This window comes from Salarias fasciatus (genome assembly GCF_902148845.1).
Source record: "Salarias fasciatus chromosome 7 unlocalized genomic scaffold, fSalaFa1.1 super_scaffold_4, whole genome shotgun sequence".
Classification (NCBI taxonomy): Eukaryota; Metazoa; Chordata; class Actinopteri; order Blenniiformes; family Blenniidae; genus Salarias; species Salarias fasciatus.
In genome coordinates, this window is record NW_021941229.1 from 1,741,116 (window position 1) to 1,810,016 (window position 68,901).

At 48.1% G+C, this 68,901-nt stretch overlaps 5 protein-coding genes, 1 long non-coding RNA gene and 1 pseudogene across 9 annotated transcripts in view; 1 reads left to right on the top strand and 6 right to left on the bottom strand.

The window, feature by feature from the left end:
* The window catches only part of uap1l1 (UDP-N-acetylglucosamine pyrophosphorylase 1 like 1), a 7,262-nt gene extending 7,114 nt beyond the window's left edge, over positions 1-148 (bottom strand). Inside the window, exon 1 of the mRNA XM_030084862.1 lies at positions 1-148. This exon is cut by the window's left edge and continues 617 nt beyond it. The gene's annotated coding sequence lies outside the window, so the exon portion shown is untranslated.
* A 1,253-nt stretch (positions 149-1,401) lies between these two features.
* On the bottom strand, positions 1,402-13,750 carry slc25a25b (solute carrier family 25 member 25b). Of its 3 annotated transcripts, XM_030084838.1 has the most exons (11): positions 12,884-13,750; positions 6,522-6,648; positions 6,315-6,402; positions 5,938-5,973; positions 5,011-5,122; positions 4,452-4,610; positions 4,212-4,364; positions 4,031-4,138; positions 3,773-3,940; positions 3,531-3,681; positions 1,402-3,393 (listed from the first exon to the last, which is right to left on the bottom strand). In XM_030084838.1, exons 1-11 carry the CDS (start codon positions 13,208-13,210, stop codon positions 3,209-3,211), a joined length of 1,614 nt encoding a protein of 537 aa, XP_029940698.1. In that variant the 5' UTR covers positions 13,211-13,750; the 3' UTR covers positions 1,402-3,208. The 3 variants fall into 3 exon arrangements, with proteins under 3 accessions (XP_029940698.1, XP_029940699.1, XP_029940700.1); XM_030084839.1 differs by lacking the exon at positions 5,938-5,973 and having other exon boundaries at positions 12,884-13,749; XM_030084840.1 differs by lacking the exons at positions 5,011-5,122; positions 5,938-5,973; positions 6,315-6,402; positions 6,522-6,648; positions 12,884-13,750 and having other exon boundaries at positions 4,441-4,564.
* LOC115382886 (uncharacterized) lies at positions 13,316-18,498 on the top strand. The gene is made up of 3 exons (XR_003930601.1): positions 13,316-13,938; positions 14,243-14,306; positions 18,398-18,498. It is a non-coding gene; the product is annotated as an uncharacterized LOC115382886 (long non-coding RNA).
* On the bottom strand, positions 14,625-20,246 carry LOC115382884 (SWI/SNF-related matrix-associated actin-dependent regulator of chromatin subfamily B member 1). The gene is made up of 9 exons (XM_030084841.1): positions 20,085-20,246; positions 18,492-18,603; positions 18,155-18,263; positions 17,554-17,691; positions 17,323-17,450; positions 16,994-17,160; positions 16,629-16,819; positions 16,377-16,508; positions 14,625-16,192 (listed from the first exon to the last, which is right to left on the bottom strand). Exons 1-9 carry the CDS (start codon positions 20,175-20,177, stop codon positions 16,153-16,155), a joined length of 1,110 nt encoding a protein of 369 aa, XP_029940701.1. The 5' UTR covers positions 20,178-20,246; the 3' UTR covers positions 14,625-16,152.
* Positions 20,247-23,310: 3,064 nt separating this feature from the next.
* Positions 23,311-25,125, bottom strand: LOC115383375 (semaphorin-4E pseudogene; annotated as a pseudogene).
* Positions 25,126-26,498: 1,373 nt separating this feature from the next.
* derl2 (derlin 2) lies at positions 26,499-32,171 on the bottom strand. The gene is made up of 7 exons (XM_030084770.1): positions 32,032-32,171; positions 28,720-28,785; positions 28,035-28,108; positions 27,836-27,929; positions 27,496-27,691; positions 27,181-27,271; positions 26,499-26,993 (listed from the first exon to the last, which is right to left on the bottom strand). Exons 1-7 carry the CDS (start codon positions 32,122-32,124, stop codon positions 26,888-26,890), a joined length of 720 nt encoding a protein of 239 aa, XP_029940630.1. The 5' UTR covers positions 32,125-32,171; the 3' UTR covers positions 26,499-26,887.
* A 1,054-nt stretch (positions 32,172-33,225) lies between these two features.
* Positions 33,226-39,974, bottom strand: fbxw2 (F-box and WD repeat domain containing 2). 2 transcript variants are annotated; one of them, XM_030085396.1, is made up of 8 exons: positions 39,649-39,974; positions 38,206-38,494; positions 37,132-37,354; positions 36,578-36,772; positions 36,296-36,429; positions 34,801-34,887; positions 34,554-34,723; positions 33,226-34,474 (listed from the first exon to the last, which is right to left on the bottom strand). In XM_030085396.1, the coding sequence occupies exons 2-8, from the start codon at positions 38,470-38,472 to the stop codon at positions 34,186-34,188; spliced, it is 1,365 nt and encodes a 454-aa protein (XP_029941256.1). In that variant the 5' UTR covers positions 38,473-38,494; positions 39,649-39,974; the 3' UTR covers positions 33,226-34,185. The 2 variants fall into 2 exon arrangements, with proteins under 2 accessions (XP_029941256.1, XP_029941255.1); XM_030085395.1 differs by having other exon boundaries at positions 38,206-38,489; positions 39,653-39,972.
* Between the last annotated feature and the right edge of the window lie 28,927 nt (positions 39,975-68,901).

A 68,901-nucleotide genomic window follows, 5' to 3' on the forward strand; every position in this document is an offset into this window, starting at 1 on the left:
CAGCTCCACAGGACCGAAGACAGCCCGATCCCAGCTCCACAGGACCGGAGACAGCCCGATCCCAGCTCCACGGGACCGGAGACAGCCCGATCCCCGCTCCACAGGACCGGAGACAGCCCGATCCCCGCTCCACAGGACCGGAGACAGCCCGATCCCCGCTCCACAGGACCGGAGACAGCCCGATCCCCGCTCCACAGGACCGGAGACACGCAGAAAGTGACTTATTATTTACCCGCCCGTTAAAAAGCTCTCAGAAAGCAGGCAGGTGTGAGACTCAGGAGCAGCAGACTGTTCCAAAACAAGTTTTCAGCCAAAACACAACCCAATGCCATTCTCTTTTCCACGCGCCTCTCCGCTGCCCCGGTGCTGGTGTTGTAAAGTACTTCATTTACTCATTCAGTTATTCCTGGACCGGGTTATCATGCGTCAAAAATTGTAAAATAAACAGTATTTTACTTTTTATTTTACAATTTTTTCTGTATTTTCAAAAGACCAAGTAATTCACAAAAATAAACTGACTTTACATTTCAAATCAAATCTAATATAACAAATCCCTGTAACGAAAAAAAAAAACACAATATATCTGTTCTTTTACAAAAAACCCCAATTAAAAATAGATATTTATTGTTCGAATACTTTAATAACTTAGTGTATCGTAATTTCACAAATACTCTTCTGCTATTTAAGGGAGTAAACTGTAAAACTCAACTTTACAACTCAAAAAAGGGAAAATCATTTAAAATTACATACAAATTAACAGTAAAAAAATTTGTGATTTCACAAATTTTTCAGTTATTTACAGAAATAAACTAAAATTAAACTTTACAACTCTGAAAAAAGAGGGAAAAATTATGCTATCATAAAAGTTACATAGCAACTAATGGTGAAAATACACTTCTCACTCATTCCTGAAGTAATTTTTCTTTTTTTAAATCTTGTTAAAATTACAACTACAAACTGTATTTTAATTACGGAAAGAAACAGCATTTTTATGAGAAAGTCATTTTTTCATTTTCTGTTATTTCACGGTATTATTTTGGCACCCAGCTGCCGGAAAATGACCATTTTAAGATTTTTGTTTTAACAGTGTCGAGCCAATTACTGTCTCCATCACCACGGAACTGCGTCCAGAGTCCCAGTGCAGTGGACCACGTGGTCAGGACAGGATTCTGAAATGCTTTGACGCCTAAAAGGCTCCACATGAGCACTGAGCTCAGTATTTCTCCTATCAAACTCCGAGAGTAAGTTTTAAGCAGCTGAAGTTTGAAGGGAGAAAAACAGGAGGAGCTTTCAGTGAAAGTTTCCTGCAGAAGCAGAACCTCTCAGCCGCCAAACATTCCGGCTGAACCCTCCTGCAAACGTTCATGACACGTGAATAAAGTGGAATCAGTCTGTTCCAAAAGTCCTTTATTGAACATAAACTCCAGTTCCATTCGTCCAGGCCGAGCGTCTGCCTACAGCAACCGTCACGGAAGAAAATATAACGCTCTGCAGACACACTCAGGACACCGTGTAAACCAAACCGCCGTGCATCCAGATACACCAGCACCTTCACTTCCTGTGCGACTGACTGGAAACGGTTAAACGGACGAGTGCGTCACTGAAAACACAAAGCACTCAACTTCATTTTGCAATTTCAAGTGTTTTATTTTTAAGTTTTACCCTAAATTACAGTTGAATCTCATCACATCACATCTTTCCATTTTTTAGGAGGAAGTGCCTGGTACTTCCAGGGCTAATGCTCGCCGTGCATCAGGCTGGAAACCGAGAGTCTGATCAGAGGTTCTGAATGATCCCAACAGAAATGACAGCAGGAGGACGAGAGCAGAAGAACAGCTGGAGGTTGGTTTTTGGAGTGGATCTGCGGAGCTAACAGAGCCAACGGCTCGTCGGCAGAACAAGGCTTAAAACAAGGAGTTTAGTGTTTTTGTACAATATTGATGCACAACAGGAAGCGACGCTGTTCATCCAGGAGCCGAGCGGACAGCTGGGAGGTAGAGCCTGAACGAAACGTCATCTGACTGAGTTTACCCACCTTCTAAGACTGTTCAGGTTCTCAGAGACTCACATGACTGAAGACAATCAGCACGACCGAAGCAAACAAGACCTGGCAATACTTATACTGTGGTAGAGATAAATAAATACAGCCATAAATAAATAAAAATGATTAAAGCAGAGTACCTTAAAGTGCATTCAGTCTATCAAACCCGCCTCAGAGTTCAGGCGCAGTTTCTACATCAGGCTCGGCACGCAAGGCACTCATGGGAATGTGCGCTGGTTCGACCAGGGGTCAGCGGGGGGTCGGCGTCGGTCTATGGGGGTCAGCATTGATCTGCCAGGGTCAGCACCGGCTCCGACACATTCACATTAAATCTGATGCTTCATTAGGGTTCTGATAGTTTCTGTCTTTACCTGAACTCAACGTGACGGTTTCTCTCTTCTGCTGGCGTCTCTAACGTTCCACAGCCGGGAACTCACAACTTCTCCATAATGTAAAAAAAACTAAAACATTTTCAACAAAGGAGTGCTGCAAAGTCTGAATAAAACACTGTCATTACACGTTCCTGATTTAATGAGCCAACTGCACGAAAGCCACTAAATAAATCTGTTATTCAAAAAAAAAAAAGGGGATGCAGTTCAGTTTTCACAGGATGTTTTCAAAGCTACTTCAATAACGTGTTAACTTATTAAACTCTTGGCTCAAATATAAATTCTCTGTTTTTCCAGCTTCATTCCGTGTGTGGTTGCAGTTTACCGTCCGGGTTTCTAAAGAGGAATGTACGAACACAAAGCATCACGTTCACCCAAACCTCCAATCACTCGACCTCCGTCACCACGACGACGGAGGTCCGGTCCGATGCCAACGCGGGGGCAGGGAGGGGGGGACTGGGGGGGACTGGGGGGGACTGGGTGATCCGGAGCGGGCGGGTCTTCAGGTAAGGAGGCGCTCTGCTGTAGCGAAGCCCTTTGAGGCGGAGCGTCTGGCCGCTGACCCAGTGTCATGTAAACGCAGGACTCCGTCCGTCCAGAGGAGCAGCAGGCGGGCCGTCCTCCACCGTCCTCTAATGTCCTCCACCGTCCTCTACCGTCTGTCCAAGCCGAGGACTGAAGAAACTTCCTTTTTGTCAGTTATCAAAGGAAAAGAACAAAAAACCAAGCACACCCAGAGGTTCTCCGGCCCGGTGGTTCCGCGGTTCTGCCTCCGGCCTCACTTGGACTGGACCCCCAGAGCGATCTTGAGGTACTCGTAGACCACGTAGCTGATGCTGACAGACGGGATGACCTTCATGAAGTTGGGGGCCAGACCCCGGTAGAGTCCGGCGGGCCCCTCGGTCCGGACGATGTGTCTGAACAGGCCCGTCATGCTCATCTGAGGGCCGCCTTCCAGAGTGGCTGAGGGGGACGACAGACAGCGTGGACGGACGGACGCACAGACGGACAACATCTCCACTTAGTTTGTCTCATGATAATATTCACACAAATGGACGTTCCCATCATAATTAACAACAGCCTGGTCCAGAGAGGCTCACCTTGTGCCTGCATCCTGGTCCTGATCAGAGCCAGGGGGTAACTGGCCAGCTGGCCACACGTGCTGGACGTCGTCCCACAGGCTAACAGGACGAAGACTCCGGGGTCGGCGCTGTCCGTGGCAAAGCGCTGCAGCCACGAGTTCTTCAGAGTCTGACAGGGGACGGGAGGGGGGGGGGGACAGGTGAGGACGGTGAAACAACGATCAGACAGGATCTGAGCGGATCCTGGGACAGATCCTCACCTCGTACACGGCCAGGTCGATGCCGGCGTACGGAATGATTCCCAGCATGTTGGGCACGTAGCCCTTGTAGAACGTAGCCACTCCCTCCTTGCGGAGGATCCGCTTGGCACAGTCCACGATGCCCGAGTACTGACCAGTCCTCCTCAGGGCCAGCCGGGTCTTCAGGACCTGCGAGGACGGGGAGGGAGGGACGTGACTTCGGCACACCTCAGCCCGACGCTGGCGTCTTCCTGACTGGAAAGCTGCAGTGTGTCTCACCTCCATGGGGTAGATGCTGCTCTGAGCGATGGCGCCGGCCAGCGAGCCGGCCACGAACCTCTCGGCGATGCCCAGCGTCTCCTGGTTGCTCCCGATGAACCGTTTGATCTGTCGGAGGACAGGCGTCACTGCTCCGCCCGCCGGCGCGCGGCACACGCCGGGAGACGGCGTCGGGGCTCACCTGCTCGTACGCCATGAACTTGATGGCGGACTCGGGGGCGATCTTGATGACGTTGATGCCGTTCCCTCGCCACAGAGACCTCACGCCGCCCTCCCGGATCATCTGGCCGAAGCCTCCGGCGATGCGCATGCTGTTGCTCTTGGAGGCGTGAACCTGGGAGCGGGACGGACAGGAAGTCCCTCTGAGAAAACCTCCCTCCTCCCGGCTGACACAGGGAACAAAAACTTACCCGGGTTTTACCTGCATGAGCACTTTGAGCCTGTCCAGCGGCGCGGTGCAGGTCCGGGACACGGCGCCGGCCCCGCCGCCCGCCACCAGGTGTCGCCACAGCATGCCGGTGTTCCTCTCCTCCGCCGTGAACTCATCAGGGACCATCAGACTCTCTCCCACGTCGAAGATCTGAGGAGGACCAGAGTGACCCGGGTTCACAGGCCGACCGGGGACTTTCCCTCCCTCTGCTGGTGGACACGCCCCCCGACCCGCCCACAGGCAGATTAGCTCCGCCCTCTAAAACTACAACTGGGTGCCATTTTTTCTCTTCACGAATGATACCGGAATCGAGTGGGCGTGGCCAGGTGCAGCTCATTAGCAGCCTGTTCTGGAGCGCAGTGGAGGGACGAGACTGGCCGACAGTCGGGACAAAACAACATTGTTCTGACAGTCCTAAAATGAACCCCGTCACGTCTGAACGTCTGACATCCACTGGCATGTTAAAGTACCTGTCGTCCAACCTGTCGGCACAACAAACAGAGCTGGGCTGGGAGTGTGTGTGTGTGTGTGTGTGTGTGTGTGTGTGTACCGTGGAGTGCTTCCAGTACAGGATGATCTCGGGGATGTTGCCTGCCGGGTGCAGCAGGTGGTAGTCCCGCCACTCGTTCCAGTCGATGGTCATGGTGCCGTTCTTGTCCATGCTGGTGGCAGAGGAGGAGCAGAGTCACACGGCTGAACCCGCCTGCAGCCTCCAGGGGGCGGCGCCGAACCCTCAACCCTGAACTCACATGTCCCTAACCCCACTGCTGCAGACACACCGGGTGATGAGGACATGTGGAGGGAGGCCTGTCGGGAGCGGCGCCACGGCCACGCCCACATGACGGCGTTTCCCTCTGATTCAAAGTCCTCTATACGGAAATCACATTTATTCTCCTTTTTTTTTTACTATAAATCTCTATAACGGTTTGCATGGTGGAGGGATTATGTAATTCAGCTTTAAAATCAGAATCAAGCACGTAATTCTGAATGAAGCTACATTCAGAATAATCGTTTCCATGCTGTCATGTAAACGTGGCCATTAGGAGCCCGAAGGCAGACGCACCACTGAGTGTGTTTTCTGAAAAGAATCGCCCATACGGCCACTAGAGGGCGCTGGCTCATGCAGGACTGGAAGCGGTTCAGAACTTAAAGACAGCCAACCTGCAGGAAATCAAACCAAACAAACCAAGCACTCAAACACCAGCAGGATTCAGACAACGCTGCCGATTAAAACTGATAAAACAGGCGAGAAGTGTTTCCCGAAACACTGCCAAAAGGGAAAAACTACAGTACACAAGAAATCCGACATTCAGCGCCTCCACGTCCTTCCTGTGGCGGCAGGATGCTTTAGACTGATCAACGCCACAATCCGTCTCCCGTCTGCAGAAACATGGTTTGGCTTCACGCCGTGAAGCAGACACACAGCGGGAGATCAGTGCAGAGCCGGCCGAGCAAGCAGACCAGAAAAACTACTTACTACAAGATAGGAGCCCAGATATGACCCCTCCTTATTCTGAGCCCAGCCACAGAGGAAGACAGACAGACAGACAGACAGAGGGTTAGACACACAGGAAACACACACACTGAAACCGGCTCACAGTGATTCAGGTTAAAACACGTCGGCCTCAGAATCACTGGATTCATCTGAAGATCTCAATACAGTCATAGATAATTCCATGCAGCGTCTGTTCAGGTTTCATAGATCAACGTTAAAGTTTCTACAGCGACACGACGTCTGCAGCGTCGTGCTCCGCTTCCTGCTGGATGTCCGCTGGCTGAGTGACACTCTTCACACCCTCCTGGGCCGAGCCGGAGCAGCAGCAGCTCAGAGAGGCTCGGCGCGTCCCGCCTCACCTCTTCAGGATCTTCTCGGCCTGCTCTTCGGAGATGTTGACCCCGAGGTCTCGCAGCGACTGCATGATCTCCTGCGAGTCGATCCAGCCTGCGCCGCGGGAGAGAGAGACCGGATTATTGCTTCAGTACGGGAGCTCGTCTCTCACACACACACACACACACACACACACTGCAGCGTTCGCTGGCCGGCTCCAGCTCGGGCCTCACCGTCGTTCTTCTTGTCCAGACTCTTGAAGACCAGCCGCAGCTTCTTCTCGTGGTCTCTCAGGTAGTGGACGAACTCCTCGAAGTCCAGCTGTCCGTCCTGGTCTTTGTCTCCGGCCTTCACGATTTTCTGTCAGGAAACAGCAGAGTTTCAGCCAAACCGGTCACACACACACACCCACAGGAATGCTCAGTAGATTTACTGAACCGAAGCCTCCCTGGTGTGTGTCACACACACACTCTACCAGCAGAAACAGAACAGTGTGTCAGAACAGTGAAGCTGCTCGGGGGAGAAGCAGGACGGATGTTTGACAGCGGCGCTCTCTGCAGGCCATGAAGCTGCAGTGACGGAGCGCCGCACGGCCCGGCGAGCAGCGGCCGGAGACCATCTGCTCTCTGACTCGGCCTGCAGCCCGGACCACTTTACAGCCGTCTCACATCACTGGCCGTCACTAATCGCCGACAATCGGCGGCACTCCGGGCCAAACGCCGCCCGCCGGGCCCGCTGGAGGCGGTCCACATGGACTCAGGGTTCCGGGCCTCAATAACCGAGAGGAGCAGCTTCCTCCCACCGCTGACAGCAGGACAGAGACAGCAGCTCTTCTCATGTCCGTCCAGAGTCAGGGCTTTGGGAAACCTCCGCTCTGACCCTGATTCACACGGAGCTCAGAGACCCCCCTCGCCACCGGCCGCCCTACCTGCTGCAGCTCAGGAGTCGGAGCCACCATGATTAAGACCGTGTCTTTCTTGGGGGTACACTCGTCGGTGTGACCCTGGCTTGGTTCCTCCCCCGTGGCCTGGCCTGGCCCCTCCCCTGTGGCCTGGCCTGGCCCCTCCCCCGTGGCCTGGCCTGGCCCCTCCCCCGTGGCCTGGCCTGGCCCCTCCCCCGTGGCCTGGCTCTCGGCCGGCTCGCCCTGCGCTGTGCCAAACACTCTGTGGCAGAGAAAAGTCAGCATGTCCTGCAGCATCCTCCAGCCGGCCCTGCCCGCCGCGGCGTGGCGTGGCCGGACCCGGCTCGGGGGAGGGGTTCACCGGAAGCGGGGTGGAAAGGTCGGCTGAGGACAGCAGAGCGGAGTTCGCCTCCTCCTCCACAGGATCAGTGGCTGGAAGGTTTTCAGCTTCACACACAGCCTCATGAAACCCGAAACACTCCAGCTTCCTCCGGCACGCTTCCCTCTTCTTCTGCGGCCGTCACTCTCCTCCCGCTGGAGCTGGTCGCCCGGCGGCGGCGGCGGGGGCAGACACGCAGGATTCGCCGCCTTGCCGGCTTCAGCATCAGCAGCCAGTGAAACGCAGCACAGAAACCTGCATCCTCACTGCAGCCCGGCCCGGCCAATCACTGCAGCCCGTACAGGCGGGTCCCTCACAAGCAGCCCGTCGGCCAATCGGAGCCGGGATAGCAGGACGGAGATCACAGCGTCAGCGGCAGGAGGCGGAGGGCCGGCTGGAGAGCAGGGTTTCCCCTCAGCTGCAGCTCTCCTCCCACTGGGCAGAAAATCTGCTGAGCGACGCCTCCGCCTCCCGCCGTCGCTCCAGTCAGCATCAGCCACCTCAAACAACCCCAACTTAAACCTGGAGCTTTTTAATTCCCTGCACACGTCCAGCTCCCTCTGTGGGACAAAGCTCCGTCACGCCCTCCAGTCCCGGCTGCAGCCTCACGAGCCAAACAGACTCCAAACGACCAATCACTGACCCACAACGTGTCTCCGAACCAGCAGAGACTCACAGACGCTCCGCGGAGACACCAAACGCAGAGACGTGTTCAGGAGCGGTCCCACTCCAACGCCAAGTCCAATAAACTCTGATTCTGTCCTGAACCTGAAACCTAATAGTGAAACCATCCAGTTCACAGAACTAATCAGAGTGGAAGTAGCAGGGGGTGTGAAGCCTCCTCCCCCGATCCCTCTGCAGCGAGGGGAACAACGGATCCCCCCCCCTACCGGAGGATCCCTCCCCTGTACCAGAAAGTCTCCTCTGAGCCTGGTTCTGCAGGCCTCTTCCTCCTCTTGCTCGTGTGGAACTGTTTGGGTTTTCTCTGTGTCTACAAATGACTGAGTTGCGTTTGGAGCTGAGTGAATGAAGCTGAACTGAACAATCTGTTTCAGGTCCAGCGGCGGATCAGTGGGGAACCCTGGATAGACCCTGGTGATTCATGTAGGTCCACCTCGATACTTCCTGGACTTGGAGGATTTCTGAGCGTCAGGCTCAACAGAAGGCTGTCCAGAGTCACTCCCACGCTAAACTCCTGCAGTCGCCAAAATAACTTCTACAAAGCTCTGAGCTGAACAACAGGCCACTGAACGCGTGTCTGAAGGTCTCTTATCAGCTCCAGCAGCCTCAGCAGTGGAAGGTGTCCTCCTGCAGCCTGCTGCGTCCTCTGCTGCGTCCCCTCAGCTCCAGCGGGACTCAGACAGCCGTCATCATTTGGACCGGAGGTTAAATCCATCGGTGAGCTTAACGCGGCCGGTCCAGCCTGCTCTTTAACTTCACCTGGTCTGACTGACTCAGCTGACTCCGCCCTCACCCTGACAGCGCTCAGCTGCAGTCTGCCCTTAGTGCCTCTGAGCAGCACTCAGCACTGAACTAAACTTAGACACAGAAACGAGCTGAGCACTAAAGATAGGAGCTGTGTGGAAATCTGCTCCAAGATTACAGATCTGCGTCCAGCGCCGACGGCGCCGTTTGAAGCAGATGGAAAGGAGCATTAGTACGCTCCAACACTGACGGTATTGAACAGCTGATCTGCTGACGTTATTGATCCGGGGTTTCTCTCTGTCAGCAGAAGAAACGTGGCCACAGCGTAGTTCTTTGATAATCAAATAACTGAACATCCTGAGCTAAAATACATGGTAATAAATTAGGTAGTTATAAATGTATTTACTAAACTTACCCAGGATTAACTAAATTACTTTAAACATTAATCTTGTGAAGAATGAGAAACTGTCTAAGCTGTTAGGGAAGTCTTTCTAACGTTCTCTTTATTTATGTATCAACACAACATACACACGTTTAAAATAACAGAATTTGAAATATAAGGGTGAGGACTGACGAAATAAGGAAGCTCTGACTGACAGACTGATCTGGCTACAGGACAGGAAGTCCAGAGAGGACGACCAAAAGCAGCAAACTGAGCGTTAAACTGCTCTGCTGCTGAAATGTACAAACTAAAAACAAAGCTTCAGTTCTGTTTGGCGGCAAGAGAAAGAGAACTGCTCTTTAGTCAGAGGAAAACAAAGAAATGCACTAAAACATCAACATTATTGATATCAGTGTATTCGTGGAAAATGATCCTGGATTGTGATTGGCTACTGAACTGAGTCATCGGCGGCCTCAGTCATAAACGCTGCTTTGGCTCAAAACAGGGTGTGGAAGGTCAGAGGTGAGAGGTGAAGACGTCCAGCTGTCCTGGTGATGACAGTGAGTGGTCTGAACCGGCCCCCCGCTGTCTGAACCGGCCCCCCGCTGTCTGAACCGGCCCCCCCCTGCTGTCTGAACCGACCCCTGCTGTCTGAACCGACCCCTGCTGTCTGAACCGACCCCCTGAACCGACCCCCTGCTGTCTGAACCGACCCCTGCTGTCTGAACCGACCCCCTGAACCGACCCCCTGCTGTCTGAACCGACCCCCTGCTGTCTGAACCGACCCCCTGCTGTCTGAACCGACCCCCTGAACCGACCCCCTGAACCGACCCCCTGCTGTCTGAACCGACCCCCTGCTGTCTGAACCGACCCCCTGAACCGGCCCCTGCTGTCTGAACCGACCCCCTGCTGTCTGAACCGACCCCCTGCTGTCTGAACCGACCCCCTGCTGTCTGAACCGACCCCCTGCTGTCTGAACCGACCCCTGCTGTCTGAACCGACCCCTGCGGTCTGAACCGACCCCCTGAACCGGCCCCTGCTGTCTGAACCGACCCCCTGCTGTCTGAACCGACCCCCTGCTGTCTGAACCGACCCCCTGAACCGGCCCCTGCTGTCTGAACCGACCCCTGCGGTCTGAACCGACCCCCTGCGGTCTGAACCGACCCCCTGCGGTCTGAACCGACCCCCTGCTGTCTGAACCGACCCCCTGCTGTCTGAACCGACCCCCTGCTGTCTGAACCGACCCCCTGCTGTCTGAACCGACCCCCTGCTGTCTGAACCGACCCCCTGAACCGACCCCTGCGGTCTGAACCGACCCCCTGCTGTCTGAACCGACCCCCTGCTGTCTGAACCGACCCCCTGAACCGACCCCTGCGGTCTGAACCGACCCCCTGCTGTCTGAACCGACCCCTGCTGTCTGAACCGACCCCCTGAACCGGCCCCTGCTGTCTGAACCGACCCCCTGCTGTCTGAACCGACCCCCTGCTGTCTGAACCGACCCCCTGCTGTCTGAACCGACCCCTGCTGTCTGAACCGACCCCCTGCTGTCTGAACCGGCCCCTGCGGTCTGAACCGGCCCCTGCTGTCTGAACCGACCCCCTGCTGTCTGAACCGACCCCCTGCTGTCTGAACCGACCCCTGCTGTCTGAACCGACCCCCTGCTGTCTGAACCGACCCCCTGCTGTCTGAACCGACCCCCTGAACCGACCCCCTGCTGTCTGAACCGACCCCCTGCTGTCTGAACCGACCCCCTGCTGTCTGAACCGACCCCTGCGGTCTGAACCGACCCCCTGCTGTCTGAACCGACCCCTGCTGTCTGAACCGACCCCCTGCTGTCTGAACCGACCCCCTGCTGTCTGAACCGACCCCCTGCTGTCTGAACCGACCCCCTGCTGTCTGAACCGACCCCTGCTGTCTGAACCGACCCCCTGCTGTCTGAACCGACCCCTGCGGTCTGAACCGACCCCCTGCTGTCTGAACCGACCCCCTGCTGTCTGAACCGACCCCCCGCTGTCTGAACCGACCCCCTGCTGTCTGAACCGACCCCCTGCTGTCTGAACCGACCCCCTGAACCGACCCCCTGCTGTCTGAACCGACCCCTGCGGTCTGAACCGACCCCCTGCTGTCTGAACCGACCCCCTGCTGTCTGAACCGACCCCCTGCTGTCTGAACCGACCCCTGCTGTCTGAACCGACCCCCTGCTGTCTGAACCGACCCCCTGCTGTCTGAACCGACCCCCTGCTGTCTGAACCGACCCCTGCTGTCTGAACCGACCCCCTGCTGTCTGAACCGACCCCTGCTGTCTGAACCGACCCCCCTGCTGTCAGCAGCCTTTTAACCAGCTGCAGGTTAATCATTCAGTCCGGAGCAGCGGGCGCCGCCGGAGGCTGGGTGATCGTCCGGCTCTGTTAAACAGTGAAGGAATCCGTCCAGCGCGGTCCAGACAGACAGAGGACCAGAGCTCGCTTTGGACGGCCAGAAAGGACAAACAGCAACCACTGCCATCCCATAAGCAGCATCAGCATCCAGTGGCTAACAGTCCACATCGCCTGATCACCGCTTGTGGCCAGAAAATAGAACTCAGTTCAGACTAATAGAATTTTTCATAGAATTTTAAAAATGAAATGTACTATTTATATTCTCTTTTGGATGTGTTTACATGGGACTTTTGATTCTGAATGAAAGCTAATTCTGCATACAACACCTCAATAAACTTGGCTCTGAATAAAGTGGCCACTTCTTCTCATTCTGAAGCCAACAGTGAACCTGCTCCACCATCCCCGCCATGACGCAATGCTCCAAGATGGCGGCCTGCAGCAAGAGACCGACTGGTGTGCAGACGACTGGTTGAGCGGGAGCCTCAGAAGAAATGGACGGGAGCATGATGTCTCAGGGCTTTTTAAAACTGTAGCATCCAAGCTAATGGGGAAAGAAAAAGAACTTTCACCAGCACTGGGGTTTGTTCACTTCCTGTATACATAATACGTCACATCCGCCTTCTGACCAATCAGAATGCTTCAACCCCAACACTAATGAGAATTTAATCCTCCTGTTTACCAAGTAAACACAAAGAGAATAAATACAATTTGGAATTAACTCATTCTGAACTAAAAACACCAACATATGAGCAGGAAGGTATTGAACAGCTGATACTCAAATCTGAAACATCACATCAAGAAGTGTGATCAGAACATTCCTTCCTGTACAGACTGGAAAGCTGCAACATGTCAGAGGTCTGGATCCGTGCAGAGCAGCTGGGGTGAGGTGGATTCTGGGTGAAGCTGGAATAGTTCACTACTTAAAAAGAAAGAGAAACAGCGGAGGTGTAGAAGGTGAAAGTGAAAGACAACGATCGATCCATTAATCACTGATAGATACTCGATTATTAATCCTGCAGGATTCGTTCAAGTTAGAAAGAGACAAATAGAATGAAGTGAGATGGAAATAAAGATAGAAAAACAAAGTAAAAGATATTGTGCATGCTGAATTAAACGATCCGTGCTCTCACCCTGAGCTCGTGCTCGGTGCGGTGCACTCCCAGCTTCTTCAGACCGATGGTCAGGTCGTTCACGCAGATGCCTCCGTCTCCGTTCACGTCCAGGACCTGGAACAGCACCTTGAGCCGGTGCTCCTGCTCCGACCCCCCGCACAGCTCACAGGGGTGAGGCGGGGACCGCGCGGGACCCCGGCTGCCCTGCGCAGACAGGGGGGGCGAGGAGGGGTCGCCCCCGCCGCCGCCGCCCGGGTCGACCCCGGGATGGCTCTCCGCCGCCCGGCACTGGCAGAACACGTCTCCGAGCAGGGGGCCCAGGACCGAGCCCTGCTGGTGCATCATGGGGGTCCGGGTGGGGGCCTGAGCGGGGTCCGGGTGGAGGTCCGGGTGGAGGGATCCGCTCGGGCCGCCGCTCGCGCACCAGCGGCCGGTCTACCACGTCACGTGTCCGGCTCAAAAACAAACGGCTGCGGCGCCTCGGGCTCCGGCTCGAGCGGGTGATCTCCCGGAGATCCCGGTGCTGCCCGCCGCTCCGTTATCAACACACACACACACACACAGTCACAGTCTCACACACACAATCTCACACACACACACACACACACACACACACACACTGTGGCCACGACCGAGACGCGACGCGACGCGGCGCCGGGTGGGAAGCCCGAGCTGTCAGCGCTCACCGCCGTTAAAACGTCCTCCGGGCTCCTCTCTCGGCCTCCGCGGGGCTCCGCCCGCGCTCTCAGACACACGCCGGGTCTGTGCTCCGCCGCGGCGGGGGTCCGGGCTCCGTTCGGCCGGTACAGCGACAGAAAGTTCCCCGTTGAGGAGATAAAGGTGTTGAGCGGCAGGAGCCGTGCCGGCGGAAGTCTCGCGTCTCGCCGGTCTCGCGAGAATACACATCAAAAGGCGACGTCATCTCCCTCGTGAGTGACGTGTGGAGAAGGGCGCGTCTGCAGACCCGGGGACCGCAGCGGCAGGACCCGCAGCTGCAGGACCCGCACTGACAGCGCCACCTGCCTGAAACCGTTCAAACACACAGCTTGCCGCTTTAAATGACAAGAGATGAGGTAAAAACAGCTTTATTTTCCTGCTCAGAATATACTTCGAATTTGAAAGAGTTCTTTTATGGAGTAAAGCACTACTGCATGCCCTTCCTATAAGTAACTAATCAATTATGAAAGCTATAATGGCTCTAAATACTTCTTTTAAGCACTTTTCATAATTCCTTGTAATACGTGTGTGTGTGTGTGTGTGTGTGTGTGTGTGTGTGTGTGTGTGTGTGTGTGTGTACAGGGCTTTATGCAAGCTGCCAACAATTCACATGACAATAAAGACTTGGACTAAATTCCTTTACTTTCTGGCTTATTCCAGCTCTTCACAGCTCATCATCTCTCTCATTTCCCTTCACCAGTGCATGCTGAGGCACAGCAGTCAGGTATGAAGCTGCCTGACGCCCCGAGCGAGGGCTGGTATTTGTCCTTATTAGTGACAGTATGTTGGAAGTGTTTTTCTTAAACCCTGTCCGTGTGTGGGACGTCCCCAAAATGCAGGGACAAAGAGGCTGAATTTTACGCACGTCACTGGAATCAATGGCAGTGCTTCAAACCCAGTAGACTGCAGCAGCACGCTGGGAAACACCCCTCCAGCTGCTGCACAACCGCTTAGAAAGTGAACCAAAAGGGCAATAAATAAATAAACTAAGAATGACAACATGCAGACACTGCAGATCAAACAAAAGACAAACATGTTTCCAACACGTTTCCTTTATTGGTTTTTTTTATATATATATAAAAACAAGTCCACTATAAAGGTCAAGCAAATGTACAAAATAAGACAACGAGAAGCAACAGTACATTAGTGAGCACGGTGGTCCTCCGGTCTGCGTCCAGGGTCCTGACTCTGAAGACACCGGCGGCTGTGGTCAGCTCTTCTGAGTCGCTCTGGACCGACCGAGGACGTGTGAGGCACGGTGCGAACAGACGTAACAGCGGGAATGTCCTGTCCCCTCATGCACGGGGCTACAGCTTCAACTACTCTAGCTTCAGCATGCAGGCGAGCTCAGGAGCCCAGGTGCAACCAGCTCACACTCCACAGGAAGGGGTGGGTGTGTGTGTGTGTGTGTGTGTGTGTGTGTGTGGTCAACCTGGTCTGAGCTGCTGGAACATCACCGAGGGACAAACAGTCTCAAAGCTTTACATTTTCACTACATTCTCCTACATCAGAGTGGAAACAGAAACCAAAAGAGGTGAAGCCTTGTGCCTGCGTGGCGGTCAGCACAGCAGACTGCACTGCTTGTGGTTGTTAAACGGACCGACAGCCATCAGATATCCACTATGCTGCTGGAGAGAAGGCCTGAGCGGAGAACAGGGGTCTGCCACCTTCATTTAAGGCTGGTTTCAGAACACTGTCAAACAGAAGACAGCAGAGCTTCTAAATGAAGCACGGTCGGTGTTTTTTTTACAAACTACAAACTTCATTTGGCGAACCACTGAATCGTTTTTGTACTCAAGAGTCACAATTTTCATTTTAAAATGCAAAACCTGAAAAGAAAGCTGCTGGGAGCCACTAAACAGGGGTCTGCAGTGAAACTGGTTCATCGACAGTGTGCTGAATGTCTACGCATCAAACTTCCTGGTTTGTGGCTGCGCTGCCTGTTCCTCACCAGCTGAAGCTCAGCAGATGTTTGTACGGAGAAGAAAAGCAGCCTGGAACAACCTGGATCAGCTCATTGCTGCCGTTTAAATTTGGGTGTCGCTTCTTCATGCCAGCAGCAGAATAGATGTCTCAGCATCAGACGTTTGTGAAGCACATTTAGTTTTTCTACTCTGTGACTACGACGCAGGCCGGCTCACATTCATGACCCATTGATCCAGAAGCACGGCAGTGTCAGACATCGCCGTCAGCACCGACGGCCCGGGTTCCAGCAGCCTGGCCAGGATGGCTCTGAGGCGGAGGGACGACCCGTCCTCCCTCCGACTGTCAGCTTCCTGTCAGGCTCCAGCACAGACAGAGCCTCGAACACTGCACCTTCAGCCGTTCGTTCAGATACTTCACACTCACATCCACGTCTCCGCCCGGCGGCGCAGCAGGACTGAGAGGAAAGTGGAAGGAACAGACCTGAATTCAGAGTAACATGATGCTGCACGTCCTGTGTGTGTGCAGAGGAATGTATGGATGAGTGAGTGTGTGTATGTGTGTGTGTGTGTGTGTGTGTGGCGTCGACCACGTCTGCCCAGATGCTTGGGAAAGGGTTCAGTCACAGAGAGGCGTCGTGTCACGTTCTACCAGGAGGGGGCGGTGTTGGCCAATCGTCTCATTCGCCTGCAAACACACACATCAGACTCCAGATGAGCACACACACCCTGACCAGAGCGCGGGGAGGAGAGACGGGAGCTCAGTGTACATCTGGCTGAAGTGTTAGCTCATTTAATCAATCACAGCTCCATCAGCACTGTACCGACGATCACCTGCTTTCTTTGTACAAGCAGTGTGTGTGGTTTCTCACCGGGTGTTCCTGTCCTGGTCTCGGATCTTCTTCTCCATCTCGGCGTCTGTGAGGGTCTCCAGCAGGGGGCACCACTGGTCTGCGTCGCCGGTGTTGCGGATGGCGATCTCCACCGTGGGCAGCGGGTTCTCACTGCCAGAGCGACAGCAAACGCTCCGTCACTGCAGAGCCTGCCGGCTGCAGGCCAGATCTACGGCTCTCCATCGGCCTGGTGTGTGTGTGTGTGTGTGTGTGTGTGTGTGTGTGTGTCACCTGAAGGCGTAGGTCCTCTGGTGCCAGCTGAGCTGACCGCGGATGCTGTAGGCGATGGTGGTGACGAACTCCCCTCCCAGGCCCAGCTCGGAGCACAGCTTCAGGGCGAAGGACTCCGGGGAGTTCTCCCTCTCGGACATGTCCCACTCGAACTGGTCCACCAGCGAGATGTTCCCCACGTGGATGTTAAGCTGAGGAGCGCACACACACCGAGAGGAACCCGCTCAAAACTCCACCGTTCACACACACTTCCAGAGTCCAGGCGAGGTGAGACCTGCAGCTCTGCAGCCACGCTGAAGGAAGTCAGTCACCAGTTAACACGGGAACCACCTAATCCAGAACACCAGGGAGACGCTGGTCCTCACCTTGATGATGACTCTCTGGTCCGCCTGCTCCTCCAGGATGCTGTCGGTGGGGTAGGACTCGATCTGCTGCCGGATGGCCGAGGCGATGGCCGGCACGAACGCCAGGGGGTTCAGGTCCAGGTCGTCACACAGGATCTCTGCAAACATCTCCGGGGTCATGAGCTTCTCTGAGGAGGAGGAGGAGGAGGAGGAGGAGGAGGAGGAGGAGGAGGAGGAGGAGGACGAGGACGAGGACGAGGGGGGAGGGGGAGGGGGAGGGGGAGCAGAGTGAGCGAGGACCCAGCAGCAGCAGTCCAGACTCGCCGGAGCTCCACTCCGTTCAGGTTTACCGTTCATGTTCCAGGTGAAGGCGTCTCGCAGCTTCTGCCCGTCGATCTCCATGTCCAGACGGATTGGAACCAGCGCCTCCATCTGCGCCGCGTTCTCGTGGATCACCGCGGGGTCGTGGTCGTCGAAGCTGAGACACACAAACACACCTGTGGGTCAGCTCGTCAGTCGTGTGATCAATGCTGCTGTTGTCTGGGCTTGGAGAGGTCAAAGGTCGGCCAGGGAGAACCCACCACAGCGGGAAGGTCCTCTTCTTGTCCCGGCCCATGCGGCTGCGGTTGATGGTTGTGGAGCAAGGCACGGCGTCCAGGTGGTGGGAGCTGTTAGGGAGGGTGGGAACCCACTGGCTGCTCCGCTTGGCCTTCTGCTCCCTGTGAACACACACACACACACACACACACACACACACACACACACACACACACACACACACACACACACACACACACACACACTCATTAAATTGAATCTGATTAATCTTTTGACAGTCCTGCATTATTTAATCGTGATTAGTCTCAGTAAACAGTAGATACTGGAGCTCAGCTTGGCTTGCATTTATTGAAAAGAAAAAAAAAAGATATTTCATTCATGGTACTAAGCTTTCCCTTATTAAAGTTGTGGAGATTTATTGTACTTTTAACTGAATGAAAAACAAACAGAAAAAACCATTTTTACTTCCAGCTGAGAATCTTTGACCTTCATAAATCAGATAAATGTCCTTCATAACAATGTTTCCTGGTTCATCTCCCCAGTGTGTGCAGGTCAGAACAGGAAGCAGATGAAGGAGGTGGCGAGCTGTGTGTGTGTGTGTGTGTGTGTGTGTGAGGAGGTTACCTGACGTAGGCAGGGGGCTCGGTACTGATGGACACGGCCTTGTACTTCTCATCGTTCCCCTCAAAGATCTCTTCACACTCTGAGGCCTTCAGCAGAGTCACACTGGTGGCTGCGCCCGGACACACACACACACACACACACACACACACGTTGAAAACTGATTCACTGAGATAATCAGGAATATTCACAGGTAACACATCTGCAACACTTCTATGTTCAGTTTTCACTGCTCTCCATTCATAGGCGGTATCTGAAACTCTCCTGGACACCAGCGAGCGGTTCTCCCTCAGCGTCTCCCCCGCCTGGCGCCAAAGCCAGCCCGACAGCGTCCACTCACCATGTGACGACGCTACGATCTTCTTCCTCTCCTCCACAGAGGCCAGCCTCCTCCACAGAGACGGGTATCTCTTATACAGGGAGCCTCGGAACATCCGCAGGTAGTTTCCCACCTGAGGACGAACACAAAGGCAATGAGAAGAGCACACTTCCTGGGAAACATCAACCGTCAAGGTCAACCACAACAACAGACAACCTGAGGGAGGCGCTCCTTCCTGTTATTATTATGTTGAAGCACAGTTTATCGATCAAGCCCATCATCCAACAGCACCACACACCACAACTTCAACTCTTGCTGGGTTTTTGCCCGTTGCCTGGTTGAGTCTGTCTGAGAGGGGATAGCATGCAGGGAGGGGCGGGGCCAGGGGGCGTGGCAGTGACAGCAGCTGTTACAGACCAACAACTCATTTTGATGTAAAGAGCTCTAGCTGTGTTTTAGGAAAATGTCCATATATTCTAAGTTTCAATGTTCGACGTTTTTCAGGAAAATTAATACACAACCCCTGAAGTGGACTGTATCACTGAATGAGTTGATGATGTGCAACAAGTGCTTCATGGAGTGATTAAAACGTTCTTTAAATCAGACATGACTCATTTCCATAATGTGAAACTGCTGAAAGCAGAATCAGGACAACAGCACCACACAATATTTCACATTTCTGATTATTGCGATATGACTATTTGTGGTTCCACTCCTTATTACCACATGACCATGAAACTCCAAAGAGGAAACAAGGTAAAAACAGTGGGACTGTATGGTAAAGTCACCTGACAGTCCAGTCTCTGTTCTTAGTGTTTTCTCCAGGTAAATGAACCATTAGTCTCAGGCTCTGGTTAAAGATGTCCTCGGTTATTGTCACTGAGTGATCATGATCCAGTTTTGAGCCGGTTCTTTGTGCTGTAAACCAGTATTGATCCTTGATTCAATGGTTCCTTTATGTTCCAGACATGACACTTAACAGGACTGGAGTACTCCACAACTAGAACATTCACAATGAACTGAATCGTGCCAGAAAGGCAGTTATTTCTGCACATGGCCAGAGAGAGAAGAACATCTGCATGCATATGAACATGCTGACTCAATCAGGAGGAGATTATCAGATGATTAAACTGATTTATTTCACTGTTATTTTGAAGTTGGAATCCTAATGCTGAAAGACACCAACATCATATAATCAGGGTTTGGGTCCTACAGTTTTCCCCTCCTCGCCCCACCCTGAGTTTAATCAGTGTTATGTAGTGTTTACAGCGGTGGAGGCTCAGGGACGTGTTGCTGCACGTGATGCTCCAGCATCAACAGTTTCCCTCGTATTTCAATGAGAACTTAAGTTTCACTGAACTGCAGCAACTTACTGCAGACAGAAAAGACATGGGTTCGGTGTGTGTGACCCGGTGTTTTCTGTTATTCCCGGGGCTGCGCGGCTGAGCCGAGCCTCTTGTTATGCCGTTTTAACCTGTTCTCCGGTTCAGGTGTTTCTTTGTTCACGGAGCATCGATGTGGCTAGTTAGCATGTTAGCATGTTAGCGGGAGGAGCATGGACAACCAGGGCGGACAGCTGAGCCTCTGAGCGTTAACGAGGAATTAGTTACATACCTCCGAGCCCACCATGTAAAAGTCTCCATCCTGCTCTAGCTGAAATTTAACAGGCTTCTGGCCAAAGGTTTTACTTAAAGCTAGTTGCATCATTGTAAAGATGCTATCGTGCTAACCAAGAAGTAGCCTTCTCTTCTTCTGGTGCGTTCACCGCTTCCTGTAACGGTGGGAAATCCAAAAATCCTCTGTACAGGACAGAGCTTTTCTAACTTTTTCAAGAAGTATAAAAACGTATTTCTATAAAAATTCAACGCCTGAAAACACGAATAGTAATCATAATAGTCACACACTATCTTCGCCGTGTATATCGGCTAATTTAAAAAGTTTGTGCAATAGTCAGGCTGCTTTACGATTTTTACTAAAACCGCAAACGCAGCTTCAGACACATTCTTCTATGGTCCACAGATTGACTTCATGGATCATTACCGCCCCGACAGGCTGGAGGTGGCCCTACAGTTCTCCAACGATATCCAAGTAACGTGCATTTAATAACAAAATAATAACGCAAGAACTTAAAAGTCAGTATTCTGATTGCTAAATTTCATTAATATCAACATTTGATATGCTGTCTCTAATGAAAAAGATATGGCTTTATTAAATTTTAAACTTTATAGTAACGTCTTTGTAATTGATCAAGTAATTTGTAATTAGTCTTATCAGTCAAAACAGCACCTTTCATTTGCAGGGACAATACTCACATCTTGAATTGTCCCGTCATATATGTTGGAGTGGGATCAGGATGTCCACTGGTGTTTCACGCTCCCAGGGATCTGGACCACTGAGGGTCCCAAAGGGGAACGGACTTCTTCTTTGTTGAAATCAGACAGGAACCTTCCACTGATGAAAACAAAGCTGAAGACCCACTTCTTTACTTTTATGTGGAAGTCTTTGTTTGACTGATGTCATTTTATTCTTTCAGCATGTTGTTAAATGTACTGATGTTTTTTTGTAAAACAACTGTCTGTCAGAATTGGAAAACTACACTATCTTCTTGGTAAAATACAAATCATGGGGGTTGGTGAGTGACTGGGAGCATTGTAGTGTAGATTTGGAGTCAGTTCACATCCCTTCCATCATACTAGATCCTGGCTCGGCTACAGGGCTTCTGCTCTGCCCGGGGCAGACGGCTCCGATAGGACACGCTGATAGGTGGCCACGATGACTCCGCTTTTCCTCCTTATATCTCCAGAACAGTTGTGAACACTTCATCATTGTGACATTGCAGCGAAATCCACTACATCATCATGAATTCTTTGAGAAGTCAAACTTAAACTGAGGTAAAGAGAATCTTGGAAATCCTTCCAGAGTTTCTTTGTTAATAACTGATTTTCATGAGAGCACATTCGCAGTGTGTTAAAGTGAAGGGGTGAACTGGAGCTTTTATCAGTTTATTTCACAATGATAACAGCCACACTACAAAAATAACACCATGATTTTTACCAAAAACTTTAATTTCAGTCAAATCTTAAAAAGGACACACATCCTCATTAAAATGTCAGCAGTAGTGGGACTGTGAGAAGCAGCCAGTGTCCACTGGAACATGAAGTTCATAAAGGTCTCCAAAAAACAGTAATAAACAGCTGGAAGGGGAGTGTGTAGAAACACACTGTCTGGTTGTGCATATGATTACAGTTTGAGAGTAAATATAATCTCTCATGGTGGAAAGTGGAAGGTGCAGTGAGGAGGACCGAGAAGCCCGCAGTCAAAACTTCAAGTCACGTTATTCTCCACAACAAAGCCAGGAAGCCACTAGTGGCTAACGAGGTCCAGCATCAGCACACATCAACACAGCAATCAAACCAGTGTTCTCCAGCCCTGCTCCTGGAGAACCTCTGTCCAGCAGGCCAGGTGGGAGGAGTTACTGTGTTTTATTGGTACACTGCCACCAATGTGTCAATACGTACTTTTTTTTTTTTTTACAGATACAGCATGATATTATATTATTAGAATTTTTTTCATAGACACCCAGTCTATGGCTTGCGGACTTCCGGGGGCCCGGGGCTGCTGTCGACGTGCTGCTACTGTGCAAACGACTCCTGCTCTGTGTGAGGACGTCGTGAGTGGAATACACCAGTGATTCTTCACCGTCATTCTGTCCAGGTTTCTCTCTGAGGATTTCATGTTGGTTGCAGCAATAATTCATTGCAAAAATGACAGAATTTCAATAACTGGTGATTTTAACCTGCATGTTGTGATAATATCTGGGACTCAATGTCCAGAGAATTTTTAAAGCTTTTAAACTGGTTAGATTTTTAACCAACATGTCACACAGCCGACTCACAACAGACACACCCTGGACCTGGTTCTACTCACTATGGACCTGTTCGAACCACCCTGGACCTGGTTCTACTCACCATGGACCTGGTTCTAACCTGGAAACTGCAGGAGTGCAGAAAGGAGGTGGAGGAATTCTGAGTACATTTCCAGATCCTACGTCAACAACTCAAAACTTGTGAGTGAAACACACAAAAAACCTTTAAACAGCCCTCAGATCCTCTTCTCCACCTTCAATATTTTAACAGGCACTAATTTTAAGAAAGCTTTAAAGGTTCCGACAGACGCTCTCTGAGAGCTTTGCAGACCGCTTCAGAACTAAAACCATGAACATCAGCTCCAGTTTTCTACCCCAACAGGTTCTATCAGAGAACACAGCTGAGCTGCTGTTCATGCTGGAGAGTTTTGACCTGGTTGATGAAGGACTTCTGGTCCAGTTTTCTCCCAAGTAAAACCAACAACCTGCCCTTTTAGATCCCATTCCCACCACTTTTAAAATCTTTTAATGGTTTCTTTGAGGAACAGTTGTTAAATGTTGCTCTCTTCAGACCGGTGTCTTCCTCACTGCCGGTGGTGAAGCCCCTTCTGAAGAAGAGCCATCAAGACCCCAACGTTCTGAATAACTAAAGACCTGAATCCAGCTGATTTAACCAGAGCTGAGCACACAGAGTTCAACATGTACTCATAATACATGCATTTTGTGTTTTGTTTGCTGTGTGTAAGAGTTAATAGACTGAGCAGACGACACATTGTTTTGGACTTTTAGTGTTTTTCTTTATTTTTATGTTTGCTGATGAAGAAAACCACTAAGAGTAAAAGTACTAAGCTAAAACTACTAAGCTAAGTAACTTGCAATTGTGCTTCCTCCTCTTCTTCCTCCTGCTCTTCTCTCTCTTTCTCTTTTTCTTATTTTCTTCTTCTTCTGTTTCTGTCTTTCTCCATGTGTCTCCTCTCAAACGGGACTGTCTTCACTGTTACCCTGGTTTCTGCTCTTCAAGTGGTGGAACAAGAGTAAAGTGAAGATCAGCACCAAGCCTGTAAAGACCACCAGGGTGATCAGTGCCCCCTTCAGGGTCCTTACCAGGGTCCTGCTGTCCTGAACCGGGACCAGGGTGCTGGTGTCCTGAACTGGGGCCAGGTTGCAGGTGTCCTGAACCTGGACCAGGTACTGGATGACCGTCCTTCGGTGCATTCTGCCCCCGATGTCCTGCAGCGTCTCACAGGTGTAAAGACCAGCATCTGAAGAGGAGGGTGTGATGATGAGACCCTGGCTGACTGGGGTGAGTCGAGGACCAGGATGGAGGATGTCGTCAGCAAAGCGCCAGCTGGTTGGGAGGTTGGTATCAGGGTGACACGGCAGGAACTGAGCTCTGTCCTTGATGAGGACGACAGCTTCTGGTTCCTTTGTCACATCAGGAGTTGGACATAGGCTGGTGTCTCCATCTGTCAGACTCTGGAACCAGGAAGACGTTCCAGCAGCAGAGGCACATTTCCCTTCCATCCGGTCCCAGCCACAGTACGGGTCCCTGGCGAGGATGCAGTCGTCACAGGACGTGTAGCGGCTGCAGTCTCGTACGTCCACCTGCACCACGGCGTTGCTGGTGCCGCCGTACAGCTGACCTGTTGTGGACAGTTGCAGGAAGTCAACAGGCAGCGGGTCTTCAAACAGCTGCAGCTCCTCCACGATGCGTCCCTCCTCGCCGTCCAGCTTCACGGCCTTCTGCAGCCAGCCGGACTCTGTGCCGATCAGCAGCATCTGGTGCTGCTCTCCTTTCGGGGATGTCACTTGGTCCACCACAATTTTGGAAAACTTCCTTGATGACTGGACTAACAGAGGTTTTCCACCGATGGGTGTGACGACCCCTTCCATCAGAGGATGTTTTATCACAAACGTCGTGTAATTGTCTGGGAGGTCCAAAGATGAGCTGAAGCCTGCAGCCCTCGTTTCATCGTTAATGCAGGAGCCAGGGCGAGGGGACGGCAGCGCTCCGGTGTATGGAACCCAGCCTCCAGTGCCGGTTTCAGCCAGAAACCTCCCGGCAAACACGTTGTTTACATCTGACAGTCTGTAAGCACAGACAGCAGAATGGCTGCTGGCTCCAGAGTGCTGCGGATTGGACGTAAACGTGGCGTAAAAGATGCTGTGCTTCCAGTTGGTTTGGTTCTTTAGAAGAAAAACATCCTGCACGAGGGCCGATGAGTCTCCAAACGGACAGTCCAGCCGGGCTTTGATAAACGACGACCACTTCTTTTGAATTTTTTTGCCTCCAAGGTCACTCTTGCACACACGAGCGACCCTGGAGACCAGGAGGTCGGCACGCTGTTCTTCCACGGCTTTCTCAGTGAAAAACAGGAAGACTTGGTCGTCTTCTCCATTGTCACTGTCCTTGCTGGCCTCAACGAGGCTGACAGAAATCATGTTGGGTTCGCTGAGCAAAGACTGCTTCATTTCAGTCTTGATGGCGTTCTGTCCAGGTATGGGTCCATGTTTCTGGAACACCATTTCTGTACCCAGAAAGTTTGCAGAGGTGGCAGAGAACAGGGTGTCGTCATTCATCAGGGAGGCGAATCGATCGCTGGGGTCAAACGGTATTGTTCCCTTCACACTCATCTGGTTTCCATCCAGGGAGATGGTTTCATCTGTGACTGTCATGTAGTCACATGAGGGGCTGAAGGCGTTGGTCCCACACACAAGCATTTTTCCACTTTTCAGGGTGTATGTGGCCCTGATGAAGTTTTTACATTTCTCTCTGCTCTTTCCCTTCATCTGGCAAAGGGTTTTTGCATCCGAGCTGCTTTCCCAGGACACCTGTCCAGTTTTCTTGGTGACATTCTTTGAGCTGAGCGTGACTATTTGCTCTCCGGCACCAAGGATAAGCCGGTCAATGTCCTCTCTCAGTGTGAGCGAGCTCAAATCGCCAAAGGTGGGTTCTTGAAACAGTTTGCCGTTGACATTTTGGAATGGGACACTCCTGTATGGAGTGACGCATGCAGCAATGCCTATAGTCACAGCAGTGAAGACGATCCACAGTAAACTGAAAATCCTCATCTTGTCGTTTGGAAGCTTCTCCTGTACTTCTGGTATTCGCTAGAGTTAAAGTGTTGAATGAACATAATCTCTCTGGTCTCAGCTGCAGATAGTACTTCTGGTATTTGCTACAGCTAAGTCTTGAATGAATAGAATCTGTCGCTTGAAAGCCTCTCCTGTGCTGATTTGTTCATGATTTTAACTTCCTGCAGTTTTTCACTTTAACTTTGTTCCTCTGAAGCCTCTGGATCATCACACATCTAACATTCTGGTTAAAATGTGAATCAGTTGTGTAGTTAGAGAGACAGCTGTTGGGTGTTGAACACTAGGTCTTTGTGGATTCCAGTGGCAGAGTTACAGCGCCGCCTAAAGGCCTGGCATGTGAACTACATCGTTTTGAGTCGTTTTCATGATGCAGACACATTTAAGCCCCGAATCATTCATATTCCAGGCAAATACAGGCTCAAAGTTACTTTTATTGGACCAAAAACATTTTTTTTTATTTACCAGAAATGATACAGGCATTTTCCAAGAGTTAATAAGATGATGTACAAGAAGCATCATTGTGGAAAAAATATTTCTATGCTTTTGTTTACATTTGAACAAATAGTTTGGGGGTTTAAACTGAGGGCTGACACAGTTCCCAGGTGTCCCCCTCAGAAGTCCTGATCCTGCTGGCAGACAACTGGCCACATCTGATGGAGAGATGCTGACGACTCCGGTCTGAAGGTTCATTCAATGTCGAGTAAACCTGCACTGACTGAGAGACTCGGGCTTTCAAGATGCTCCTTCATTTCCACATGTGGTGAAAATCCAATCCAGGGCTGAAACAGTAAAGGCTGCCATGATGAAGCTAAAAACTCGTTTGACCCTGAGAGAACTCAGTCAGTGAAGTTGATTAAATAATGTTTGTCTTTATCACTGTTTTATTTCCAGGCCAGCTGTGAAACACCCCAAAACAGAAGCATCTGCTTTCATTTTTCACTTACAGCAGCTCCTCCTCCTGGTGTGTGTGTGTGTGTGTGTGTGTGTGTGTGTGTGTGTGTGTGTGTGCGTGCGTGTCAGTCAGCTGCAGGGAATCCCTCTCAGCTCCAACAGATCACGCCACAGCGTCTTTTGCCACACACATTTATTCTTTAAAAAAGTAAAGTGAAAAAAAAAAAACACTCACCATCCAAATAGATTCATTTAGATAAAACTTTTCTATCAATTTTTCTTCTTTCATGTACGCCAATATATTTTTCAGAGATGAAGACACGTCTCGTGAGGGGAAGGCCGTCCGTCCTCCCAGAGTTCCACCTGAAGCTGGTCCAACAGTCTCAGAGCGAGCGTCTGGCGTCAAAGAGTTTCTGAGGACGACTGGAGCCACAGACAGACTCCTGCATCCAGCACTCAGCAAACACGTCACAAACAAAGACCGTGTCCGCCGTCCGTCCCGTCGTCTCTCTGAGGGAAGGTCCTTGAAGCGAGCTGGCTGTCAGGGGGCGCCTGGAGGTTCGGGTTAGCCTCCCAGACGCTGCCCCTCCCCCCAGGCGAAGCCCCCGGGACGCTCCTCCGGCAGCGGGTTGTAGTTAGCGTCTTCCTCAGGAGTGTCAAACAACATCTTTCTGTGGACACACACACACACACACACACAGTTTGTGTCCCAGCGGGCAAATGGACAGGGGAGGATGGAGAACCGTGATTTAAAGAAATCAATCTTTTGACTAATTAATCAGGATTAACACAGTGAACACCGACAGCCCCTCCAGCTGCAGCTGCAGCAGGAGGACCAGAGGACGGAGCTGGACTCACATGATGGAGGGGGTCTTGAGCCACCGTCCCCCCCCCGGCTGGTTGGGGAAAACGTCCTCCAGGAAGAAGTAGACGTGTCCCACGGCAATGCCTGCAGAGCAGAGGAGGAGTCACTGACACTGAGCTCAGGGTCAGCCGGGCGGGACAGGACAGGGTGGGACAGGGCGGGACAGGGCGGGACAGGGCGGGACAGGGCAGGACAGGGCGGGACAGGGCGGGACGGGGGGGACGGGGGGGACAGGGGGGGACAGAGCGGGACAGAGCGGGACAGAGCGGGACAGAGCGGGACAGAGCGGGACAGAGTGGGACACGCACCCAGGAGATCCACGATGATGGAGTTCCCCAGCAGCAGCGAGAAGCCCATCAGCACCCAGGGCAGGAAGGGCGCCTGGAAGTTGAGCAGGCCGAAGAAGTTCATGCGGACGTTGGGGTTCCGCCGACTCCACACGTAGACCAGCATGATGGTGAAGGCCTGGCCCAGGAACACCAGGCTCACAAAGGTGCCGAAGATCTGAGGAGGTGTTAAAGAACCGCAGAGACGCCGGCAGCAACACGACTGTCACACTGAGATGACGACCAGCGGCAGCTGGACCCTCCTCCAGGCTCAGGCCTCAGAGTCTCTGAGGGTTCCTGGCTCGGCTGGCAGAAAGGATACGGTCATGAGCAGCCCCCCGAACAGGAACATGAAGACAAAGTCAGCCGTGCGGCCCCTGAAGGAGCCCTCCTCCAGCATCCGGCAGTATCTGTACCTGCAGGAGGCGTCAAGGAGGCCAAACGCTGCTGCTGCGTGTGTGAGTGCGTGCGTGTGTGCGTGTGTGTGTGTGATACAAACTGTTCTCACACCAGAGGGATACAGAAAAATCATATTGAACAGGAAGTTGAAACCAACGGGACCGAAGAACAGGAAGTTGGTTATTAGCCGCCATACCTGAGGACAGAGGAGACAGACTGAGTTTGACCCACAGCGGTCCTCTTTAAGGGACGCCGCTGATCTCAGCTGGAGCTGACTGAGCCGGACCGACGCTGGAGAACACACAGGTCACGTCTGGAGCTCCGTCATGTTTGTGACCAAAACGCCGCGTATAATGTTGAAGGTTTGTGGGTCAAATTTAATTTATCATTCTGTCAAAAACGTGTTTGAAACAAAAACCTTGAAACCCGGACTGTGTTTGGTTTATCTCACTGCTGATTAGACTGGGCTGCATCACATCATGTTCTGGGAATAAACATATATTAAGAAATAAATGAAGACTAAAGAAATAATAGTTCAGTCAGTTTTAAATAAAGATTTGTGCACAAATAATCAGCCTAAAGTGTCCTTTTTTCAGTTAACAACAAAGATTTTATATATATATATATATGTGTGTATATATACATATATATATATATATATATATATATATATACATATATATACACACACACACACATATATATATATATATACACACACGAGACCTTAAAGGGAATATGTAATCTGATACACAGCCAGACAGACGGAGTTTTTCCCTCCAGGGACACTTTTTGGTTTTTACTGACCTGATAATTTCTTAGAATCAAATCAGGGTTGAAGTACAGTTGAAATGGTGTGATGATCTCTAGTTGCTGCAAAAGGAGACAGAAAAAAGAAGACTGTGTTACAGGCAGGACACACACACACACACATACACACACACACAGTTGTGTTATATTTGCTTAGCGCCCTGCGGGCGCACTGATACGTCATTCAAGGTCTCTGACACGTCAGTCTGTCGCTGAGAGGAAACGCTGCTCTGAACTTCCCCTGATAACCAAACCACAGAGCGCAGGAGACAAATCTCACGTTCACTGACCCGACGCCTGAACACACTCCACACACTCCACACACTCCACACACTCCACACACTCCACACACTCCACACACTCCACACACTCCACACACTCCACCGTACAGAACTAAAACATTCTGACTCACCTAAATACTGATTTTAAAATGTAATAACAGAGTTTCATCACTGAAGAGTTCACCTAGACTTCAGACATCCTGAAAGTTGAGGACTAAATGTTAAATTTCACGCCTCCGTTGATCCTTGAGCAAAGTAAAAGTTGTGATCACTGCAAAAAAACCAACAGCCGTGCTGCTTGAATGTCCAGCTGATCATAAATATGATGCTTCTCAACAGCTTTCAGTTCCACTTTTAGAAAATAATCCCAATCTGAACAGCGAGAGGCAGTTCTCCGTGCTTTACAGGAGGCTGAACCATTTCAGTCTGAACGTTAGCTGTACTGTTGTTACTAAACCTTCTCATGAATTAATATCGCCGCTCACTTCACCGATTTGCAGTTTGAACCCGACGGCCCTGAGATGATCAGTGTTAACATGGCGGAGGGAGAGTCTCTGTAAAACAGGCTCATGTGGAGCCTGACGGGACGACAGTCGAGACAAACCATCATCTGAAGCTAAACAGTCCAGGAGAGCAGGGGAATGATCTGAGTACGAGCCGCTCTTCTGTCGAGATCAGCCCAGATGTTTCTGCTCATTCAAAACAACTGAGAAAGAGAAGTGAAACACTTGCAGCTATGTTTGGATTTTTGTTTATTACCATTGCAAATGTCTGACTCACTTTCAAAGACTGTAAAAAAATTTAAAAAAAATCTTCACATCGTCATTTCCTGAATTCCTACAATTTGTGAAGGAAAATTCTTATTTTTATTCACCTTCTGTGAATAAATAAATGGGAAAAAGTCAGTATTTTGACTGCAGTGATCACAGATTGTGAGGTAGATGGGGAAAAATGTGTATTTATTTGAAATAAATAGAAACTATTCCAACTCAGCAAAGCGACAGTCGAGTGCGGCAGCTGCAGTGCTGGATTTCTGTCCACTGATCCAGCATGGAGCTGCTCCAAAACCAGGAGCTGAAACGTCAACAGCACCGAGCCTCTAAACCAGGGCTGCTAACGTTCAGCCTGACCGATCTATTGTCCGCTGGTATAAAGTCGCTAGCAAACCGCAACACGGCCCTTTAACCATCAGCTACACAAAATCCTCACAGAAATTCTACAAAAAAAAAAAAAAAAAAAAAAAAGTGGCACACAGGGTTTAACTCATTTTAGTTCAGTGTGTCTGAAAATCTGAGACGTGAGCATGGCGAACGCGCAGGAAGGGGCGGGGCCAGTGTGCAGGGAGGGGCGGGGCCATGAGAGCAGCGCTTCAGGGTGAGAAGCTGCAGGCAGGCGGGAAGTAGAGAAACAAGGTGACTCATAAAACTGAGATTTTAACACAAAATGATATATCGATCAAAACAGTATTGTATTGTTCACTATTGAACTTCCAGAAAGTGTTGATAAATCATAAAGTTCCTTTCACCTCCCAGTGCAAACGTCTCCTCAGACAGCAGCACTGCTGGAAACACTGTCGGCTTTAGTCTTCACCACAGCTGCTTTATTTTGGAAAACAAAGCGAGCAACGTGCGTTTTCCCACATTGATCTTTAGGGAAATACAGTGGCAGCTCAGATTTCCAATCACTCTTTATCTTAAAATTAGGGCTGTCAATCGATAGAAATATTTAATCAAGATTGTTTGCATGATTGTCCATAGTCAACTCACCATTAATTTCAAATTGATCACACTTTTTTTATCTGCTCTAAATGTACATCAAATGGAAAATGTTCAACTTCTTAAACATTCTGCAGGCTCAGAAAACAGGCTGGAAGACATTTGGACCTCAATGGAACATCATTTAGTAAACATCTAACCATGTAGTGTCCAAACAACATGAATCCTGAGGCAGCAGGTCGTGTTGGTCAGTAAACGAGGAGAATCACCTGGAGGCTTCAGGAGGAACAGAATGGCTCCTCCTCCCACCTGTTGTCACCACAGACTCGGATACGCACAAGACATACTATGGATGATTTCTCCAAACTGCTTCTCCTTCTTCTTATTTCGTTTTGGTGGATCACAAACAGCATTAAGGTGCATAGCGCCACCTACTGTACTGTGTACAGTATCACATCACAAACCTCTCAGCTTCCCAAGCTCCGGTGCGAGACGAGGGTCATCAAACGTTCGCGAGTTAATAGCGCATCAAATAAATTAGTGGCGTCAATAGGAATTTAAACTCGTTACTGTGCTAATTTTGACAGTTCTATTTAAAACATGTGAGAGTTCATCAAAAGCTTTTTCCTGAAAAGTAGATTAAACATAATCTTATGGATGCAGGATCTGCTCAGACTGTTGGAGCCGTTGAACAGGTCACCATCACTTTACCCATCAGGCCCAACAGTGGTCAAAGGGCTGACAGAGTGTGACACGCTGTGGATATTTAGGATGCCAAAGTCACTCACTATCACCACCCAGTGGACAAACACAGTAGTACACAACTGACATATTGTCCCTTTAAAGAGGCTACCAATGATCAGCATCAAATGCATTGAAGTCTCCATACAGCAGACTGCTAGTATAGAATATAAATAAAGATGAGTAAGGATTCCTGAGTTATAAGTTAGAACACAGAGGCGTTACTGAGAGTTCTGGCTGGATTTCACAACAGTGTGTTTGAGCCTCCAGGACAGTCAACAGCCCATTTCACTGTTTCAAAGCATCTTCAACAAAAACCCCCATGACAGCTCCACAAACCTTCCCTCACAGGCTAAACCGAAGCTTTAGGAGGAGACCGGGCTGTGGCCCCGGGGGATTTACCCCCGCTGTCAGCCCTGTCTGCCCACCTGGACCACCGGCTCACGGATCCCCTCATAGCAACCGGAGCTAAAGCACAGCTAGCCGCTGGAGGAGCGAGCTAACCCCGGCCGCGGGCGGCGCCGGCGGCCGGGGGGCACCTCCAACACCGCGGGCACGTTCGGGAGTCTTACCACGGCGGCTGTGGTGAGGACGCAGGCCGTGGTGTAGGCTCTGGTGACAACAGGGATCTGGAGGTACTCCTGTTGTAGGGTCTGGTACGCCATTTTGGACAGACGGGAAGCTTCCGGCACTTTCTTGACACGTCATCCCACAAAACCCCCGTGATGCGTTCAGGGGCCCGGGAGAAAACCGGAGACCAGCCTATCATCCACGCGCCTGACGCAGAGGGGGCGGGGCTTAACTTCTTCTTTATTTAAATAAAAAAGAAAACATTAAAAAATACATTCCTCACAAAGCTTTTGTTTAAAGAGAAGGTGATTACAGTGAATAAAATCAAAATATTAGAACTGTCAGAGTTGATTACTTTAATTGAGATTAATTAATGTTGGGCTGTCAAAAAAATATTTTAAAGTGTTAGGGTTGTGAATTAGGGTGAGTGCTTTTGGACAGCTGTCTTTGATGTAAACAAATCGCTCCCTGGCTGGGTCTCCCAGACTCACCCGTTGAGTTTATTGTGGTTCATCCTTTGATCTGTTTCAGGAAATAGTTGAAGTATTTTGTAATGTTATGAAAATCAAATTGAAGTCATTATTCAAAGCAGAGAATTATGTTTGTGATCAAATGCAACAACTTTCAAGATCAAATTAGTCCATTAAAAAAACCCGTAGTCCATAATGCGTCTGTGGAGTTGTTCACAGGCTCTTGATTTTATAACTTAAGTCTTGGTGTTAATTTGTTGCTTGAATTAACTGCGGTGGTTTTCCAGGGGATCAACGATCGGTCTTCAGATCTCAGAGTCAAGCAGCTTCCAATCTGGACTGAGCTTCTTTCTGGGTTTTCTCTGGGTACTCCAGATTCCCTCCAGTTCAGTACAGTAAACATCTTTCATATGTTCATCTTTCTTCTTCTGTTGGCTCCTCCTGTGGCTTATTAAGAGTCAGCGCCCTGCTGTGGTCACTGCAAGCTGCTGCAGCACGGTTCACCTTCAGAAAGCGCGGGATCAGCAATAGATACTTTATTTTTTAGCTAGTTATCTAGTTGTTAGCCCTGACATTAGGAAAACCTTCCAGTCGGGGTTGATGGTCATGTGACACTAGGAAGCTTCAGCTGAGCGACTGCTGCTGAGTGTGAAACAACACTCAGCCTGACTGCTGCAGCCAGGTCTTGCTCCGAGCCATGATTTAACAGACACAAGCGAGGCGTTCTCTGCTACTGGTATTTATTTGAAAGGCTGCGGTATTGAAACAGACATGAGAGAAAGGCAAAGTGAGCGAAGAGAAGAGCCGTGACGGTGCAGAACCAGACTGTGTGAAAGAAAACACTGAGCTCCTGAAGAGCGGCGGGGACGCCTGCTGTCCAGGACAGGAAGTGGTGAGTTCACAGCCCCCGCTCCAGAGGAAGGCCAGCTCTCATCTCGCTCCCCATCACTTCCTCTGCTCTCCGATTGGCTGACTGGACTGAGACCTTCTACAAAAATAAAGTCGATGTGTGACAGACCAGGAGCCTCGTCAGGCAAACATCTCAGACCAGAGATTTTCTGACGCAGACGTCACTCGGCTTGTCAAATCCTCGTGTGGACCGTTAGAACTGAAAAGGCACATCACATTTCCTCTAAAGCAGACATTCCTCATCCAGGGGATCGACGTCTGAATCTGCAGCGCTGCTGCTCTCTCAGCCTCCAGGCGGGTCCAGCGGGGGTGTCCTCCGTTTTCTTCTCGCCGCCCTGAGCCGAGGGGTGTCAGACGTTCGCTCGGCGGCCCAGTGCAGAGCAAACCGAGCCGGCCAGCGAGGAACCGCAACACAACCTCTCAATAACTCCGTTATTACAAAAACCTAAAATTAAAAACCAAAAAAAGGTTGAATTTAAATTAAAATGATAAAATCTAAAAGCCACTCTCAGTCTGTTGTCAGAATCAGTCTGCAGCCTTCAGGCTCCTGGTCTCAGACTGACTCAGGTGAAGGTCATCCCTGGACTGAGCGAAGCGTCCGTCTGACACCCGGCTCCGTCCGGACGGCCGTCCTTCAGCCGCTGTGGACGCGTGTCGGTGTTTGAGAGCAGCAGCAGTGAGTGGTTAGTGTCTATGAGCGAGAGAGGAGATAAAAACAAAAAGGCTGTTTCTTGGCAGTGGACGTGAGTCCAGAGCGTGGCGGCGGCGGCAGCGGCTTTATCCGTTCTCCTTCCACAGTACTAAGTGAATGCTATGGTCGGGCATGCTGGTGGCGAACACCAGTCCAGAGTCATTCCCGCCGTCCAGGCCGTTGAGCCACGCCGTCACGCCGGCCAGGAAGCTGGACCCCCGCTTGGACTTCCTGTAGGCGGGGAGGGGCCAGCGCCCCGAAATGGCCTCAGTCCTCAGGTCCATCACGTACAGGAAGTGGTTGTCAAACAGCAGGGCGAACACCTCCCCGAAGCTGAGCAGGGACAGGTTGGCCGGGTCCTGGATCCGGATCACCCTGCAGACACAGGACTGCGTTAGGGGACCCGGTCTGGAGTCTGACAGAGGTTCCGATCGGTGGCTTCTGGGAGTTTTACCTGAGAATCTCAAAGCTGGCGAAGTCCCACTGGTAAACCCCCAGGTCCGAGCTGCAGACGATGTAGCGGCCGTCGAACTGCAGGCGGGGCTGCAGGCTGATGCTGCGGTCCTCCGACACCGACAGCGTCTTCAGACACTTGCAGTTGATCTCCCGGCCCAGAGGCCACACCTGCACACAGCGCAGCGCTCACGCCACCGGCCACGCCGCCACCCACGGCTCCGCCGGCGCCGCACCCGCAACCTCACCTTGATCTCATACTTGTCAGCGCTGAGCAGGATGTGATCTCCGGGGCTGTGCACCACCGACTCCACTTCGCTCTTCTGGAGGATCACCTGACGGCAGGAACAAGGGGACAGAGCCAGAGATAGAGAACCGCTCTGTGAACCTGTTCATGTTCCAGGGTTTCTACAGCAGAGCCTTCGAACAGGACAGGAACCTAACATGTCTGACTTGGGGCGGGGCCATCGGGAAAAACACCAGGATCTTCGTTTCAACATATCGTATCAGCCCGATATTCTGTCCAGCTGTGGCTCTGTGTGGGCGGAGCTGCGTTAGTTCAGTCACGGTTCTGGTATTTTTGACCTGAGAGTTATGATTAAAACCTAGACTGAACCTTGGAGGAGGTTCTCACTACAGGTTTTAAAGTCCGCTCCGATCTAACAAGTACAGCTTTCATATTTTAAAAGAAACCTCTAACTTTCATATCCAGTGTTTACATGGTTTTCAGGTTACAGAATTTCAGAGAAACTTGTTTTTATATTAATATCAGTCATAATACACACATGAATATCAGTACTGGTCAAAATGTTGATAACAGCGCAGCCCTAGCTTTGGCTCTGTTAGCATGAGTTCTTTAAACTACGGTAGTTCAGGACGGTCTGTGGAGAGAACACCGACTAAAGCACCACATCCACATACATGGGACTTTTTATTCCTGTTTCAATCTGAATAAAGCTTAATTCTGCTCTAAAGTCACCGTGTAAACACCTGAAAACTTGGTTCAGAATTGAGTTTAAATCTGAATAAACAGGCTGGTTTACCCTCCTTCGGGAGCAGAATTCTATGTAAATTAGTCGTGACTTTGTTCTGGTCGTTCTGCTCATGCTCGTCCGTTGGGATGAAACAATATTCCAAGATGGCGGCCCGCGGTTCGACTCGTACGGAGACGGTTTATTTAACGGGAGCATAACGATGAGGACATTTTCAGAGCTGCAGCATCAAAGTTAATCCAGAAAGAAAGAGAGAAAAATGGCCGCCAACATGCTTCGTTTACTTCGTGTAGATGTCACTACGTCACGGCCAATCAGAACGCTTCGTAGACCCCGGCGTTAAAGAGGATCCGATCCTTCCTTTTCCTCAAGTAAACACCAAGCTCAGGATCAGAACTCAGGATTGCTGAGTTCAGAATAAAGCAATTCTGAATTAAAACCACTGATTAAGTCCTGGACCAGCGGGTGGGGAAGGGACCAAGGGACCGGCGGCGGCGGGCGGAGCAGAGAGCGGCGGCGGGCGGAGCAGAGAGCGGCGGCAGGCGGAGCAGAGAGCGGCGGCAGGCGGAGCAGAGAGCGGCGGCAGGCGGAGCAGAGAGCGGCGGCAGGCGGAGCAGAGAGCGGCGGCGGGCGGAGCAGAGAGCGGCGGCAGGCTGAGCAGAGAGCGGCGGCGGGCGGAGCAGAGAGCGGCGGCGGGCGGAGCAGAGAGCGGCGGCGGGCGGAGCAGAGAGCGGCGGCGGGCGGAGCTGACCTTGGTGACCCACTCCGTGTGTCCGGTCAGCGTGTTGAGACAGGCGCCGGCGGACAAGGCCCACACCTTCACCGAGAAGTCCGCCGAGCCGCTGACCAGCACGTCCAGCTCATCGTTATAGTCCACACTGAAGACTGAGAGAGAGAGAGAGACACACACACACACACACACACACACACACACACACACACACACACACACACACACACACACTCTCTAAGGTGACAGAAGTGGCAGCGCGCCGGCCCTCCTGGGTCGCAGGTGAGTTCTGAGCCAGCCTACCTGCCCCCGTGTGACCTCTGAACTGCTGGATTTTGGCCCCCGTGCTCCACTCCCAGCATGCAATGGTGTTGTCGAAGGAGCCGGTGACCAGCTTCTGCTCGTCGAACTTGACGGCGGCGCAGGTGTGTGTCTGGATGCCGTAGATGCACTGCCCGGTGCGGACGTCCCACAGCTTGGCGGAGAGATCGTCAGACCCTGAGAACCAGGACCAACCGGGTTTTTCACTGAGAAACGGAAACAAGCTTCCTCTCCTCGCTGGGCCGTGGCAGAGCGGCACGGCCTTCACGGCAGAACGGAGAAGAACGCATTTCATCATGTGTAATTACCAGAGGTCAAGGGTCATTCTAGTCCCGTGCGAACAGTACATCGGGGTTATCGGGGTTATTCGGCCATTTTCTGTAGTCATCATGGTTTTAGAAGTGTAAACGCAGCTGCTGGATAATCAATGAGGTCAGACGTCGACCAGGAGTGGAAAAAACTTTTTCTCAAGCTCCCGAGAAAACTCAAACACGCTGTCCAGGGTCGAGGTGAAAGGTCGCCCAGCCGTGGCGTACCTGTGCAGAGGAGGCCGTCCTTGTAGTAGAGGGCGTAGACCCGAGCGCTGTGTCCGATGAGCGAGGACGTCTCAAACGCCTCCTGGTCCTTCAGCTGCATCATGCGCAGCTTGGCCTTCAGGTACACGCCTTTCCAGTGCACGGCGTCCTGGATGGACTCGTCGATCCTCCAGCCCAGCTCGCGGCACACGCTCTGCCACACCTCCGTGCACGAGTTGATCACCTGCAGGAGGGCGCACGCACACACACACACACACACACACACTCACATCAGGAAGCTGAACAAATGAAACAGTGGAGTAAATTCATACGTGCCATTCAGTCAAACTGGATTTAATCAGAACAAAGTGAACGAGCTGAAAGTAAAAACCACTGGCTCTTTCGTTCATGACGGTGCTTTTGTGTTTTATTTACTGTATTTTAGGAAGCTGGAGGATGACATGGCTTTCAGAAATTTATGCTGTTTGCTTCTTTTATATACAATCACAGAAAGTTCAAAGTTAAAAATCAGAATCAGATGTGATGTGATATTTTTGTTAAATATGTCTCCTGATATAATCTGTAGATAATCATTCGTAGACTTCATCACATGGTCTGGTGTTAAAGAGAACTAAAAGAAAATGTAAGAACAAAAGAAAAAACTCACAAAAATCATCAGAATTAAGAATCACATTTGAAATCAAACCGGAACCCCAAAAAATGGTGAAACACTGAATCGGGACAGAAGCATGCCGTCCCAGCCCGACCCGATGTTAGAGGAAAAAATGAGGCCACACAGAGACGTCTGATGATTGCATGTGTTGTCGATGGACAGATCTGTTGAAGGAGCCTTCAGTAACACGTTCATCCCAGACTGCAACAGAGTCTCAGCAGATCCTCCATTCTGAGGCAAACTGTGTTTTTCTGGTAATTTCATTCTTCCTTCTCACATCTTGCTTCTGGATATAATAATTAATATTACTGAGTTAACTATAGTCTGCCAAACAGATTTTCTTTTTTAATTCAGTGCAATTTATTCTTGTAAGAATTTCCCTCTGGGGTCAACAAAATACTGTCAGGAAAAACAACAGGTACCTTGTTCCACTGTTTGCAGACCAGGCAGCATGTCAGCAGGGTCTGAGGGTCCAGCCAGCGCAGCAGGTAGAAGGCCAGCTCCAGAGGAAGCAGGCGCAGGAAGTCCCGTTTGAGCAGCGTTTCCAGCCCGGTGGACAGATGTCGGAGCTGGGCGGCGCCGCTCAGAGATATGAGCTGGTCCAGAGACTGGTTGCGCTGCTGGTCGTTCAGATTAAGGAAAGTGGCTGAGACGGACTCTAGCCACCCCTCAAAGGCCGCCTTCTCCATGGGCACATGAGAGCGACCTGCAGCGCCCACAAAGGAAACGCAGTTTGACGCCAGCTTCACATTTACTACCACACACCATCCAATCTAAACCAAGACCGCTCAGCCATAACCAATTATCCAAAATAACATGGACAGTTTTACCATCATGAAATCACCCAGAATACTTCATCAAACCACTCAGAAAATTCCACAAATACAAATGAACAGCGGGTCTGTGAGCATGGTGGAAGGTGAGGCTACGGCTCACACGGTACCACCAGAACTGGACCGCAGAAGACTGGAAAAGCCTTGAAAGTTTGACGAGTCTCTGTTTCTGCTGCCATGATTGGAACTCGAAAAGACCTGAAAGATGGGATCCATCAACAGTTCAGCTGCTGCTGCTGCGATGCTGTGGAGGAGATTTTCTTCTACTCTGTATCATCTGAGCAGGAATCAGCTCACTGTCCACCTGGGGGTTGTTGCTGACCAGCCACTGGTGCGTGAATGTGTGTGTGAATGGGTGAATGTGATTAATGAAGAGTGCGCTGGGGCTGCTAAAGGAGTAGAAAAGCGCTATATAAATTAAATCCACTTTCCATGTCAGTCTCTTGATGACCAGGGTGCTATGTTCTGGTGGATAACATTGCCATTCCACAGTGGCCAACATGGGGGTCCAACATGGGTCCAACATGGGGGCCACCAGATGAACTGGCCAGTGAGAGTAAACCCTTACTTTATGGTCCACTAAGTTCCCTGACATTTATTCGAAGAGGCCTATTAAAGAAGGAGCTCGTGTGCTCTCTGGTGAAGCATCATGAGTGATCACACCTGCTGGATGATATTAGTTATGCTGCAGAGGCTTATTGATAATCTTTAACCTTCACACGTGAGGACATTAACTTCAACATACTGGTCAAACGAGGTGAGTTTAACCACACACGACTTTATTAGCATGTAAGAAACCTTTACAACGCAGCTGTGATGTAGACTGAACCATATCCGTTTAATACACTTATTATAACCAGTCACTTAGTTAACTAGCACTGATATCTGATCAGCATTTTACTGCAATTAAGTTAGCCCGGCTAGTTAGCAACTTTTGTAGCTGTTAGCTTCTGCTTCAGTTCAAAAGCAGGTTAGCTCGAATCAGTCTGTGGTGCCTGTTGGAAGAGTCTGAGTGTGATAATCAGCGTGTACCCACCGGGAAGTTGCTATGAGTTGTTTTATCGCCACCTTCCAGGCTCGGAGTTCACATAGCGAAGTTAGCTGCCGAGCTAACCTGCCAGCTACCGGGCTCTGAGGGCTCTCCCGGCCACCAACCCGCACAGCTGCTGCTCGCTCGGCTCCGCGGTGAGCACGTTCCACGCCGATTTACATGTTTCTAACGGGGCAGGCCGCTCCACGGAACCATTATCGAAAGTAGGGTAGAAGGATAACAGCCTCTGACAGCGTGAACAACGAGAATAGAGACGCTATCCTCCCTAAAGGGCCACTGATCCCTCAGCGTGACCTTAAAGGAGGATCCTCACACATTCATGCGAACATCGTTCACGCACACTTCACACTGTAATAAGTAAACAAAAGCTACAAAAAACCCTCAGCCATACAAATTTGTTTTGCTATGCGTCGTAATTTCTTCTTATTGTGGACTAATATGCCTGTAAGACCTGCTTCAGGGCATAAAAACAAAGCAGTAGAGTGACTTCCGGTGTCACACCGTAGATACACACAAATAGAAGCATAGCTATATATAAGTAGACATGTAGCGAGCGCTCATTCCCACCACTGACTGGACACATAAGTAGACATACACAATAACTTCTCAAATATTTATATGACTGGACATATTTGTTATTGTGAAAAATAAAGGTCTTGACACAAATGAGTGGTCACAAAAGAAGTTATACACACGCACACACACACACATGCACACACATACTCTAGATTCTCACTGAAGTTACCATAATAATTATGCAGTCGTGATCTTCATGCAGCTGGGCCTTGTCAGGGTTCATTTGTGGAATTTGTGCCTTCCTAAAGGAGTTGGGACCATCCGTTGTGCAGACGTTGACAGAACTATTTGTCAGCTGTCAGAATTCATATTATGGTAAGAACCAATCAGCAGGTGAAGACAAATGACAGTCAGTCAGTCATTACTTTATGAATTAAAGATTAGTCAGTCTGGAAAAATGAAAAGAAACTTCAGTTCTGGACCACCACAAACAGGCAGGCTCGATTCTAGTCTGAATACGCTGTGAAGCGATAGACCTTTTAGTGCAATTCCGTTTTATAAAATTGAATCAAATGAATTTTAACTCTTTACTTTACTTGTTACTTGACAGAAGTAATCAGATTACAGTAACGCATTACTTCTACAACATTCTGTCTGCTGACACCGCTGCTGTAGGCCAGTATGAAGCACTGGAAGGATTCAGAGTCTGCAGTGGAAAAGTTCAAAATGTCCTCGATAAAACAGCCAGCGTCAAGCTTGTTAAGCTCAGAGGCACGAAGTCCTGTTGTTCTGAAGAACTGACCTTTTTACTGAGCCAGAGCACAAACCCCTGTTGTGTAATCACGTGGTTTAAGTTTGAAACGCTGACAGCTTGTAATAAACCAATCAAGTTAAACTGAGGGTTGTCCAGTTGTATAAACCTCATTAAGCTTTAGAAGGCATCCTGTCAAAGACAAAAGTACCCATTTTAGACTTGAGAAAAGCAATTGTTGGTGCTCACAACTCAGAAGAAGGGCACACAATAGTAATCACAGCATTTCCAAGTGTGAATAAGTCGAGTTAGAGGGATCATCAGGACATTCAAAGAGGGCTACACAGTAGAGAACTAGACTGGAAGAGGTAGGGAGAGAAAGCCTCTGGAGATGAAGCTAGTGAGAGATGTGTCTACAGACTCCAGAACAGTCTGCGGCACTGTCCTCACAGTGAAACACGGAGGAGGCAGCATCATGCGGTGGGGATGCTTCAGTGCTTCAGCAACTGGGAATCTCATCGTAGGAGCTATTTATTGCCTTTGTAAAGTTTATAGATATTTATTAATTTGTTTTTGTCTTTCAGAATTTGATATAGTGATTATTTTGTTCGTTATTTGTTTGTGTTGTATGTTTGCTTTAGGGTAAATACATGGTTTTCTCTGGGCCCATTCTTTCTGTAGATTTAGATTTTGTTATGGGCCCTTGAGGTTTATTTGGGTAGGTAGCAGGCATGGGACCAGCATGCACCTGGGCGGACTGGTGGTTTTTCACCAGAGCAGAAGAGACAGCAGGAAACAATAGATCATGTTATTTACTTGCATGTGGAAAACTAAAACAAGACAAAATGCCATGATGAATAACAGCGTTGACACTCATCGAGGTAGAAGGAATCGTGAAGAAAAAAGGATGCATGAAAACTTCAAGCAGTTAGCAGCAAACCTGGGTGATAAACATCCGCCGAGGAACGACCTCCAGAAAACCAGTGAACTTTACTGAGCTCAGACATGAATCCCATCTGTGGGGTGAACTGAAGACCAGGGTCCATGAAGGAAGGCCTGAAAATCTGGAGGAGCTTGAAAGATCTGCAGAGAAGAATGTTCAGCGTTTTCTTTTCTTTCGTTTGTTCTCTGTTCTTTTTATGGATTCATGAGTCTGAAATAAAGACTGACTGACTGACTGAACGGGCGGGGACTCCTGTTTGTACACAGAGACAGAATGTCTTCAGCAAGAAAGGGAACGTCGTGTGTTGATGTGCAAAAACATCCTGATTGATAAATGCATGTTTGTATCAGGAAGTGAGCCATCAGGACTTCATGGTGTCTGCCTGTTTCCTCATGTCACCTTCCGCCCGAGCGGGCGCTGCTGTGCACATGCACAGTCCTGATAGCACAGAGCGCACTGCAGATGGCGGTAAATGATCAGAGACGGGTTACTCCGAGAGAGGTCCTTCTTTATCCTCAGGCAGCAGCTCAGACACCTGCTGAGCTTCCACAGAGCCATCAGAGCACGCAAACAGGCACAATTCTGACCAATAGTTCAAGTTAATAGAGGAAATATTTGACAAAATGGTTTGAAAAAATAAATTCAAACTGATTTCCATGAATGAACCAACGACACCATTCTGCTGTAATTTTAAATCATGTCCAAAAGGTCCAGTAAGAAAAAGTGAAACATATCAAGTTCAAGCATCAGATCTCAGTAATGAAACTGGAAATGTTTTCAAATGGTGCTCTGAACAGGTGCCACTTTTAATAATATTCAAATGTTCAGCAGTATATGGTGATTAAACATTTCCAATAGTTCAACTGATCAAAGCTACATTAGCAACTATCAGAGTAATTTTTTCCAAAAAGGAAAATAAACAAATCATCTTGAAATATTCCCTTCAAATGGGTCAATCTTGAACTAAATGCAGTGATCTGGCTGGAAGCTCTGAGGCGCTGAGGCTCAGCGTGCTTCGGTTTCAGCAAAAGACTGCATTAAAGATCGTCTCTTACAAAGTCAATGTGTAAAACACTTTTTCAACAAAAAATATTTCATGATTAATCCATTGATATTCACAGAGGTTAACTCACTGCTGAGTCCGGGTTTGACTGTTTCACCTCACTCGTCCAGTAAGAATCATCTGTTCAAGCACGGCACTCTAACTGACAATACTTCCTTTCTTTATTTTGGAGGAGCATTTTGTTAAAACTAGCATTTTTTTTCAAATAATTTTTAATCCATCAATTATTATGAAGCCTAGCGTCAGAGCCTGGGTTACAGTCTCTGCTCCTGAACTCATGGCCGTCCCTGTACACGGCAGTCAGACATGCTATGCTGGTAGTGGAGGGGTGTATGAGAAGCTCTCTGCTGAAACACATCAACCAGTGCAGAGATCCGCCCATGAAAGAACGATTTAACCAGCCTGACCAGTGACCAAGTTCAACACAGTCAAGCCGCTTTGCTGGTCGACTACCGCTCTCGCCAACTTGGTCGGGATGGATCAGGGATGTTTTTACCTTATCTAATCTATTTGTCAAGATTTTGGACCAAATGTTGCTGTCACACAATATCAAACTTTATCAGTCTTTACCATCTTTCAGAATGAGTGAGATGACGGCCTCAGAAAGAGAAGGGGGTAGCCCACCTCTGTCAGAGGTTTCTTTATACATATCCAGAAGAAGCTGAGCTAGATCCACAGAGTAGATCTTACAAAACTCAGCAGTGAAACTGTCCATACCAGGAGCTTCACCAGAAAGTAAGTGTTTAATGACCGCTGTCATCTCTTCCTTCGTTATTAGAAGGTCTAATGTTTTACCTGCTCAGGAGACAGTGAGGGGAGGTTAAGGGGGGAGAGAAATTACATAATTTCAGCCCTTTGGGCTTGTGACTGTGAAGAGTTAGCGTTAGAAGTTTGTTGACTTGTTGTAATTAGTTGTTGATTCACTGTAACCATGACCAGTTCCTGGATTGGCTGTTTTAAAACACCCTCAAAGGATTCTGTTATCCAGTTTTTTCTGAGTAAATGTTTACACTCACATGTAGTTTCAGCAGTAAATATGATGTGTAGTGTTCCCCAAAACTTGGCCATTTTCTCCGAGGTGTTGTGGCCTGAGCGTTTAACCGACCTGCCGTACACATGAGTGGACTTTACATTTTGAGTTATATTTCCACAGTCAGTACTTCTGCTGAACCGGGACCTCTTGGCCACATATGAGGACCCTTACACTGCCACCCAGTGGTGTGAGAAGAGTACTACACACTTCAGGAAAATTTCAAAATGGCTGCCAGCACATGTCAAAGTTCAGCCAGCCACACCAAACCAAACCAAGACGTCGACAAGGTAAAAATTCCAATCATATTTCTTGACTTATTCTTGTTGAAATATGCATAGAAGCATTGTAAGTTTTCCATGACATACAAATTTGAAGAAAAACAGTAAACGTAGTGATCTAGTTCGATGCTAAACATAATGTCCACGTATGTGTACAGAGGGACTTAACTTTGTCAGAAATGCTAATATGTTAGCAAAAACTGGCCCAGTAACAGCAGGTCTATAGCTAATTCTGGTGCCACTATAAAATTGTACATTGTCCCAGTAAAATAAATAAAAACATAAATACATAAACATGACCATTTTTTTGGTGCCTGTATTTTGATGTCGTATGTCTGATACCCAAAAACGAGGACGTACTGGTCCAAAGCATTTTAGACTCACTGCCATTATTGACAGATTCACGCGTGACAAATTCTTCAGACTGAGGCATCACTAAAAGGGCTAATTAATTATGATGTTCCAGAAGACCTGAGGAAGAGTGGAAGGTGAGGCCTTTTCTGGATCGGATTCTGCAAGACTGCAGGTCTCAGACTAGACCTGAATGTATATCCATAGATGATACTTTCACAGAAGCATGTCCATGTAGACAGTGTCTGCCAGTGAAGCCAAATCCAGTTGGCATAAAGAACTTTGTTTGTGCATTGTGCTGGATTTTGATCTGTATCAAGGTACAGGTGCACTGCTGGAGCAAGTCGAATAGCCAGAGGGGTCTGGGTTTGGGGAGCTCAGCCGTGGCTCGTCTGTGTCAAACTCTACATCATGGCACAAAAGTGTATTGTGACCGGTTCTTAACAAGCAGCCAAGGTGTGGAACGAATGAAGAAGGAGGAGCTGGATGTGACTGGCACAGTAATGAAGAACCGGGTCGCTGTAGCAGTGCAGGAGTTACCCACCAACCCACCATGAAAAAGCAGGAAGAGGCACATCAGCAGGAGTTTCCACTGAAGATGGGAGGTTATGTGTAGTTTAGTGGTTTGACAGCAAACCTGTACTGACGATGTCTGTTGTTCGTGGTACACAGCCCGAACACACCTGCCAACGCTGGGACAAAAAATCTCAAACAACATGAGTCTGTCTCTCAACCAAGGGTTGTCCGTGAGTACAGCCTCAAGATGGGTGGCGTCGACTTGACTGACAGAATGATCAGTTACTATCGTACGAGCGCTCGTGCTAAGAAGTGGACAATTCAGATGCTGATGCACTTCACAGATCTGGCTTTAGCCAACAGCTGGTTACTCTACCGCCGAGCCCTCACATTATGTTGTGCACCAAAGAAGAGCATCATGCAGTTCCTTGAGTTCCGTATGGAAGTGGCCTGGACCTTCTTGGCCCAGCATCACAGTCCAGAAGATGATGCAGACCTTTCAGAAGTGTCAGAGGAAGAAGACAATTCAAAACAAGGAAAAAAGCTTTCAGTGACAACAGTGCCCCATGTCTCAGTCCGCACATCTCCCAGAACTGATCAGCCTGAAGAATGCAGCGTGCTGCTCTGGGAGAACCCGAGTGTGTTGTGTGACCTGCAAGGTGTTCTTGTGCTTGCAAGCTGATCGCTGTTACGTGGCCTTTCACACTGCACTGTGCCATTCAAAACCTGTTAAAACATGTTTGTGTTATTTATATGCAACAGTGACAATGCAGCATGCCTTGAATGATTTATATTCATGTTCATAGTGGAAATAAAGGGTTTTGCATTTACACATTACAGTCATGACTTCATTGTGTTTTCAGAACATTGAGACCGAAGGTCAACTTCTGTGGACGTTATTTTTCTCCAAAAGTACACCATGTCAAAAGATGATGCTAGAGTCTAATAAGCCTAAATGGCAAAGAGAAATAAAAAATTGCACATCAAACAAGAGCTTGGGTCTTGAGAGGTTGAGCTGGCAATGTGTTTTGTTTTCCTGGCTCTTGTTGAGTTCAGCCTCATCTTGGAGCCTGGTTGCTATGTCCTCTTTTCAGGACTTCTCTCGCTAACCGCAGCCGAGCCCGCAGTGTCACGGCTCTGTTCGGAAATCCACAGGCTTGATAGTTCGTGGAGAGAAGCCCTGGTGGGGGGAAGCGCCGCTGCTAGCCACGCTGTACAACTGGGAAGAAACACCGCTAGCGGCTATTGGAGAAAGCACCGCTAGCTGCTGGGGAGAAAGCACCTCTAGTGTCCACTGTAGGGTTGCCAATTGTCCCGTATTAGCCGGGACGTCCCATATATTTACCTAAATTGGATAGCCCCATACAGAATGTCTCTTGTCCCTTATTTTGAGTTCTGCTTTCCGGCAATAAGGGATGTTCAGCTGCTGTTCCACTCCTACCACTAGATGGTAGTCAAACTCCTGATTTATTTTTTATTTTGGCTCTCTTGACTCCATAGTTGACAATCCAATCACATCGAGAAGCAGAGTGCCGTCGGTTTGAAGTGTGGATTTGGAGTGTTTTAGAAATGAGAATATGGATAAACCAGTGTAAAAAAAAGAGACTGTGCAGCTATAATAAACAGTGGGAGGTTAAAAAGACGTGGGTAAAGCCTGTTAGTGGTGACTCAACCAAAGCTTTCTGCACTTTATGCCGCCGGGAGTTCTCTATCGGCCACGGAGGTGAAAATACCTGGCGCAGCATGCCGCCACGGAGATGCACAAGAAAGCCATGCTGTCTGAAGGTGTGAGCAACATCGGCTTATTCTTTGCAATATCCACAGCAGAAAATGACAGAATTGTTGTAAGTGAGGCTGCTTATGTGTACACACACACGGGCACACACAGTGAAACATGGACTAAGTTACAACAGCACAGACTGCCTTGTTAAACTCAATGGTGCATTACTCAGCGATTCAAATGTAGTGAAAAAGATCTAGCCTCGGAAACCAGCCCCACCTCCTCATCCACATTTGGCTTTTGGAGCTGGGGGGGGGGGGTCTGGGGGTGCAGGGGGTGTCAGTTACTCATTTGACTGAAAGCGCACTTCAGCCAATCAGTGTTTCAAAACAAGTATGTCATCAAAATGCGTTAGCTTCTCTACACGCAAAGACACAGGAAAACGTCCTTTCCTGTAAGAAACTCACCAGGCGCAGGCTCTGGCTCTTGCTTGATTGCTGTAATACTTATTGCAGCTTTCAGATCATGGTTAATGCTCATCTCCGTAATCTCCGCCTTGTCTGTTTTGAAAGAAGCTACACACAGTGATGGCGTCACTTCTGGTTTAGCCACCAGAATTCGCCATAAAAATTTGAAAACAAAAAGCAGCAACGCTGATTGGCTCGGCCGTTTCACTGCTCCGTCACATCCTCTTTCTATTTCCTTGGCCCCAGACCCTCCCCAGTTCCAAAATCCAAATGTGGATGAGGAGTGGGCGGGGCTGGTTTGCCAGGCTTAAAAAGATCCATCTGGGCAGAACCAAGACTAGTGAATGTGTGGATTATAACGTGTCCACCAAAGTGTTTTGGGGTTGTTGGATTGTGTATTTGATGAGTTTGACGAGGGGAAGCAAAAATACCATCCACTTCCATTGTGTCCGTCCCGAAAACCTTCCCCGAGTCACCTCTGAATAAACAACAGCTCGCCCTCACAAAAACAGTAAGTTATGCTGTTCCAAATGACTAAGGAATTGTGCTAAATGGGCCAATTTGCCAAAGTGTTGAAGTATCCCTTTAATGCAGCAGATAATACCAATTTTAATTTTGGTAAAGATCGTTCTGTGTACCACCTGTTCAACAGGGCTCATGATCGTATTCTGAAGGCAAACTGCCCTGCTCACATTGCACATAATGCCTGCAAGCATGCATGTGACCAGCTGTCATTGGACATTGAGACACTTCTCCTTAAAGGAATACTCCGAAGATTTTGGACCCACGCCCTATCCCGATCATTTACACAGTGAGTTAAGCTCATAAATACCTTTCTTGTGTCCGTTCGTCCAGCCGCAGGCTCCCAGCTGTTAGCATCGTAGTTAGCTTAGCTCAACTGCGGGAGGTGAAGAGGAAACAGAGCCGGACTGACGAAAGTGGAGAAAATCCTCCTTCCAGTGGTCCAGGGGACGGCGTATTAGCACGTGGAGTAAATCCGAATGGTTATAAAACATTTTAAAAGACGTTTTTTCCTTTTCAATCCGTTAAAATAACGTGTTGATACACACAGATCTGCACAATCATAGTGCTCTGCGGAAGGATATACCGGAGCACAGCAGCTGAGTCTATGGCTTCTACTGCTGTGCTCCGGTATATCCTTCCGCCGAGCACTGCCATGCGCAGGTCTGTGTGTATCAACACATTATTTTAACGGATTTAACGTTTTTGATCAACTTGTGAAAAAGCTGGAAGAAACAAAGCTCTGCATCACAGATGTCTATGAATGGTAAATGGACTACACTTAAATAGGGTTTTTTACCCTGCACTGACAGAGCCCAAAGCGCTTTACACTGCAATATCACATTCACCCATTCACACTTACATTCACGCGCCAGTGGAGGCTTCTATGAAGAAGTGCAGAAGTTCAAAGCGAAGATACTTCAACGGAAACAGGACAGCTTCTTTGGATATCAGACCAAGCAGCTGATGGACAAACAAAGGCCAACACAAAAATCAAAGCAGCAACAGGAATTTCTGAAGTTCTATGACACAGTCATCACTTACATTGACAACTGGATTGATTTCTCTCCAGAGAATGTGAGACTGAAACTGAAGCCTCTTGGACTGTATGAGGAGCTCACCTTCATCCCCTGGAGCAGGGGGTGACTGCGCCGAAGACGACAGAGACCATCACCGCCATGGATCAACTCTATGAGGAGTTTTGTGCTTGCCGGGAGGAAATGCTTATGGCAAGACAGGATACAGCAAAAACCACCAGCAAGAAGTGGATGGCAATTTTTCAAAACACAGGCAAAACCAACCCGATCAACACGTTCAAGATGGTCTCATTTGTCCTCAGTGTGTCAGGCTCAAATGCCTTTGTTGAGAGGATTTTTTCTGTCATGGCCAATAAATGGTCAGATTCCAGAAACAGATGCAGCACTGAACTGATCAAAAGTGAACTTCAAATAACTGTGAATTCAGACATGTCATGCAAGGACCTTTCTTTGGCTGCAAAATGACAACAAAAAAAAAAAGCTTGAGTCTCTGAAGAGCAGCAAGAGGTATCCATGGAAAAGTAAACCTGAGGAGTCAAGATGTCTGGTGCTTCGTTTGCATTTATAGTTTGTTAACTGCTACAAATGTCCAAACTGGAATTTATTTTGCGGTTTATTCACATGTGAAGTTGCATGTCTTTGAGGATAAATAACAATACTATCGACTGTTTCAATGTTCAGATGTTGAAATGTAGACATAAGCTTAAACTGCTATAAATGTCCAAACTGTGAAATTCAATTTGAGGTTTATTCACATGTGAAGATGCATTTCTGTGAGGACACTGTTTGAATTTAAATGTAGACATAAACTTGAATATTTGAAAGAGTCTCACCAGTAGACTGAACCAATCTGTCTGTGCAGGTTGCATATTTTGATTAAAAAAAAAACAGATTTTCCCTTGTTAAGATTGCGTTACTTTTTTTATGTGTACAAATTTTTCAAAATGTGTAACAAAGTCCCTTATTTGGCTCAGAGGAAGTTGGCTGCCCTAGCCCACTGGCAGGCCTGAGTGGCGGCTCAGCAAGCTCAGTTTCATTTTCTGATATTAGAAACAAATGTGTGACGTTACGAATGCTCTGTCCTTCTTCAACACTGTCAGTGGGTGGAGTTTAATCAGTTCAACAGCATAAGGCCGCTAATGGCAAAATGCCACAGAGGTTGAGGCAGTGTAGTGCAGAGCGTTGAGCAGTGAGCGTGGAGCCGGTTACAGCCTTGACAGTTTTCCCTCCAGACCGGCGTGCCGAGCCTGGGTGTCTCGTGCTGGAAAGATGCTGCCGGCTAATGCGTGTTGGCCTCCGATGAAGAGGTGGGGGGATTTATTCTTAAGGTTGGGTCAGATGAGTCAGATGCCTTCCTGAAGCTGACGGTGCGTTGTGTGTTGTGTGTGTGTTTAGGACTCATCCCGTGAAGCTCATTGCCTTGTCACTTAGCCTCTTAGCCTCTTTGATTCTTAGCCTGTTAATCCAGCTACTGCTCTGCTTCCAATTAGCTTTGGGTTAGCTTCCACTTGGTTAGCTTCGGGGCTAGTCTCTCAGCCTTTGGTTGTAGCAGGTAGTGGGGTGCTCTGTCCTTTAGTGACTTGTGGCCCTTGGTTCGATTTCTTTGTATATATTTGTTTTGTTTGAGTTGTGTGTGTTGGTAGGGTCAGCAGGTCACTATCGGCAGACGCCTTGGCGCTCCCAACTGTTGTGTTTTGTTGTGTGTCCTTTTTTTAAAGTCTTGTTTAGCGTATTGATTGTTGAAATTGAAGTGTCAATCTCCATATGCATTACATGAATGACATTTCTATTTTTCTACTCCTGGGCTGTATTCATCTGTACTCTCACCTATGTGATTTTGTTATGGGGAACCCTCTAGGAGAAAACGATCCATAGATTATTTATTCTCTGGGTGTGAGTCCCAGAGTGGCGTTGCTTTGGCGGTACAGTTTCTATTTGTAAGTGTAAAGACCTTGCTGCTGCTTACCCTTGCAAGTAGTTTCCCTGACTTGTCACCCTCCTCAAAATACCTGTGCCTCGCCCTGGAGAACTTAAACTCTGCCTTAGCAGAAAGGATGTTATTAAGTTCATACTTCACCCTAGTAAGCTTCATTAAGTTATCTGAGGATATATTGTTTGTTTCTTTTTAAAGGATGCGTGTTGAATGAGGTGACCTCTGATAAAAGCTCTGAAGGCTTCCCAAGCGATACCTGTGGATGGTTCAGAAGCTCGCTTGGTCTCTTTAAAGAGGTTTATCTGTCCTCTTAACGTCTCTGTGGAGATTGTGTCCATTAAGAGGGTAGAGTTGAGTCTCCACCTGCGACTCTTGTCTAATCTGCTAAGCAGAAGAAGATGTAGACGGACAGGTGCGTGATCGGATATAATGATGTTTTGGATGCTACTCGCTGCTGCAGGTGATGCTGGAGAGTTAGACACAAGGACGGCATCAGTTCTGGAGAGACTATTATGAGGTGAAGGATCACTGGATCCGAGCGGAGGCTTCCCATCCCCACCAGATGAATATGCGTTGCAGAGTGCAGGGGGGAATTTTTATTTTGAAGGACTGGCACCTGGTCATACGTGGCTTTACGGGTCCATCATCCTGCGTCCAACCCCTTACGTGTTGGCTGTTGTACAGTATGTGGAGGAAATCGACCCGGTGCGTCAAGCCACAAGTAAAATGCATCCAGTGGAAATACAGCTGTTTAATAATATGGGGATTAATGCTAGTAGCCATATACTTATCTATGGCCATATATCTATGCTTGAAGCTCCTGCTGCGTGGTGTAATTTTCAGGTGCCCGTCCGTTCTGGATCCGTAACACAACCAGGCCCTTCACGGTCCATGCTATAAGGCTCAGATCACTGCTGCCAGCTCTCACATTGTGGATTCAATGAAAATATAAGCTGTGGCTCTGGAGGATCTCTCACCAAGTGCACCAAAGAAAGACAAAAAAGAAAAACTAGACACACATGCTCTCACACACACACACATAAATGGGTAATTATCAGGCTATATGAATTAATCACCCTGAAGTAAGAGAGAGCGGGCACAAACCACCAAGAACTCAACAAATGTTACTCTTAAATTAACTCAAACCACTTCAATGTTACAATACGTTCTCATAAAACCATTGTTATTAAAATCTCTTACCATTGTGTAGCTGGAGAAAAGGGAAACAAAAGGAGCAATATAAAGCCAGTTTTATGCACAGTGTGTAATGAATCACTGCAGAAATCCATCAGCAATTCCAGGGTGCCAGAAATAAAAGCAAAATATTAAAGACAGATCGGTTCAAAACAGTTGGAGTCCTAAGGAAACATTAAAATAAAGTTATTCTGAACACAGAAGTGAGGCAGTTTCAGTGTGAGGGTGCCACGGAGAAGACGCCTGAGAGGTGAAGGCATCAATCCATTTATATCATCGAGTACTTTCTTTGGATCCTCGAATTCACGACTTCTCTCGACTGACCGGAGGATGAGACGGGCAGGATACACCAAGGAGAACGCCATGTGGCGACCAGGGCGCAGTTTCTTGCACTCGTTGAAGCAGCGACACTTGCCGATCACGCTCTTTGAGTAATCTGGAAACACCTGATTAGCCTCCTCCAGGAATGCTAACCGACCCTCAAGGTGGTTCTGACGCTCAGAGATTTCGGTCAGCCTTGTTTCTGTGGCCAGTGCAGATCACTTTATATCATCCAGCTTCTTATCTTGGGTCTCAGACGTGTCTTTAATAACTTTTGAGAGCCTGGGGAGCTCCCTCACCACCTCGCTGTCGGTACCAGCGGGTCTTTCGATGCTAGCTAGCGACATGTCAGTGCTGCTATCCTTGTTAGCTTGCTTGCTAGCTCTTGGCTGGTTGACTGTGGCGAAACTAGAATATATCTTTGAATTTCCAGGTTTCTTTTGATCTCCCTGGGGCATCCTATATCCCATTGCCAGAGTGTTGCCTAAAAACTCAGAATTTTTGAGGAGTTAATGAAACAGGTAAACAAATAATAATTAGACAATGTAACAAGGTTCAGCGCAGGGTCGTCTACTCTTCGGTGGCTGCACCCTGGGCACTGAACCATGTTTAAGTCCTGTGTTTGTTGAGGCTCAGCAGAAACCATCCGGTACTTTTGGCAGTGCCAGTACCAGTACCAGTACCATGAGTCTGCTGTTTCGACACTGTGCAGAAATCTTAAAACTGATCCAAATACGGCGACTGAATTGACATGACTTGTAAATGACTCCTTCCAGTCATATGTCTAGGGAGAGGTTGATAATTTCCCCAGAATGCCAAAGACTCAAACAGCACAGTCTTCAAAGTTGTGTATCGTTTTCTGTTCTTGCAACATCAAGAACTTCTCAGCATTGAAAGTGTTTTTCACACGGTGTGTACACGGTTGGGCAGTAATGGATTACATGTAACGGCGTCACATAATTAGGACACAAAAAAAAACTAAACCATTGCAGTCTATAAAAAATTATGTGATCTGGTTACAGGTATATTTGATAAAAAACATGGATTACTGAGCGGGATTACTTTTGAAAATCAGAGGGAATACACCAGAGTAACAACAGACGCCGTCCACAGACATTATGACACTTAACGGCACAAACCGCGACGCCACCATAGATATATAGACAAAGAGACGCCGTAGAAATATAAACAATGGACTCCGCATCTTGGAGCAGTCGCCCTCTACTGTTATATGAATGAAACAACCCGGGTTACCGTGGATTTTACCACCTGCTGCTGGAGTCATGGCTGCTCCAGACAGAAACTCTTCCTCTGGATGGAAACTCAGACATCATTTTGTATTTCAGTCAGATGAGGCCAGAACTTCTCTGCACGATGTAAATTCTGCCTCCCAGCTGTGAGTCTGGTTCATTACTTTTTTTACTGAAGTAATTAGAGTAAGTTACATTTTGACAAGTAACTAGTAATTGTACTGTATTGCAATTTTAAAGCAACCTTCCCAACCCTGGGTGTGTAACAGTAGTGTCATACACACTAGCACAGCTCTGCACACACACGTGCTTTTTGAGCCAAAACAAGTCCGACTGACAATCCAACCGAACCCAGGGGGGACTTGTGCAAGGAAGGTTTTATTTTTTCATTAATTTCACAATTTTTGAAAGAATTAATATGAATAAGCTTTTCCTCGTCTGGCCGTTGCAGGTTGTTTCAGGACATGTAGGAAACAAAACACCAAACTGAGACTCACAACTAAATGACACTCATAAAGGCTAGCTGCTGTTTTGACAGATGAATTAGATGAATTCTAATGTTCTTCAGGTGTGAGCAGATGATGCCCTGACTATGAGAAAAATGGAAAGGAGCCTGGATATCAGAGAGTAAACCGTGAGTTCCCTGCTCACAGTATTGATCACATGGAGACCGGGTCCGGTGATGGCAGACTGCAGGTCTCGGAGGAGGAGGAGACACTGTCAGCAACTCTTCAACCGCTCGCTCTTCGCTTCAGATGTCACATTAATATGTGTCAGATCAATACAAGACTGCAAAACTAAAAGATGATCTGTGGTGCCAAAATGAATCAAAATAACATCAAATTGAATTCGCGTGCAGGGAGCCAGTCCAGAGGGGCTGAGGAGCCACTGGGCTGCAGACCCCTGACCTAAATACTTTGCGAAACAGCAACAATGCATGGGGAATCCCCCTAATGAGCCCCCTGCTACAGAGGCCTGTGTTCAGAAAAAAACAGTCTTTAGCTCATATTCCTTCTGAAATGTTTTTTCTGTGGTGAACAGAACCTTGGAGGGGAGGGGATTTGGCCAGAGGTGAACAACAGTGAGAAGTACCCTTTAAAACAGGCCTTGGTGCAGCTGTTGGACCAAGAAGTTATCAACATGGAGGACAACCTCACAACATTCTGTCTCCAACCTGACTCGTCAGTCAGGTGAGCTTGGACTTGACAGAGTGGAACAATCCTGGGATGCACACAGGATCCCAGGTAATATAAGGTTATATAACACAAGCTGTACTTGTTTCTGGCCTTGTCCTCAGCACCATGTTTTTTTGGTTCAAGGGCGTGGGACACCTGCTGAACCTGGAACTGGAGGCTGTACAGCTGAGGCCCTGCAGAGTGGCTGCCCAGCGCCTCGGCTGTAGCAACAGCTGGGATCCAGGCTGACATGGGTACCAGTTTTTGGAGCGGATCCCTTCACATCTGAGGAGAATGGATGTCATGCAGAGCAGGACTTTACATCAAACTACCCAGACATCTCCATTCTCCTGAAACCTGTCGTAAACAATAATACTAATCCCCCCCCCCCACCCCACGATGCATTGCTGTACCTCATTGAAGTAGCCAGGAGATATGTCTAAAAAACACTTCAGAGCTGGCAGACTGAGTGCTCCTTTAGTGTTCGTGTTGTGTGGATGCAAAAACCAGTGTTTATATTTCAATTATTTATTTTTTTGCAAACTTCTGAATAAACACTACATATATGAAAATGACATCTGATATTGACTGGAGCCTAAATAAATGTATTTGTAGCCATATTTAAATGAAAACCGAACAGTGTTCTCTGTTTCACCTGCAACAGTACTGCTTTAAATGGAATTAAAGTTGGTGTAATCCTCAGACATGCTTTACTGCTTTGGTAGAGTTTGAGCAGGTGGCGTCATCCTCACATCATACCTACAACCTGACCTCAGAAAGTTACCAAGGTTTTTCCCAACTTCCAATTTTTCCAACTTAAAGGTGTAATACAGGATTTTCTCGAAAAGACAAAGCCAAACGTCTGTTACCCGCTTTTTGAAAAATGCGCATGCGCCAGACCATCCGCCCGGCTCTCCTGCTCCTCTTCTCCGGGTGTGCACGGCTCTGTTTACAGTTTCTGCGATCGGCCTCGCTCATAAAGCTTATTTTCCGAAACAGTTACAGTTTCATTACGTCAGACTCGCCATCGGTAAGGACTAGCTCGATAACCGAAGCTCACCGGCTGCATAAACACTCTGAATGCGCAATAAGTAGAACCTTATTGGGAGCGAGCACGTTCAACGGCTTGACGAAAGCAGCTCGTCAGAATGATTGACAAACAGACCCACCAGTTATTTAGATGATCCACCCGGAACTCAAAGCAAATAGAACATCCTATAGTACACCTTTAAGTTATACACATAAATTTGACCATTTCAAGAATAAACAAGCGAACGTAGCATCTCACAGATATTGGTGAAAGATAAAGAGTTTTTTGTGCTGCAAGTCACACTAAGCTGCTCTATAGGAAACTTAGACTAAAACAGTGCGGGCTAAATAAAGTGACAGGTCTCCTGTAAGATGTTTTCTTCTATGTGACTACTTACCTATGGTTCATTGGGTAAAAAGAAAAAAAAGAAAAAACAAGAATGAAGGCTTTAATTCCTGCTACAAAAAACCTTATGGCTTTATGACACTTAAAACAAGGTGAATATTTATTTAAAAAAATTTAGGAAGCAGTCACTTGACCCTGCAGTTAAAATCTGAATAATGTGACAAACGTTTGTTGCTGTAAAATGGTTTGCAATATAAATAACATTGTTTACAAAACAAGAATTGCACATGCATTACCAGAAAGGCATGAATTCCAAGACTTATCCTAACTAGGCAACAATACCAGCAATAGATGGTGCAAATTAAATAACTGAATTATTTCAAAAACTATAACAGTAAAAATACCTGTAGTAGAAACTCACGCTTGCAAATAATACAGGAAAAGGCCCCTTTAACAGCGGCTGCTTGGGCCTCTGTCAGAGACACCGTTGTTCTGTGATTTGAATTTGCAAACTCCACCAGCTCCTTCATAGTGGTGGAAACTTCCTGCAGGCCCTGAGCTGCCAGCACCACCTCCTCGATTCTGTCATAGACATCAGTGAGCCCAGTGTCTTCTCGTCGACTGAAAAAACAAGCAAAATATGCAAAACGGCTTTATTAAATATATTATATGTATATTTAAAACATTCTCTATAAAGTCAGAACCTTGCGCTTATTTACACTGGGTGTATGTTGGCAAAGTATCTTATCAGGAACAAATCCATACAAATGTACAGCAAGGAGACTGTTATGAAAAATATTCAAATCCAGTAAAGTACCTAAGTCTCTTTTAATTGGCTGCTGGGAACTGCAGGAACTTTTCTTCCTTCACAGCAAATACCTTCCTTGCACTTTGCTTCCAAAATGCTGATCCTGTAGAGAAAATAGTGAAATATCGCAGGAGAAAGGATGAAGGAAAGAAAGGCTTTCTGGGGTCACAGGAGTTAAGGTATGACAAAGCTTTGACAATACCAGTGTCAAGTCAACAATAAATCTTGATTGTTTCTTTCCCCTCTTTTATTTTTTATTTTGGATCCCCTTTAGTTATTACCTCAGCAATATCTATTCCTCCTGGGGTCCACATAAAACAAGCAGACACTTTGACAAATTTAAACCTATTTCTTCATAAATGTGGGTAAGATTTAATGATATACTGCAAATTAAAAAGTAAATATTTATATGTTGGTTTTCCAACATATGGTTGGTGTGATACTTAGGTCTAGTGTGATATAAACACATATAACATATTTAAATCCCTCTGAAATGATTTTGCAGCGGTGGCTCTTGGAGCTGCAGTCGCCATGCAGCAGACCCTGCTGCAGGGCTTTGGTGGGCGGTGGAATGAAAAACGTGAGGTCGGGGTGTGTGTGCTCCCGGGGGTGCACTGGTTGAGCTCTCAGGGCCGAGGCTGTCACCATGCACTTCATAATGTCCGCTCACCACAAGATCCAGAGTGCTGAAGTGGCCGCTGGTTGCAGGAGACTCGGAGCATGTACCTGAATAAACGTGAAAAGTTAGAAAGGGGTTTACTACAGAGTTAGCTAGCTAATGACACAAAATTCAAAATAACATGCCTTTGTGCAACTTAACAAAACGTGACGTATTTCAGAAAGAAACTCACAAACCTGAAAGATCCTGCCGATTTTTTTCACTTGTCATGCCTTCATCTTTTAAAGTAACTTGTTTTGCTCCCTTAAAAAAAAAACATAGCTGTCCATCAGGAACTTTTCTTCTTCTGTAGTGGAGTTTTGTCACCGCCAAAAACACAGACGACAATTTCCGGCTCACGAAGAGCGAAAAATTAACAAAATGAAACCGGAGGTAGTCCTTCTGAGGAAGTGGTAACCAGCTAGAGTGCCAAATGTGTGACGGTCATACGGTGTAGCCACTGGCCAGTCCTGTTTTGATCCTGGGATAGTTAGTAGCTGAGTTAGTACTCGATAGCAGCTGAGTTAGGCAGTTAGCTTAGAGCTAGTAGCTTAGAGCTAGTACCTTGATAAATGTCTCTTTATGTTATTTTTTTTACCTGAAATATGCGACTGAGTTTATCAGCAGTCATGTCTTCTTCCCGAAGACACACCCGCTTGCTGTTGCGAAACACGATGTACTGATCCATCTGTGGTTTGTACAGCAGCCGCAGCACCGGACTCTGTTTGACGCCGCACTTGCTGATGACCACTTCCGGTTGCAGAAATGGACCTCTTTTCGTTTGTCCATCCATCCATCCATCCATCCATCCATCCATCCTACCGCTTATCCGGGGCCGGGTCGCGGGGGCAGCAGTCTCAGCAGGGATGCCCAGACATCCCTGTCCCCAGACACTTCCTCCAGCTCCTCTGGGAGGATCCCAAGGCGTTCCCAGGCCAGCCGAGAGACATAGTCTCTCCAGCGTGTCCTGGGTCTTCCCTGTGGTCTCCTCCCGGTGGGACATTCCCGGAACTCCTCCCCAGGGAGGCGTCCAGGAGGCATCCTAACCAGATGCCCAAGCCTCCTCAGCTGGCCCCTCTCGATGTGGAGGAATAGCGGCTCTACTCCGAGCTCCTCCCTGGTGACTGAGCTCCTCCCCCTGTCTCTAAAGGCTGGTCCATGCTTCACATGTACGCGTTTCCGCGTCCGCTTTGGAAGGTCCGCGCACCACCGATGCGGACGCGCTTTCTCCCATACTACATTTGAGCTCAGCTGTGCGCGTCTCGTGCAGGCGCGGTGATCCACGCAGCCTTGAGAAGCTTTTCTGGCTCTACAGACTGTTTATCTGCTCCTTTATTACGGATTATTTAGAGAAAATTAAGCACATACATTGTCAGTACATTGTCTTTAAGTATTAAAGTTTATTCAGCCTTTTTTTTCTGTTTCTGAATCGCGGGGGCGGCAAGGAGCGATTAGTTACTTTTTCACTTCTGTCTGGGGACCTTCTCCTCCCTCCAGACAGTCTGCTCTCTCTTTCCACGAGTTTTTCACTCTTTCGGTGTCTTTAAGTAGAGCCATCAGGCTGGAGCTCCGTCTACTTTCACTTTTACCGTCATGTTTTGTTTGCTATGGCGCTCTGGCGCAGGCGCACACTTCCGCGACCTGCGCGCAATGTGCAACGCGATCTCAATTTCTGGCTGCTGCGCGGACGTCCGCGGATCGGTCCGCGCGGACCCTAGCGGACAGGAATTCATGACGATTTTTACGTCACGCGGACCAACGCGCACCCACGCGGACATGTGAAGCATGGACGGGCCTTAAGGGAGCGCCCAGTCATCCTACGAGGAAGCTCATTTCAGCCGCTTGTATCCGGGATCTTGTCCTTTCGGTCATGACCCAAAGCTCATGACCATAGGTGAGGGTGGGAACGTAGACTGACCGGGAAATCCTGAGCTTCTCCTTTCGGCTCAGCTCCCTCTTCACCACAACGGACCGATACAACGACCGCATCACTGCAGCCGCTGCACCGATCCGCCTGTCAGTCTCACGCTCCATCGTCCCTCACTCGTGAACAAGACCCCAAGATACTTAAACTCCTCCACTTGGGCCAGAGTCTCTCCACCGACCTGGAGGGGGCAAGCCACCTTGTTCCGGTTGAGGACCATGGCCTCGGATTTGGAGGCACTGATCCTCATCCCTGTCACTTCACACTTGGCTGCGAACCGCCCCAGTGCATGCTGTAGGTCTGGGTTTGATGAAGCCAACAGGACAACATCATCTGCAAAAAGCAGAGATGAAATCCTGTGGTCCCTGAACCGGACACCCTCCGGCCCCTGACTGCACCTAGAAATTCTGTCCATGAAGATTATGAACAGAACCGGTGACAAAGGGCAGCCCTGCTAGAGTCCAACATACAGGTTGGACTCTACAGGTCCAACTTAGTGCCGGCAATGCGGACCAGACTCCTACTCCGGTCCTACAGAGACCGGACGGCCCTTAACAAGGGGCCCTGGACTCCGTATTCCCGGAGCAGCCCCCACAAGACACCACGAGGGATGCGGTCAAACGCCTTCTCCAAGTCCACAAAACACATGTGGACTGGTTGGGCGAACTCCCATAAACCCTCGAGCCCCTATGGAGGGTCTAGAGCTGGTCCACTGTTCCACGACCAGGACGAAAACCGCATTGTTCCTCCTGGATCCGAGGTTCAGTTTTTTCGTTTGTGTCTCTTAGTAATTTTAATTTCTGTTATTGTAAATATAAAATGAAAATCAAACCATTTTTCAAATTTCGTATACACATTTTTAATCATGAAAAAGAAAAACGCCTTGTATTTCTATTTTAGTTTTTGTATTTTAAAACGAAAATCAAATTACCACTTGTTCTTTGTTTTTCAATATCTGCTTCAGAACGGAAAATCCAATGACCAAAATATACACGGACCATTTTTCAATATTTTGTTTTGTGATTCTTAATTGAATATCAATTGAACGAATGATACACAGATTGTGTATATTTAGGAAATTAGAGTTTCCATTCTGAGATGGGTACAGAAAAACAAAATGTGAATCATTATTTGATTTTCATTTTAAAATACAAAGTGTCATTCCATGTCAAATCAAGCACTATCCAAGTTCCAGCAGCACCACCTTTGATTTCCACCATATTCAGGCTCTGTGTGCCATTAGGTCCCAAAGGAAGGTAGGAAACAGGTTTTCTGTAGTATGTGTTTGCATTTTGCTTTTACACTCCATTATAAATGGGGTTCAGGCCCACAATTGATGGCCGTCATTCTGGTAGGTACTTCACATTGCCATAATTCTTGAAATATAACAGCTAAAGGCATGAAATTCACAGGATCGTCTCATTTTTCACTGCTGATTATAAAACAATCAGACTTTTAGCCCCTAGCCTGAATTTTTTTTATGAAGGGTTGATTTCTTGAAAAAAACAAAATCTTAATTTTGCCCATGTTTTATAGCTCTCTGTATGCCATTTAAATCAATAAATTTTGACTCATAGTATTTAATCTTTGAGTATGGGTCTTGACTGACATTTTAAAACCACTGTTGAAGCACTCAGCTGTTTAGTTTGTCTGCAGGACCGACTTTAATTAGGGACAAATCTGGAATTTTGTGAAACTGAACCATATTTATCACCATGTGTGATAAATAATAATAATAATAATAATTTATTCAATATAAAAGCGCCTTTCACAACACGCAAGGACGCTGAACATTAAAACACTGAAAAAAATTAAAAGCAGTTTTAACAACATAAACAAAGGGCAACAACATTGAATGGTGAGTGCGACTATGAGCCATTGTTGAAGTAGGACTGTCTGAAGAGGTGAGTTTTGAGTCGGGCTTTAAACAGTGGCAGGAAGTCAATGGTGCGGAGGTCTGGAGGGAGAGCGTTCCAGAGCTGGGGAGCAGAGCGACTGAATGCTCTGGACCCCATGGAGACGAGGCGGCAGGGGGAACATAAAGCTGGAGGCTGGAGGAAGAGCGGAGTGAACGGACAGGAGTGGCCATGTGGAGGAGGTCAGATATGTAAGGTGGGGCAGGTTATGGAGTTCTTTGAATGTAATGAAAAGTGTCTTATAGTTAATTCTCTGTTTTATTGGAAGCCAGTGGAGTTGTTGTAAGATGGGGGTGATGTGGTGAATGGCGGGAGTCCGGGTAATGAGGCGAGCTGCAGAGTTTTGGAGGAGCTGCAGTTTCTGGAGAGATTTGTTGGGGAGACCAAGGAGAAGTGCTGCAGTAATCAATCCAGGAGGTGACAAGGCTGTGGACGAGGATGGAGTGGTCTGAGGAGTGAGGAAGGGTCGGAGACCAGAGATGTTGCGCAGGTGAAAGTATGCAGACCGAGTAATGTTATTGATGTGGGAGTGGTAAGAGAGTGTACTATCAAGGATGACACCCAAGCTCTTGACCTGGGGGGAGGGAGGGACAGTCCAGTTGTGGATGGAAATGGAAAAACTGTTGGATTTGGAGAGAGCGGAGGGGGTGCCTACAAGGAGGACTTCGGTTTTAGAACTATTTAGTTTCAGGAAATTGAGAGTGAACCAGGAGTGAATTTCTTGTAGGCAGAGGGAGAGGGAGGCTGGAGGGAGTGATGAAGATGGCTGGTAGAGAGGTAGAGCTGGGTGTCATCCGCGTAGCAGTGAAAATTTATATTGTGTCTACGGAAGATGTGACCAAGCGGGAGAATGTAAATAATGAAGAGAAGGGGACCCAGGACAGAACCGTGGGGCACGCCGGCAGAGACAGAGAAGGTGTTGGACTTATGAGATTTGAGTTGGATGAATTGTGTGCGGTCAGAAAGACAGGAGGTGAACCAAGCGAGGGGTATTTGGGAGATGCCAATGGATGAAAGTCTGAGAAGCAGAGTGCTATGAGAAATGGTGTGGAATGCTGCTGAGAGATCAAGGAGGATGGGAAAGGAAAGTAAACCAGAGTCTGAGGCTAAAAGGAGGTCGTTGGTGATTTTGAGGAGTGCTGTTTCAGTACTGTGTAGGGGACGGAAACCGGATCGAAACTGCTCGTAGATGTCATTGGTGATGAGATGATTGTGGAGTTGAGAGGCTACAGATTTTTCAAGGATTTTGGAGAGGAAGGGTAAGGTGGAAATAGGATGAAAGTTAATGAAATTCAATGGGTCCAAGCCAGGTTTTTTCAGGATAGGGGCCACAGTAGCAGTTTTGAATGAGTGAGGGACAGTGCCAGAAATAAGAGAGGAATGAATGATGTTGGTGATGAGGGGAGCAAGTGAAGGTACGCAGGTTTTTACAAGAACTGTAGGGAGGGGGTCAAACTGGCAGGTGGAGGGTTTGGCTTTAAGAATGAATTCAGAAATGACTTGGACTGAGGGGAGGACAAAGCTAGAAAATGGGGTTACGATGGGCAAGATGGGGATCGTAGAGACTCCAGAGACTGCAGTACCACATGTAGACAATTGCTGGTGGATATCAGAGATTTTGGAAACAAAAAAGGACATGAGGGAGTTACAGAAATCAGTAGATTGCATGTGCTGGGGGAGAGAGTCAGGGGTTTTGTGATGTTGTTGAGAAGTGAGAACAAGGTTTTTGAGTTGTGTTGATTGGAGTGAATTAGACCAGAGTAGAAAGCAGATTTGGCTGAGGAAATATGGTCCTTATAAAGCATGACATGATTATTGTACATTTCTTTGTGTATGGTGAGTCCAGTTTTATAGTACAGCCGTTCCAGCTGTCGACCTCGGGATTTGAGCTGACGGAGGGCAGGGGTGAACCAGGTTGAACCGGGGTGAACCGGGGTGAACCAGGGTGAAGAGTGGGAGAAAGAGACGGATCTGGTTTTTAGTGGAGCATGACTGTTCAGGAGTGTATGGAGGCTATTGTTGTAGTGGGAGACCAGATCGTCAGGTGAGCTATTGACAGGTGTGCTTGGGAACTTATTAATGTCTGAACAGAAGGTGTCAACATTTATGTTTTTGATACTGTGGAATGATATGGTACGGGGGAGGATAACTTTGGATAAAGAGAGGCTAGTATTGAAAGTAATTAGCATGTGGTCAGAATATAGAAGCGTGTGAGGCGTAAAGTCAGAAGGAGTGATCCCAGAGCAGCAGACTGAATCCAGAGTATGACCTTTACAGTGGGTTGGGAAGTTAATGTATTGCTGCAAACCAAAACTTTCTAAACAGGATGAAAAATCTTTAGAAAGGGGATTTGTGGTCCACTAGAATATTGAAATCACCAAGGATAATTGTATTTTGAGACAGAGATGAGAAGTGAGTAAGTAGGTGAGAAAAGTCATTCAAAAAGTCTTTATTGTATTTTGGCGGTCGGTAGACGGTAGCCACAATTACAGGAGAGGGTCCAGGCAGCAGTGAGGCAGAGTACTCGAAGGAGGAGAACACCGGAGCAGCAGGTACCGGCACCACTTTCCAACTCTGGCGGTGTAACATGGCGAGACCTCCGCCCCGCCCACAAACCCCGACGGCGCGGACTCATTCAGAGAGGCAAAGTCATTTGGCTGCTGCCAAGTTTCAGTTAGGCACAAGAAATCAAGCTTTCGGTTCACAAGGACATCACGGATGAGACGCTCCTTGCTGCTGAGAGAGCGGATGTTGAGGAGACCGAAGTTGACAGTGGTGGAGAAGCTCTTGGCCGTGGAGTTAGCTGACTTAGCTAAGCTAGCCAGGACGCTGTGGTCAACATCCCGACCAGCGTAATGGGATGGATGGCAAAAGGTGGACCAGAGCGATTTTATTGGATGAGAGTCATTGTACTGGAACTTACGGCGTGATCCACGGTGAGTGTATCTCCGTCGGGGCTGGAAGGCGATGTCTGACGAGATATCGAGCCCAGGTGGTGGCCGCAGAACGAAGACGTGGTGCCGAAGTTTTAAAAGTTCGGCAGCAGAGTACAGAAGGAGTGCATTTGTTTGGGGCCAGGAAACATATGACACGAGGAACCAGATGACAGCAAACCATCTCGTTAATTGATAGATCCACATCGCTTCTCAGGAGGAGGAGCACCACTCTGAAACTTTTTGCAGTGAATCTTTATATTCCAGTAATAAAAATATATGTAATAATTAGGGCTGTCAAAAATAACGCGTTAATTGCGTTAATTCATTTATGTAATCAATCTCGTTAAAATTTTTAACGCAGTTTAACGCATGCGCATCATGACAAGCCTCACCTCTACCAGCGGGTGGCGGAAGTGCACCCGCGTGGAATGCAAGCTGCCTGCAAGCTGCCAGCCACCGAAGAAGAAGAATAAGAAGAAGAAGCCTCACCTCAGCCTCGGCTGATCGAGAATCTTTTCCGGCACTACTGACTGTTTATCTGCTCCTTTATTACGGATTATTTAGAGAAAATTAGGCACATAAACTGTCAGTACATTATCATTAAATATTAAAGTTTATTTAGCCTTTTTTTTCTGTTTCTGAATCGCGGGGGCGGCGCCGGAGCGATTAGATAGTTTCACTTCTGTCTGCAGACCTTCTCCTCCCTCCAGACAGTCTCTCTCTTTTTCCACGAGGTTTTCACTCTTTCCGTGTCTTTCAGTGGAGCCATCAGGCTGGAGCTCCGTCTACTTTCACTTTACCGTCATGTTTTGTCTGCTGCGCGGACCCGAGCGAACAGGAATTCATGACGATTTTTACGTCACGTGGACCAACGCGCAACGCACACCCACGTGGACATGTGAAGCTGGACGGGCAGCAGACAGGAGGCAGAGGAGGCCTGGCGTCAATTCATTTATCAAAACAGAAGAAGAAAGCAGTATGGAGGGAGATAAGCCGCTGGCCCCATGGATTCTACTTGTTTGATTAAAAAAATGTTGAAGCAGTTTTCTGTTTTCCACACAAAAAGGAACACTGGCTAAGAATGCCCTGTTTAATTGTGCAAGAAAAAAGTGTGGTATCTCTTAGTTTTACTTTTCTTGTGGTACTACATTTGTTACAGACCTGAAAATGTAACTCCTGCCAAAAGCCAACTGTAGAGGGACTGCAGAGGGAGCGCTGCACACACACACATACAATATGTTATGGTGTGCATGTTTTAGTTTTTTGAATATTTATTTTATTTGGAGCCTTAAATAAACACATCACGTGTTAAATATATATAATCATGTCCTGTCGTTTTTTTGTTAATGCAATACAGGAAAAAAAGGTATATTTCAGACATAGTTGGAAATTGCGATTATTTGTGATTAATCATGATTAATTAATTTGTAAGCTGTGATTAATCTGATTAAAAATTTTAATCATTTGACAGCCCTCGTAATAATATATGTATATCTCCCCTTTAGCTGGTGTGAATAGGCTTTAATTACAATTTCAAAATATTGAATTGGTGTTCTGTCTCCTTCATATAGAAAATCTATGTCAAAGAGGGGCCTAAAAAGTGCCCTCGAGCAGCATTTTTGCCATATGACATATAGGAAAGTTCAAATAGTAATAAGTTTTTCCTGACCTGGCTTTTTAAAGAAGTTGTTTTTTTCATGTTTGACCAGCAAAAACTTTGCCTTGACAGATCAGCAAAGATCTTACCTCTTTGGCCATGATCTGAACTCTGTCAATTACAAAGTTCTTGCTTTTTAGTTTTACATGACTCAGGCTTGCCACTTTACTCTTTTTATTTTAAAGGGGCTGTATCATGCAAAATTAACTTTTTGTATGGTTTAACCTTGTTATATGGCTATGTTCTCACCAAAAACACCCCCAAAGCGTTTTTTTCCTCTGTGCCTGTGTGTTTGAGGTTTCCTCCTTGTTGTGCTGCTCAGAGAGGCAGCCCCTCCCGCACCGTGAAAACGCTCTGTTTCCCACGTTCACGTCACACGGTGAAGATGGCTCCCCTGAGCCCCCCTCCCGCAGGCCCTCGGCAATCAGCGTTGCTGCTTTTTTCTACGGAGATAAACTTTAACCATCGTCTGAAAGCAACAGTCAAGCAAGAGCAAGAGTCTGAAGGGTCTGAAGGGTCTGAAGGGTCTGAAGGGTCTGCGCTTGGTGAGTTTCTAACAGGAAAAGACGTTTTGCGTGTATTTCCGTGTAGAGAAGCTAGAGCTAAAGAGCTAAAGCTAACCCTTAGAGACGCTAACGAAGCGCTGATTGGTTGAAGTAGCTGTCAGTCAAAGTCCACAGGGGGAGAGGCGGGATTTCAGTGAAACAGAGCGTTTTCTCTTCCGGGTTTCAGAATTAGCCCCAGAAAATCTTTTATTTCACACAAAATGACTTTTCCTTTGTGCCAAAAATAAACTATTACCATGTTAATGCCATTTCTAGGGTTTGGACGAGCTAAAAAAGCACGATACAGCCCCTTTAAAGAGTTCCTCTTTTTCAAGTTGTTGCTAAAATAACATATTTTACTGTTTGTTTTCAACTTTTTCTTTTACTCTTTTCACCCTTTTGAAAAATGTTCTGAACTTAGCAAAATAGATCCTCTCCTGACCTTAAAAACACAATTTCACAGTGCATGTAGTCTGACACACAAAAAAAGCAAAAATTCCCCATTTCCCCATTCATTCAAATCAACTCACTGCTCTTATCATGCTGAACTGATAAAACAGTTTTAAATATGTGTCCTTTGGCTAACATTAGACAAAAAGAATCTAACATGATACAAATTTTTTCATCAATGAAAACTTTCCTTCTTTTTTGCTGGCACTGGTCAATGACCCCGCATATAACAAGCTATAGATGTCTGTTTTCACAAAGGAATTTTTAAGCTTTATCTTTTGTCTTTAGACTTTATCTACTTTTCTTTAGGTGTAAAATTTTCTTCACTTTTTTTTTTTTTTTCTAAAACAAAACAAAACAAAACAAAACAAAAAACCTGGAACAACTGGCCGGCCTTGTCGTAGCTCCAGGGCTTCATGGGAATGTTTCCAAAACTAACAGCCTACAGTCAGTGAGTGCAGTATTTCAAACTATCTCCACATAGGCTTAGATGGAGTGTTGCCACAGTCCTTCTTGGCCCTGCTGATCCTCCACTGGAGCTCATGCTGCAGTCTCCTCTGCTCCTCTGTCCCGTGAGGTCAATGGAGCCTCTTCAAGTCATCTCCATGCCATGTTTTTGCTCTGACCATGTATCACACCAGGTGAATCTGATCAACCCTGCTCCTCGGCTTGTCTGTGGTACATGCTGCGGGCAAATACATGTCATGGAGATGACTTGATGAGGCTCCAGTGTCCCACCTCTGCCCTCCGGAGTGGCACAGTGCCCTCCACACAGAAGTTAATGCAGTGCGTCATGCAGCGTGTAAGGCCGTCAATCTCATCCCCGAAGGAGTCACAGAACCTGGTCCAGTCCTGGTCTGGAAACAGTCCTGCAGCCTCTCATTGGCCTCCTCAGTCCACACTTTCACAGACCTCTTCTGCACAGGTCTCCTTCGCACCTCGGGTGTGTACTGGAGGAGCAGATAGACCAGGTGGTGATTAGAGCGTCCCAGTGGGGGGAGGGGGGCGGAGCTGTAATCGTCTGGCATGTTTGCGTAAAGAAGGTCCAGCGTCTTATTGTCTCTTTGTGGCACGTGACGTACTGCGTCAACGTCGGGAGAGAGGCGGAGAGGGAATATGGTTGAAGTTTCCGCTGATCAGCAGCAGGGTGGCGATGGCAGATCTGGATCTGGCTGAAGCTGCTGTGGAGCTGCTCACACGCGGCCGCATCTGCGGTGGGGGGGGGGGGGTGCAGCACAGTACGAGCACGTGAGAACGTTCCCTCGGCAGGTAAAATGGTCTCATGCTCAATGAGTTCAGTTCAGGCTTTGAGAGAGTTTATCAAGCAGCGACTAACTGCTGCTGCTGGAGAAATATTCACCGCGTTTCAACAAACTATCGTCCAGTTTGAGGAGGAGACTTATCGACAGGGAAAACTTCTGGAAATCAACTGGAAACATCAAGTCAGGTTCCACAGAACAGGTATTGAAACGTGAGAATGAACACATGAATGTGACTCCTGGAGGTTCGCTACATTTATTTTACAGCTTGCAGTCAGAAATGAGGCTGCAGCTGCAGTTCTTGTTCACAGCGAAATAACAGAAAGCTTCAGTATTAAACAGCTTTGTACCAGAAACAGGAAACGGTATTTGAGTTGTTTTTGTTGATTTATTTACACTCAGTCTGAGCTAACACGAGTTTGTGCAGATTTTACGGTTCACGTTTATAATCCAGACATTTCAGTAAATCGTTAAGAGTCATGATGCGTTCAAGTGTTGCTCGGAATAAAAGTCTGAAACATATATTTTTAAACTTCCCACAATGGTTTCAGAGTTCAGAGAAAGTAATGTTGCATCCAGACAGTTTTCCCATTTATCCTTTAAACCCCACAGGTACTGCTCCACACATTAAAGAGG

What these genes read in the sequence shown, in the direction of transcription:
- slc25a25b (XM_030084838.1), bottom strand. Translation starts at nt 13,210, where the DNA reads ATGATGCACCAGCAGGGCTCGGTCCTGGGCCCCCTGCTCGGAGACGTG. An exon ending in ATCTGGGCTCCTATCTTGTA is followed by an intron (nt 5,123 to 5,937) that starts GTAAGTAGTTTT and finishes CTCTGCCACCAG; the next exon opens with CATGGACAAGAACGGCACCA. An exon ending in GCAGCATCTACCCCATGGAG is followed by an intron (nt 3,941 to 4,030) that starts GTGAGACACACT and finishes CCGTCCTCGCAG; the next exon opens with GTCCTGAAGACCCGGCTGGC.
- derl2 (XM_030084770.1), bottom strand. Translation starts at nt 32,124, where the DNA reads ATGGCGTACCAGACCCTACAACAGGAGTACCTCCAGATCCCTGTTGTC. An exon ending in CATCATCGTGGATCTCCTGG is followed by an intron (nt 27,272 to 27,495) that starts GTGCGTGTCCCA and finishes TCTGCTCTGCAG; the next exon opens with GCATTGCCGTGGGACACGTC. An exon ending in CTCAAGACCCCCTCCATCAT is followed by an intron (nt 26,994 to 27,180) that starts GTGAGTCCAGCT and finishes GTGTGTCCACAG; the next exon opens with AAAGATGTTGTTTGACACTC.
- LOC115382884 (XM_030084841.1), bottom strand. Translation starts at nt 20,177, where the DNA reads ATGATGCAACTAGCTTTAAGTAAAACCTTTGGCCAGAAGCCTGTTAAA. An exon ending in AAGAGGACCTTCCCGCTGTG is followed by an intron (nt 17,451 to 17,553) that starts GTGGGTTCTCCC and finishes TGTGTGTCTCAG; the next exon opens with CTTCGACGACCACGACCCCG. An exon ending in ACCAGAGAGTCATCATCAAG is followed by an intron (nt 16,820 to 16,993) that starts GTGAGGACCAGC and finishes TGCGCTCCTCAG; the next exon opens with CTTAACATCCACGTGGGGAA.
- fbxw2 (XM_030085396.1), bottom strand. Translation starts at nt 38,472, where the DNA reads ATGGAGAAGGCGGCCTTTGAGGGGTGGCTAGAGTCCGTCTCAGCCACT. An exon ending in ACACGGAGTGGGTCACCAAG is followed by an intron (nt 34,888 to 36,295) that starts GTCAGCTCCGCC and finishes TCCTGCCGTCAG; the next exon opens with GTGATCCTCCAGAAGAGCGA. An exon ending in GCCAGCTTTGAGATTCTCAG is followed by an intron (nt 34,475 to 34,553) that starts GTAAAACTCCCA and finishes CTGTGTCTGCAG; the next exon opens with GGTGATCCGGATCCAGGACC.